Source organism: Manacus candei, unplaced genomic scaffold (genome assembly GCF_025592945.1).
Source record: "Manacus candei isolate 608988 ecotype Guabito, Panama unplaced genomic scaffold, ASM2559294v1 h1tg000071l, whole genome shotgun sequence".
NCBI classification, from domain to species: Eukaryota; Metazoa; Chordata; class Aves; order Passeriformes; family Pipridae; genus Manacus; species Manacus candei.
The window spans coordinates 464,986-536,504 of NW_026138119.1; the positions used below are offsets into that span (position 1 = coordinate 464,986).

Sequence of the window (71,519 nt, forward strand, 5' to 3'; positions counted from 1 at the left end):
ATGGCTCCGGGCAGCTCTGTGCCCACCTGCCACCCCAGGAAGCCACAGGCTGGCGTGGGATGGGCCCACTCTGGTTTATGTCCTCCCCACACCACCTCCTCCCCAGGCAGAACATTCAATCAGGTGCCAGTGACGGCTCCCACGGCAGCTCCGGGACGCTGCTGCAGCTTTTGGTGGAACAAGTGGTACTGCTTTCAAAAGGTTATAAAAACATGTGCCTGAAGAGAATGTCGGGAACTCGGGTATTAATCTCCCTTAATTCAAAGACCACTCAAAATAAGTGAGACAGAAATATTGGCTGGGGTGAGAAGATGCCAGAGGTCAGACTGTGCACCACCAGCCGGGGTCAAGTTCAGAAGAATAATTTAGCATAAAGAATAAGAATTTTCAGTGTAGTGGTGTGGTATTGGCCTCTCCCTGGCTGAGCAGCCAATTCCCCCGTGGGGGTGCCCACCTGCCCACAGTGAGGCCAGCGTGGCCACCGCAGCCCAGACCAGGTGGCCGTGGGCAGAGCTGATGGGACGGGCACTGCCCCAAGCCGAGCACTGCCCTCACTGCCACAGGCACCATCCCTGTGCCAAGGACCGGTTTTGCCAGGTTTTGCCCTGTCCTGCCCCATAAAACACTTAAATTGAGCTGGGTTGACTTCTATTTTTGACTTCACAGCATACCTTTGGAGTAAGACATTTTAGACAGATTTTCGAAGGGTTTTTATATCCAATTTCCAAGAACAAAAAACCCAAAACAAGAGCATGTTCCCTACAGGGGATCGTGCTGCCACCCCTGCAATTCACCATTCCAATCCAGGTAGCTATTTCAGTCAGAAAATTAAAACACAAAGCACAGAGAATAAACTGATTAAAACAAGTTTCATTTAACAAATTATATTAAGAATACAGACTGAGTTATCACAGAATGAAACTTCCCTTTGTAAAATACAGGAGGGTCATCTAAAATAAATATAAAACATAGTAACATTCATAAGATTAATGCACAGTAAAATCACTTTCAATAACCCAACCATCTTAGAAAACCACTTTGCAACTGCATAAAAGGTTCTTCTCTGCCATTTGCATGATGACATTTAAATCTGTTGCTGTTAGGAAACAATTTTGTAACAAATGACCAGAATATCCAAAGTGTTTGGTTTCCCTGTGGTGAATGAACTGAGCAGCACCTCACTGAGCTTGTTTGTGAGCAGGGGAGCAGCCTCCCCTGCTCCCTGCACCACAGCCAGGGGGATCTGGCTCGGGATGACTGACACCAGCACCGCTGGGCTGCCCCTGCCGGGATTCCCACTGCTGGGAGGGATTCCCGGCTGTTAGTCAAGGCTCCAAGGCTGAGGTAATTATCTGCATGTAGCAAGACGTGCCTGCCCTTCAGGAGGAGTGGGAACACCTCTCTGGGCTCCTGGGGCTGTCGTGGGAGAGGCCACAGGCACATCTGGGGAGACAGACCCTATGTCACCCTGGGGGCAGCAGGGAGGTGAGGGCCAACATGGGACCAGCCAGCTCTGCAGGCACCACATCCTGATTTCCCTCCCCCCAGGAGATCTCAGGGCCCCACAGAAGAGGAGATTCCAAAGTCAGCAGATGCATGCCCTTGCCACTAGCATCTGCCTGGCACGTGCCTGCCCATGCAGGGAATTCTCCAGGCTCAGCAGTGTGCACCTTCAGTCTGGAGAGCTCAGAACACTGAGGGGGCAGTGGTGGGTGTGAAACCAAACAAGCCCAAGGCTACAGACTACCAGCAACTTCTCACTGCACAGGAGGCTCGCAGGGATCCTCTGACAAACACTGCAGGCACACGCAGGGACAGCCACAGGAAAAGTCTGACAAAGTTCACTCCTACGGAACTACGGCTACGAGGTGCTCCCACAGGGGACACACCCACTACAACTGTTCACACTTGAATTTTATCACAAAGTTCACACTCTACGTCACTTTCTGTTCTAATTTCTTGCCTTTCTATGGTTAACACAGCAGACAGCACAGCCCAGCCTGGGTGGGCACAAGTCACCTTGGCATGTGACCAGCTTCTTGCTGTGGGGAATCCAGGAGGCAGCATGTCACTACGAATTCACATCAGAAGGTGTATTTTACAGTAAGCAAACCCCTTATTGCTGCTTTTCTGTCTCTGTTGCAGATATATGATAATTTGGCAAACTAACTTCTCCATCAGCCGCAAGACTGAACTACCTAGAGAGCAGTTTTGTTCTACAAATTCAGGCAAGGTAGCCAAGCACATCTGGTAAAGCTCTGCAAATCCACTTCTGTTGCTTTCCACTGACTCATCCCCTCCCCTTGTGCTCCAGAAGACTTCTCCACAGCCAGACAACATCCACATCAGGCTCCTTGAACATTTATTGCCTGGGCCAATACTTCCACAGTCGCATTTTGGACAGGAAGGAAGATGCAGAGAGATGCTCATAGTGGCCATGGTACCTGCCAGCATGGAGGACTCACTGCGAGGATGCAAGGACCAGCCTTGCAATGAGCTAGCTGCTGGGAGTACTAAAGTTATGGAATAGCCAATAAAACCTGCCCATGGAAATGCTGACCTGACACTCTGGATCTTGGGAACTCAGCGGTGCAATGAAAAAAAGCTTCCTCTGAGCAGTGGATTGAGAAGCTGACACAGTCAACCACCCTGCACTGTGTGTCTCGCTGTGCTTTCAAGCACTGGCTCTGAGCCCTCTCCCTTCTGGAATCGCCCAGTTTTCCAGCCTGTGGTTAGCAGGGCTGAGAGCTCAGCTGGCTCTCAGCAGCTGCAGCTTCTTGCTCCAAACACCTTGATTGCATTTGCCCAGAGGAAATGCACCTGCCCTGTCGTGCATTTGGAACAGGGTGTCCCTGCAGTGCCATGGTGCAGGATCGCACTGTGGAGAGCAAACTCACCTCTCAAGGTTCTTCACAGGTGCACCCCTAAGCAGCTTTGCTGGTCCAGTGTCAGAGAAGAAATAACTACAAATATATCCTGAAGATGTAGATGCCTGTCCCAGCCACATGTCCTGCCAGTGTTTCAAGCACCCAGTGTCTCCTGTAGGTCACTGCAAAGCAGGCTGAGCTCACTATCTCCAAGGCAGCTGAGCAAACCTAACAGTTGGTTAAAACATTAAAGCACCAATTTTATCTCTAAGCTAAATCTCACAGAAGGGACTCAAAGCTCTGCACCCATTTTCCCAGGCACACCCAGGGAGTGTGGCACCAAGTGCAGGGCTCGGTGCTCTCAGAACCCACTCCTCCCTGAGCCCCCTGGCCACTGTGCAGGCAGCTCTGCCCTCACACGGGAAGAGGCAGCTTGAGGAAGGGCTCCTGGCAGTGGTCTCTCCATCTCCCAGGGGCTCTGCAGACTGTGCTGGCTGCTCTGTGCCGCCCGCAGCCCTCACTCCTCCACTGGGAACAGGGAAGGTCAGCTCTCATCCCAAAGCTATGAGGAATGCACGGCTGCAGACAGGTCCTGCCTACCTGCCGTGACCACTGAGCCACAGGAGAAGCTATAAATGGATGTCACAGAAAACTACAGAACAAATTACAAGCAGAAAAACAGACAGACAAGAGATGGATGAGATGGGTACAGCACTACAGCGTGGAGTGGATTTGAACTTCAAGTGAACCTGAGCCGAATGACCAGGCTGCCATGGTATGTTCATTTGTCGATGTCGGCATCATCAATCTGGCCTTTGTGAAGCCTGGCAGCGAGGTCTGGCTTTTCTTTCCGGCAGGATAAATAACAACTAAAAATGTTGCTGCAACCTCCAAGTAAACGAGCACTTCCAGGGGGTCACACGAGGCTCCAGAGCTGGTGCAAATGGCACAGCCTTAACTCTTTAGCCCAAAACTAACACACCTGCAACCAAACTGGCCTCTGCTCTCCAACCACATGGCTGCTCTACAGAGGCAGCTCCAGAAAATTATTTACCTGATTGGAAGCAGCTGAAGCAAAGATCTGGACTCAGTTTGTCTTGAATGTTACAGTATTTTGTGCTCATTATCCCAGCAGTATGGTGCGGTGCCTTAAAACCAGAAATGAATCTTTGGACAAGAAATATTTTACATATGTACAAATAAAAAATAGAAGCTGACAGTACAAAACCTGCACAGACAGTCACCATTCTGTGCAACTAGCAAATGCCAGATCAATCCAAGGCAGTGCAAAGCGGGTCAGGGCACACATATGACCCAGGCTGAGAGACAACACTGTTACTGTTACCATGGCAATTGCATTTCAGTGGGGTCAGGAAATCACTATTTTACAATATAAAAAATTGTATGTTTTAACACTTACTCAAAAATTGCCATTTTGCTGCCATGATGTAGCTTTGTTTTACAGCAGAGACTTGAAAGAGCAGCATGGAGTCACATGGGCACTTGTAAATAACTTATTACAGCAACAGACTTCTCCAAGACATGCATTTGGCTCAGGAGTGAGCCCAGGTCAGCGATCACAGGGGGCTCAGGTCAGGGTTTAATGCATCCCACTCTCATCCTGTGCCATGTCAGAGTTCAGTGCTTCCCTGGGAGTGCCCAGGGAACAGGCACATCTCTTATTTTAGCAGCTAGCGGGGCACATTAGAGAACTGTCTCGAGTGACGGGCAGGTGATGGCATCCCAGTTGTCAGCAGGGTCCTGGCTCCACAGGCAGCTTGGCCGGGTCAGCAGGGTGCTGCCAGGCTCTGCCAGCGTGGTGCTGCCAGCATCCAGACGGAAATAAACACAGGAGTTTGTTGGTCTAGATCCGGATGGACACATGGACACCCTGTGCAAAGCGGAGGTGCTTCACCTTGGCGCTCTGCCCGCCCTGCCCTGCCCTGCCAGTGCCCAGGGAGAGTCCAAGACAGGCATGAGCCAGCGGCCCCAGCTCCCCCAGCTACAGCAAATCCAGTGACTATAGTGGGTGTATGGGGGGGGCTGATCCTGGCTGTGGCAGAACTGCTGTGCCCAGACCTTGGCAGAAGGATGGGGCATCTGCTGCAGCTCAGTGCTGCCACTGGACCGCGCACCGCAGGGACCTCCTGCTGCAAGGCATAGAGAGCTGACCAGCTCCACAGCAGCTTGGGCAGCGTTACCCAGCCGTGCCTTTCACTGTTCCTTTTAGGGCTGAGAGTTCTCGATGGTCTGCGAGCTCCCAGCTGTGTTTGCAGGGGTTTGCTACAGCTCTGGATTCTGTGACTGTCCTGCAGCAGGGTTACAAAGTGGGGATGACCAAGGCTCCCAGTCCTGTACTCACATGGAGAGGGGTCTGCAGCAGTGTGTGGGGTGCAGCTGCCGAGGGGGGTCCCAACGCGTGGAGCGGCGTGTGCAGGGGATGGTGCAGCGCAGGGCGGCGGTGGTGGCCGGGTGCACGGAGGTGTGCCAGGGCAGTCCCAGCACTGTGTCCTGTGTCCTGTGTCCCGCTCAGTAGTATGCACGCACACGCCTGCTCCGGCCGATGGCCCCTCAGGACGGCGGGACCGGCGGGCAGCGGGTGGGGCTGGGTGGCAGCCGGGCCGCCGCGCTCTGCTCCGTCCGGAAGCTGTAGTCGTACTGCAGGGCAAAGCAGAGAGAGGGAACCTTGGGGCACCGACCCATGCAGCCCAGGCCAGGGCATGTGACCATGCAGCCACACTGCTCATGCCTGGGGTGGGACGATACAAGGAGCAGAAGAATGCGGTAAAAACTGGGCCTGGCAGCAGCTGGCCCAGGTAGGGCCATACTCGGTGAGCCTGCTGGCATCACCTGACCCCACAGCAGTGACCGCCCCAGGTAGGATTTACCCCCTCCCTCAAAACCCAGCATTAACACAAACATGACCATACTCATCCTGCACATAAAGCAGCTACTCAGAAAGATTCCCCCTGGCAGGTTTTATACACAAGCCGGTACTATCAGAATTAACATTTTTGGTTTGACGAGGTGGATGAAAATTTCTATATACACATCTCTGCACCCCCACAATGTCACTGCAGCTGAGGGACACCCCTGCAACTGAGGGACAGCCCCGCACAGCCATGGAGCCCAGGAGCTGCAGCGCCTGCCGTGCACTGTAGCAGTGCCATCTCGTGGCACGCTGTGGCTGCACCCTGCAGGCCCTGGGCCACCCTGGCCCCTGCCAGGGCACCCCAGGAGAGGCTGAGGTGGCAGTGGCCCACCCACGGTGGGTGGGCAGTCGAAGCAGTGCCATGCGAGGGGGCTGTCAGGGCAGGAGCTGCCCATGACCACAGCACACCCACTGCAATGGCCTCGCATGGGGACTGCCCCCCACACATCTCCCAGTGTCCCATTTGTGGCCCCTGGAACGTCACAAACACATCTCCCTGTGGCCTTGGACCACTCCTTGCCAGCTGGCCAAGGGCACAAGACACATTGCCAGCGAGGTGACCCTGGGAACCAGCAACTGTGCTGGCACCTGGCCTGGGGCTGTGCCACCTGTGCTGGAGCTGTGCCAGTTGTGCCAGGGCTATGCTGAGGCTGTGCCAGTTGTGCCGGGGTTGGGCTGTGGCTGTGCTGGGGCTGTGCCAGTTGTGTCAGGGCCGTGCTGGGATTGTTCTCACTGTGCAAGGCTGTGCCAGGTCTATACCATCTGAGTAGAAGGTGGGGTTGTGTCAGGCCTGTGTTGGGACTGTGCCAGTTGTGCTGGGGCTGTGCCAGGTCCATGTCAGTTGTGTTGGGGCTATGCCAGGGCTGTGCCAGGGCTGTGCTGGGGCTGTGCTGCCTCTGCTCCAATGCCGACATCTCCCCTCCGTCCCAGCTTGGGAGACCACCAGTGCAGCGCCGAGCTGCGGGGGTCCTGCTCCTCTCGAGCACACGGGACTGGCCCCGCCGAGCCTATCCCGGTCCCGCCGAGCCCATCCCGGCCCCGCCGAGCCCATCCCGGTCCCGCCGAGCCCATCCCGGTCCCGCCGAGCCCGTCCCGGCCCATCCCGGTCCCGCCGGGCCCATCCCGGCGGTCGGGGCGGAGCGGGGCCAGCAGGGGGCGCCGCGGCTTCGTGCCGGGCAGGGCCGGGCGGCGCCACCGGGCGGGAACGGGGCGGCCCCGGGCGGGGCTGTGAGGGGGCTGTGAGGGGGCTGTGCCGGGGCTGTGCCGGGGCTGTGAGGGGGCTGTGAGGGGGCTGTGAGGGGGCTGTGCCGGGGCTGTGAGGGGGCTGTGAGGGGGCTGTGCCGGGGCTGTGAGGGGGCTGTGAGGGGGCTGTGCCGGGGCTGTGCCGGGGCTGTGAGGGGGCTGTGCCGGGGCTGTGAGGGGGCTGTGAGGGGGCTGTGCCGGGGCTGTGAGGGGGCTGTGAGGGGGCTGTGCCGGGGCTGTGAGGGGGCTGTGAGGGGGCTGTGAGGGGGCTGTGAGGGGGCTGTGAGGGGGCTGTGCCGGGGGCTCGGGGGTTGTGCCAAGGCTGTGCCGGGGCTCGGGGGTTGTGCCGGGGCTGTGCCCGTCACCCTCCGGCAGCACCTCCCTGTCGCGACGCCGCCCCGCGCCGCTCGCAATAGGCGTCATTTTTCAACACCCAAACGCATAAAGATGTCAGCTCAAACTGTTTACTAATTAACACTTAAAAAGACACAAATTAGATATGCGTGGCTAAGAGCAATTATAATCAAGACGAATCTCTCCAGTCACTGGGGAACTGAGGAAACTCCTAATTGCTGGAACCAATGTTTTAAAAACTGAAATCATGCCAGTTAGCAAATATGTTCATTTAAAGAACATTTCATGTGACTGCACTCTGGAGAATTGACTACAAACATGCGAACAAGAAAAAATATTGCTGTGGAAAATTAAAATTTTAAGCTCTTCTAGATTTACAACTTCTTCATTAAATATATTTGTGAAGAGCAGCCCATGATAACTTGTAGCAATTCAGTGGTTAAACGAGCTGCTTTCCCTGTCAGTTTAAAAGGAATGATGAGTATTGGATGCTTGCTTTACTAATTAGACTCTCTCTAGACTTTTTACTCCACACCAAGCTCAAAGGAAGATGAGATGTGCCCCAGGAGTGGCCGGACCACTGCCCTCTCTGCCACAGCCACGGGCACCGCAGAGCCGCAGTGACAGTGCCAACACCTTTGCTGTCGCCTGCACCTGCCCAAGTGCCTGCTTGGCAATGCTCTCCTAGCCAGGACAGGCAGGAACAGTGAGGACAAAGCCCCACAGCCCCGCCAGGGAGAGCCGGCGGCAGCGCTGCCAGGGCTCTGCTCCTCTGCTGTCCATCCTACACCCACCAAAGCAGCCACGAGCAACAGCACACACCGCTCACACCTGTGCTTCACCACCTCTTCACACTCCAGGTCTCCACGCAATGCCCTGGGCATGGCTGTGCCATCCTGGAGCAATGAGAGCAGCCTGGGTGCAGTCCAGGATTTGCGCCCATTTCCATCATTTTCCTGACAGGGTGGAGTCCTGTCACTCAGCTGCCTGCAGCTTGGAGGATGGGTGCATACATCTGCAAATGTGGCAACAGAGAACAATAACTCTTGGAATTCTTTGGGAATATTTTTTGCAAGGCATCTTGCTCCAGGGAGAATGTTCTGGCTGCTTTGGAAATCCAGAAGATTTGCTGTAATGGTGCTATTGCTTGCAAGGGAAATAAAGCCATGCTGAAATTCACAATATTTATATGTGTAGCTCTCTATGTGCAGACAAGATGCTTCATCAAGGAATATGGGCTGCATAAACATACTTTTCATTACTCTGGAATGCACACAGCCTATGATGGAGCAGGAGCTGTGGCAGAGCCAGCAGGTATCAGCCTCTCTTCCCTGGCCCACACAAATGATTCCAATGCTGGTGTCCCTGCACTCCACAGGCCTGTGAGGGTACAGGCAGGGCTGCACAGCCCAGCCCAGCCCTCCAGGCAGCCTCCAAGCTGCCAGACCTCTTCCACACCAGGTAACACACAGAGATGCTGCAGAAGCAAATCCAGCACCACTTGGCCAAAAGACCATCTGCTCCCTGGCCAGCTCCCAGCAAGAGCGAGGAAGGAGGCAGGCACAGAGAGGGGCTGCCAGCCCTGAGCACGCCGGGCTCCCAGGGCTCCTCCTGACAGACGCAGGCAGTCCTGAGCAGAGGCACAGCACATGTGCCATGTGGCAGGACCGCAGCACCTGAGGCAACGGGTGCTTCTGTCAGCCACTGCCCCTGTCAGGCAGCATCTCCAGAGCCACCACTGCAGGCCCACTGCATGCCTGCAAAAGCCCTGGCAGCTGATCACCTTCTTCTTGTACTCAAGACAAAACTTCCAGGCAGAAGAGGATCGATTTAGGCAACTGGAGTCACAACTGGAATCAAAAAGTGGAGAAACTTTGAGCGGTCTGGCAGTTTTGTGATGTCATCTTGTTACTCTCTGCCTTGAACCCAGCTGGCTGGCACAGGAGAAGGTCTTTGTGACCAATGGTGCCTGAAGAAGTACGTGCTGCTGAGACAAATTTCTTCCTGGTCTGCGAGGCCACCTCTGCAGAGCAGGCAGCTCCTCAGCACCATGTGACAGAATGGTCCCTTGGGACCACCCTCGGTTTGGTGGCTGCCTCCTCCCGGAGCTTTTCAAACACTCACACCCACTGAAACGCAGCCCAGTTCCCCTGACAACAACTTAACAGCATCACCAAACTGAAAACTGATGGTGTTCACTGATAATGCTGAGTCAAGTCCATTTGCCTTCCTGACATGCAAGAGGCACCTTCCTGCCTGCAGTATGTGTTGTTAATTCATGAGAAAGGTTAACCAAGACAGACATCTGGAATTAAACAGAGGGCCCCAAACTTTGCCATTAGATGCACCACCTAAAGCGCCTTCACTCAGCATGGATCACAGAGGACATCCCTGATCCTGAGCTTACTGCTTGACTTTATCCCCCCTCAGTGATTTGGGAAAGACAAGAGAAGCCTTTTCTACAAGGGAAGGTATCTTACAACTAAGTAAACAAAGCTCTTGTGACTTGCTCAGTGCTGGATGGCACTACTTACCTCCTTTTCAATTTCTGCAAGGGTTTTGATTGTGATGCCCAAGAGATCAACTGGCTGCATCTGGCAACAAAGAAACAATGTCAAATTTAGGTGGGTGGTGGTGGTTGTTGTTTTGGGTTTGTTTTGTTTAAAGTCAGCAAACACTCTATCACCAGAGACTTAGAGACACCATCTGTAAACAGGGATGGCCCTGTTCCTCACTGCACCAGGAGAGCGAAGCAGCAGACGGCGGGTTGGGGCCAACAGCTCCAATGCCTTTCTCCCTCAGCGGGACAGCCGACACTCATCCCCGCCTCAGAGATAGATCTGCCACCATCTCCCGCTGCAGGACACAGTCTGTAACACCCCATGGACTTCTGTGGCAGCAGCAGCGAGGTGTGAGAGGCACTGGCTGTGGGAAGCCTCGACCAAACTGACCATATGGTGGCAATGGTGTCTAAAGGATCCGCTGGGAGGATTAGCACGACCTAATCTCTCTGCATTTGTCCTCGCAGCAGGGACTCCATCTTTCTGGGAATAACGGCCCATAAACAACCCTTTCAGAAAGCAAGGGTTGTGCAAAACCCCCTGTCAGCAGGAAGAAGAAAGCACAAAGCCAGAGTGCTACTGAAAAATCAGACACAGTTGATGGTTTAACAGCTTCTTGCAAACTGATTTTTAGAAAGATACTGGTTTAGCATCGGATGGATTCAGGAACTGGTAGTGGGATGCTGATCTTTGAGCTCTGGATCATAAACTTTAACAAGTACTGGTCCAGTGACACTCAGATGTCATTCTGAACCCCTCCCAGGGTTCCCGCTCTGCCATGCCCTGCAGTGCCTGGTGCCAAGCAGGCAGCACTCGGTGCCCTCTCCAGCTCGCCCCGCAGCCAGGCAGGAGCCTCCAACAGCTGCCAGCACTGGGGTGCACCCTGCCACTACCACTGCCCTGAACTTCTGGGGTGCCAGCGGAAAGTAGTAAAGCTGATGGCACTATGCCATCCCCATGGCAGGTCAAATCCAGAACTCCACATCTGCAGCTTTCTTTACAATCTATGCTAAGAAATTAGAAATGCTTCCAGCACCAGGGAGTCCCATTGCCATTCCTATTTCTGATGGCAATAAATTTTCCAATCCCAGGACAATTCAGTTTTAGAAGTGATCTGGCAAAAGCCCTTCCCACCCAATGGGCAACTATTGTGATGGGCAACCTCGGCCCATCTCAAGCACTGGTTATATATTTGGCCCCACAACAGAAAAGCTTCCAGAAGCAGGTAATATTGTTGATGTTTTGTGATCGCTTTCCACGAAACAATGAATTTCAGACACTGGGAGAACAATGAAGGCAACTCACCCCTTCAGGAGCACAGGCAAACTTCTCTGAAATCATAAAAGGCACTCCATCCATTGCTGAAAGGGACAAGACATCACGTCACATTTCCAGCTGATTTCTGACATGTAACTTCTCACATTCCCAGTGACAGATCAAGTATTCACAGCACTGACACATGACTGATTGCTCCTACATGTTACTGCCAGCCTTTCCTTCCCTCTAACCTGCCAGTGGTTTCTTTCCATTTAAGACATAGCTGGGTCAGTCCCTACCAAACCAGGAATCCAATGAATCCTCCCTGCTCTGTCCATATACAATTTCATGGTGTCAATTTTGCATTTTCCAATTTTGTTCAGCTGCCAAAGCAGGACAGTATTTGAAACTGGAAGGAGAACACACATCTATTTACCACCTCCTCACCAAACCAGCTGAGCACACTGGGTGGTGTCTGAGCAAGAGAACGAGGAACAGCTGGTTCAGGGGACTTGTACCCCAAAGCAGTCAGAACCACCACCTGTGTACTAGGCAGTAAGTGCTACCACCTGGACAGGATGACGACAAACACCTGGGGCCAAGTGCCCTCCCCGGCCTGGCTGCTGCCAGTGCAAACTCAACAGTGAGCAAAGGAGCTCAGACACTTGCAAACCACGTCTGGAGGACAGAAACCAATGGAATACAAGGACAGACATGAGGACATGACGGCACATGGCACAGTCTCGTGTCACTGCCTTCAGCTCTCTCTGCAGCACAACCTTAATGGTACTCAGAGCACTGTTTGCCTTTTTATTTCTTGTATATTTATCTTAGTGCAATGATGTTCAGTGTGTCTTGCTATCACCACCTTGGAGACATCATAGGGAGCCTGCCAAGAGATGTGGCAGCACAAGGGAGACACTTATTTTTAAAACATGTAACTCAGCAATTTGCACACAAGACTGAAAAGGGCATATTTCTAAGGCTGATACACCCCCTTTATTACACTTACACCTCTAACATTGAAGTCTTTAAATTTCAGCTCTGAAACAAATAAAAAGTTCAAATTAACACAAATTTAAGCTGTGAAATGCCCCACTGTGATCCTCAAATAGGGTTTCCTTTCAGAAAGGATCTGTGCCCACGAACCCAGCATTTCTCTGCTTGCCGTTTGTAACTCCTACCAGCACCACTTAGTTACCAGATTAGCGATTTAACAAGGACCATTTAAGAATACTTAGCTTTTTACATTTGCTTTGTCTATTTTTGATTTAAAACCCCTCTCCAATGGAGTATTTTGTTATCAAAGGTGCTGTGTGGCTTTTTACATTTGCTTTGTCTATTTTTGATTTAAAAACCCTCTCCAATGGAGTATTTTGTTATCAAAGTGCTGTGTGGCAGCCACAGCATGAAGAGAAACAAAAGGAAACAGATGAAAAGCAGCATCACCAAATCCAGGAAGTTTTAAACCTAGAAGACCATCTGCATTTGTTATCCGACAGAAACCCGCTTTGATCAGCCACACGCCAGCTTTTGTAAAGTAATCTAAAGGCTGAGCCACGCCGAGTGAGAGCATCCCTGCAGCCCCCAGAGCCTCCCCCAGCCCTCAGCCCCGCGCTCAGCCACGAGCTCAGGACTAGGGAGCGAAGCAGCAGATGAAAGCAGGGTGAGCCAAAGGCTCAGCAGCGCAATTAGCACTCTCCTAAACAAACGAGCTTCAACAGAGCTGTAATTAAGCAGGCCTGTAATTAAGTATATGCCCTTTATCATAACGATCATGCTTAAAAATGGCATGATGCATGGAAGTGTGTTATTAATGCTGCACTCCCCGAGCGCAGGAGTGTGCGCGGAGCCGGCGTGTCAGGCCCGTCACCAGCCTGCTGCTAAAATGCATTAAAGGCAGAAAGCAGAAAACAAGGCGTGCATTCAGCAGGCTCCTTTCACAGCCAGGCACCAGAGTCACGAGGGTCTAAATACCACCAATTCTGGAAACTTTACAGAAACAAGGCCCCAGAGGCTGCTGCCTCTACCTGCCCCAGTGCCGGGAGGGCAACAGCCCCACTTCGCCCCACAGCTCTGCTGGGCTCCTGGAGCCCTTTGGGCACCCAAGGGGCTGCAGGCAGGCAGTGGGGAGCCCCCGAGATGCTTGGGGAGCAGTGTTCCTCCTCACCTCTGATCCCAGGCTGAGCAAAGGCCCCGCACAAAGTGACCGCTCTGGGGGAAGGACTGCCTGCTGCCCCACACACAGCACGAGACACCCATCGCTGCTGCTGTCCAAGACGTTTTTTTCGCATTCATGAGGATTTCAATTGAGGCCCAATTCCCACAGCAGCTCATGGAGACTTGCAGGAGAGGGATGGTCATGATGATCTCCAGGGCCAGGCAGCTCCAGCAACAGCAGGAAAGAGCTCCCATCGCCACACTGGAGCCCCACTGGGTATCCAGCACTGGGGTGTCCAGCACTGGGGTGTCCAGCACTGGGGTCTGGGGCCACTGCTCCTGCCACACACCATGAGGCAGCACACAGTTGCTGTTTACAGCAGTTAATTTCATAACAAAATTTAATAAAACCAGAACTGTAGGAGGGCATTTCAATTTCATGTCCCTTGTCCTGATGTTGTGCTGTAAATAAACATCATCGTCAGCTTCTGATTCCTCCCTTTTTCCTTTTTTTTCCCCCTCCTCTTGCCTTTAAAGCATTCCTGGCAGGCTCTGATGAGCAAGCACTGTGTTGAGATCCTGCCCTGTGTCACCACCTCCATGGGGAGTGCCACACTAACAGACCAGGCCCTGGCCCTGAGCTGCAGTTCCTATTTTAGTCTGGCCAAAAGCTATTCCAGGCTCCTCCAAGTCAATCTGCACCACGTCTGAGGCCAGCAGATGGCAACACCAGGGGATAAAGGAACTGGTTCTGGTGAATGATAAAGCACAGCTCTTTCCAAAGGTACCTGTGCTGAGTCAAACAAAAACAGTGGGTGAGGTCCCAGTTGTACAGCATTACTCACACCAGTACAGGAGCAGCTCCCGCAATGACCTGCACAGGTTTCAACATCTTTAAAGGTTGTGACTTTAAAACATTTCTGAAGAAAAATTATAACTGTTTGCACCTTGCAGGTTAAAGCCTCCTTACACAGGCAGGCAAAGCTGCTCTTGCCCACAAAGCCTCACTGCCAGAAGGATGCCTGCCCACTGGGGTCCCCCACCCAGGGGCTGAACCCAGCAGTTCTCCCCGTGCCACTATACCCACAGCACCTGCAACAGGTGAGGGAGGTGCCTGAGCTCTTCTCCCTCAAAATGGAACAGCATAAAATGGGATTTCAGAAGGAAAACTCTTTCCAATGGCTGTTTGCTGCCTCCCAGGATCAGCTTCTCGCTGAGAGTCACAGCTGATAAGCTCAGGCACTGAAATTAGACTAAGAGTTGAAAGGTGCCAGCAGCCATAACCGCACTCCTAAAGCCCAGCCCTGAAGGACAGCGTTCCCGTGAATCCCCCACAGCAGCCAGGAGGTGGATGGATGCCTCAGTGAGGGCCCCTTCGGCGGTGCAGGACCAACTTCTACCTGGTGGCTACTTTAAGTAATTTACCAAGACTTGCTCTAAGGCTCTATCAGGGAGGACACCAAAGCACGGTCTATAAATCCAACTTGTTAGCTCGCTTAGGAATTCTCCCTTTAATCTGAAAAAGTACTGTCATCCTCCTCTAAGCACTCAAGAGATTCTGCCTTCTGTGCTGCAGACTCCAACTAAATCTCAGTTGTCAAATTAGTAATTCATCTTTCTTGAATAACTATATTTTTAGCAAAGCTACCAGATTTAAATAATCAGACCTGCCAATGCTACCCTAATTTGAACATGCTGACGAACTTTCACAGGCAGCATCAGCTAACATAATGAGTTTCTGGATGACAAAGAACTTCAGACTGTAGTTCTCTACCCAGCGTAATAAGCACTTGTTCTTTTCTACAATGTGCACATAAAAGAGAAATCTAAATAATAGTTGCTGTAATTATCTTGAAAAATATGTGGTGATTAATGGTGATTATGAAAATCTGTATAATTGTTCACTGAAACTCTAAAGATCAGATGCTCTCTTGAAGGAGCCATCAATGAAGAACTTGGGAGCACAAAAGCTTCCAAGCTCCTGCCCACTGGAAGCACGTGAAGATGGAATTGCCTGCGTGCCAGGTCAGCCCTCACCCTCCCGTGACCTCTGCCAGAGGTTCCAGGATGTCCATGACGTGATGCACGTGTCATTACGGTTCAAAGCACCAAGTTCAACCTGTTATTTATGCAAATAATTAATTACTCTAGTATGCAACTCGCAGTTTGTCATGACACATTAATGACTTGATAGACTTCTATGAACTAGTGAGCACAGGACAGCAGAGCGCTTTTATCGTCATTTAATTTAAAAACGATCCTGTGTGAAATTATCTAGTCGTGAGTGATGGAAGCATAAAGAACAGACTCAGCAAAGCTTCTTTTGGATCATTGCTTTATTAATGGTAACGTCAGGGAAATGAAAAATGCTAACATTGTCATATTTAGCTCCTGGGTACAGATGAATCGCTGCCTCAGAGCCTGGCGGGCTCCGTTTGCACACTGCAGTGAGTGCTAATTCCTCACACCACGATTGTGGGGATATGCAGCCACGAAAGAGTTTATATACCTCAACTCCCAAGGAAATAACAGCTGTTTCTGCATTAAATTCTCACCATAAGCTTTTATAGCTTTGTATTACTTTATTGCTGTTTTTGCATAGCCTTTTACACTTGAATTTTTGACTGCTGATATTAAAAATATTTAAATAAATAAATCCCTTGCAAAATATTTTTCTGCATGACTTTGAAAACAAAGCACTGTTAATCCAAACCAACAAAAAACCCAGCACTGAATGTGCTACTGCCACCTTTATAATTTAAATTATCTCAGATTTTAGAAAGACCTTTCTCTAATGCTGCAGAATTCAGATTTTCCCCAGACCTGAGAGCTAGCAGAGTGTTCATGTTTTACCAAGATGAATATCTCATAAACCAGCATACACCAACACTAGAAAACCGAGTTTCCCTGCTTAGAGAAGACTTGATTTTCAGCTAAATGGCACCAGAGGAACATGGAAGCAGGTTGAGAACCAGCAGCTGGCAGAGAGCATGGGCATGGCAGTGCTTGGAGGGAGGCACGGTCAGGCTGGAGGGACACGGGTCCCTGTCTGGGGTGGGCAATGAGGGAGCCCACCCAGAAGAGGCTGCTGCCCCCAGCACGCAGCCCAGTGGCGGGTGGGCACCAGGAGGGCACCCCAGCTCCAAGAAAGCACAGTCATGTGCCCACTGTCCCCAGCCTGGAGAGGACAAGGGACTGCTCTCTCCACTAGCAGCAGACCCCTGCATGGGGTGAGGCTGGGGCTCAGCTGTGGAGTCACCCACAGCAGATGGACCCAATGCCACCTGGGTAAGCTGAGCAGCCATGGGGAGCTGGTGGCACAGTGTGGCACTGACCAGGGCAGGCTGCAGCCAGGACACCTCCCCTGGTACCCCCTTCCAGCCCCTGCCAAGCACACAGCTCTGGCTTCCATCTGTGCCCCTCTGCTTCCCACCACGGCCCCGGCGTGAGCTCCGCACTCCTGAGGCTCTGCAGCCACGCACAGAGGGTGGCACAGGACACCTGACCAGCCACCTCAGCACAGGGGAAGCCATGCAGAAAACGTTTTACATCAGTCTGCAATGCATCCAGAGAAGGGCGTGAGCTTTTCAGACCAAACCAGCTCTCCATGATGCACAGCTAAGCCTTCTCCTCACATATTTCTGTATATGGCCATTTAAACAGCAGTCTGAACAGTAAATGTGTGTGTGCTCTGTGCTACCACGCACCGAGGCCCAGATGAAACCACACCAAATCACTGATGATGGTAAAACCTTGCAGGCAGAACAAAAGCAGCCTCTCCCACCAGCTCTGGCTAAGCTGGCTGCAATGGGGAACGCTGCAGCCACCCCAGCTGCATCCCCAGCTGCAGACACCATCCCCAGCATGCACACACTTCTTCCTGTCAACAAAGAAAAGTACAGGGGTGCAGGCAGGGGCGCAGGGCTCAGCTCTGCCGGCCAAGGGCACATGCCCAAGCTCATGAGACCCCACGAGCACCTCATGCAGCTCCTGTGGCAGCAGGAGCTCACAGCAGGGCTGTCATGGGGCAGCAAGGCAGCGGGGGCACAGCCAGCTGGGAAGGCCCCAGTCCTGTGCCTGGTGCCTGGGTCTGGCCAGGCAGCAGCACCAAAGCACCCGACGTGTGGTGCAGTGAGCAGGAGAGCAGGGCCCTCCTGGGCTGGAGAAGGAAACCTCCACCTTGGGAAAGGTTTACAGCTTTCCTGTTCATCTTGAAATGACTTTGATTAAAAAAACAGACCTGGACTAAATTTTCATTTTTGCTAATTTGATTGTCAGCCTTGATTTTCTCCGCTTCCTGCATAGCTCATGACACGGCACAATTAGTTCTTTACCGCTAAGATCAAGCCATGAAAACACTTGAGAAAATACTCCTGGTTTTGATTATTTTCTTTTTTTAAATAAAGTGAGGGTTAAGTACTGCATGGTGACAGCTAAGGAGCACCTCAGCACTGTGGCTCCATCAGCACCACAGAACATGGAGAGACTTCAAACAAGCTCTTCAAATTGCAAGTGTTTAGGAGCTCTTGATTTTATTATTTTTTAATAAAATGTCCCCTTTGAAGTCTCTGCACTACACTAAACTTCAAAGATCACACCTTAGCATGTGCTACTTCCAAGCAACAACCCTTAATTAATTAGAGCAGAGCAGATACAAACCAGGGCACTCGCGTGGGGCTGCAGCAGAGCTGGGCCAGCTCAGGCATGGGGAGGTGAAGGGAGGCAAAGGGAGGAGAAGGCAGGCTCTCCTCCAGCCTCAGCGCACGGCCGCGCGCTGAAGAGAAATGCAGACGCTTTTCCACTCCTTTCAGCTCTGGCTGTAATGACAGACTCCTTGGAAGTCATTAAACATGTAATGTCTGTCTGCCGCGGCGGCGCAGGCTGGAGCAGCACTTGCAAAAAGCATCTCGGGCAGCCCCACAATGGCTGCAGTGTTCCCTGGCCAGCAGCTGGAAATTTCTGCTGCTTGATGAGAGAAACATCCCATTGGGTAACGTGGCTTCCCCCCAGCACGGCGATGTTTTGCTCTTTGGTCATTTCAGTGCTGCAGGGTAGGAGCAGGGGGTATTAAAGCCACACACTGCACTTCGTTACAATGGCTGGCCCTGGAAGCTTCGATTTTCCTTTGCTAAGCCACCTACAGTGTGAGGTGGGATTTGTTGCCACCATGAGGGTTCTGGGCTCCCCAGGCTCTCTGGACAGTGGCCAGGTCACCAGCCAGGGGAAGATGCTCCCACGTGCAATGATGCTGTGATCCTGCCCAGCAGCACCCCACGTCCTCCAGCTGTGCACCGAGAGACCAACATCTGTCCCACAGGGCTCCCAGGGGAGACAAGGGTGCATGGCATCCTCTCTTTACATGGTTTTGGTTTAAAGGGCTTGAGTTATTTTTAACACACAGGCAGCTTTGTGTTTCCAGTAAAAGCAGGGGAACAAAGCCCAATCAGCTGCCCTAGAGCACCGTGCTCTCCATTTCCCAGGCATGTGAAGGTTAGTGCAAAGGATTCATAAGGAGTGTGGCTAAAAAGGACATGGGACACCCATCTCCTACCCTGGAGCTCACTGATGCAGAGAGTATGCTCCCACTATCCCATGGAACATTCATCCAGCGAGGAGAGCCTTTACACGGACACAAAGCTGAGGCCTTTGGTGCTGGAGAGGAGAGCACAGGGCATGGGCACCACCTGCTGCGGGACCTGGACCTGACACCGAGGGACGTGCCCTTCTCCCAACCACCAGACACAGATCCACGGCTCTGCAGAGGCAAAAGCTCTTCTGCAGGAGGAGATCCACTGTGCCACTGCACAGCAACTCGGGATCCAGATCTCCTAACGGGATTTAATTTTTAAGCGTTCAAAGTCATTACCGGAGCCACATATTTCTATCAGGTAAATTTCATTTGCATATGCAAATGATATCTAAATACATTGCACCATTAATATGATCAGTAATTACATAATAATAGTCACCAATCTCCACATAGATCAAACTTACAGTTTTGTAGCTATTAAGGAAACTGTGCTTTGTAATTAAGATAATCCTCGTTTCCAGATGCTAATTAACTATATTATAATTAGCTTCTTTTGCTAATGCAAATTAAATATTTTCATCCTTATTGCTAAAAGAGTTGCTTATCACTTAAAAAAGGGACAACCTAGAAATAATCCCTCCTCCCCCTTAAAGGTGAAAAGGTAACTTCATTTTTATCAGTCTCATTTGTGAATGCAAATGAGCCCCGATTAATCAAGTCACAGATAAATGTGCCCATCTAGCATGGCCAGCGCCTGGCGTGGCCCTCCAGCCCTCAGAGGATGAGGATGGCTCGTCCCTGGCTCCTCTCCCACCGGTGCTGGCCCCCCAGAGCTCCCTGTGCCAGCACAGTGGGCACATGTCGCACTGCCCGGCCACAGCACAGGCACTGGAGCTGCCCCGCGGAGCTGCCCCGGCAGTGCTGGGGGGCACTGGGGGCACCGAGCCCTGGGATGGCAGTGCTGGGGGGCACTGGGGGCACCGAGCCCTGGGATGGCAGTGCTGGGGGCACCAAGCCCCGGGATGGCAGTGCTGGGGGGTACTGGGGGCACCGAGCCCCGGGATGGCAGTGCTGGGGGGCACTGGGGGCACCGAGCCCTGGGATGGCAGTGCTGGGGGGCACCGAGCCCTGGGATGGCAGTGCTGGGGGCACCGAGCCCCGGGAACGGTGATGGGCACAAGGGGCAGTGCTGCCAGCCTGCACGGCAGGGCCCGGCCTTGGCGCAGCGCATTCATCATCTGCTAAACCAATCCACCCGCTCCGCACCACCATTTGTCATTAATTATGCTAATCAGCACGCCATTACTCTCCATTGACACCACGGCACTTATTAGCTAGTTACAGCTTTTCAAAAGCACAGCTTATTGTGTATGTGAGTGCTGCGCCTGCATTAGCCTACAGGGAAGAAATGTCCAATTATGAAAAAAAGAAATTTGCTATTATCTCCTCCTAACAAACCAATTTAGTAATTATAAAAGTCTCTGAACTCAGAAGGATTTGTTAAGAAGAGCTGAGTGATGAAACCAGAGAATTTTCTTTGCAATAACTTTTTGAGTTGAAACTGAAGAGACAATAGAGAACAAGCAGTTTTTATTATCTTAATTATGACTCTTGCATCTTCACTTAAGATGATCAAATAGCAGAATTTATCTAAATGCGTGACTCTATTTGGCTCTTTCCTTACACCATCTGATTTGTTTATTTTAATGGATATGCAGCCCAATGTGTGCAATACAGCACGGACACTGGCAGGCCCAGCCTGCTCCCAGCCCACAGCTCTGACCATGCACAGCAGCCACCCCCACAGAGCCCCTGCACGCCCAGGGACACGCCAGGAGCAGGGACACAGCCCCAGGCTGACAGAGCTAAAGGGATGGACAGGGGGCCTGAGGAGCCCGTGGAAAACCAGCTTTGCTGGAGCATCCAATTCCTATGTTGACTTGCTCACTGTGAGAGGACACCACTAGTTTTAGAAGCTTAATATGTGTTAAGAGCTCATTAATATCATCAGAGTAAATGGGCCTATTAAAACATCTTTAAGCAATATCTGAACATACATCTCCCTAAACTATATTTAATGACTGTACTTAAGATACATTATATGCAAGTCTTAATGAGACATTAGATATCATTTTGAAGATTAAAATTAGAGAATCCATATAAAGTCTGTCCACTTAATGTAGCCTTAAGCTGCACTGATGAAAAGCATTACCACCAAATTATTACTTCATTAGAACAAATATTTTCTAATCATTTCTGATTTATGCCATTAGTTGTCTCCACATATATTATTCGTATCTATATGAATATTTGAGTATACACTAAACAATTTTCCAGTTCCACAGGAGATGGGAGAAATTCTGAGCTTTCTAATAGCTGAGTTAATTACTTGTCTTTTTTTCTATTGAGTTAAAAATACGCACTCTTCCTAAAAGTCCATTTGCTGTGTCCCCACTTTTCTAATTTAATTGGGGATTTTAATTCCATTAACCACAAGGTCATTTTTTAAACATTTGCTGTTCTGCTTTTCAGAGATCAGTAGGATGCCTTGGGCTCAGCCCCGACTGGTCCTCTGGCCCCTCCCTGGAGGTTGAGGGGTGGTGGCAGTGCAGCCCCCAGGATGGAGCCCAGCCCAGGCAGAACCTCTGCCCATGGCCCACGAGGGGCAGGACATGCCAGAGTTAACCAGGGCCCGACTCCTGGATAAACCTGCAGCCCCTGCCCACGGAGTGCCCATGGCCAGGACAGCAAGGCCATGGGACACCTCCTCCAACAACTGAGTCACTGCCAACACCAACTGCAATAAACTTATTAGCAAGAGGGCTTTATGTGGGGTTTATTTTATAGAAACAGCTTTTCATTAGATAAATGAAGCCCAACAACCTTTATAAATGTTTTCAATTATGAAATGATGCCATTGAGATATCTGGATGATGATAATCAGGGAAAACACCAGTGACATCTCCTGCTCAGAGCCGGGTGTGCTGCCTGGATGGCTGCTCCTCCCAGCACCATCTCGCCCAGCCACACCAGGCATTTAAAAACTCCTGCTTTAGTAGATGGAATCTGTAGCAACAAGACTATTTTCATTTGTTCTGCCCAAGTCTTCTATCCAAAAGAGTGAACAACTCATTGTAACAATCTTGCATTTTTAACTGTGCAAATTAAGCATTCTTCATAAATAACAGCCTGGTTTGCTGCACTGCAACTCCTTTTTATTAGCAGCACAGAAATGCACAATGAGCAACGTGTTCTATTATTCTTTGTCAAATCACAGAATGCTACATTAGAATAACTGTGCTGGTCAATGTAATATAGTAGATTAAATTCAACTTCTGTGCAAAACCCACTGTAAAACAGCATGATAAGAAGGCTATAAAAAATTTAATTTTACTCCAAACTCCATCAGAAAAAAAAATGGTGTGAAAAGTAATTTTGCATAATCAGTATACGCCATCTGGAACAATTAACCGATTTCTATAGAACTATGAGGATCAGTCATATCTGCTTATTAAAGATCAGAAATTATACAAGTAATAAATCCTTGAAAAAACTAAGCGTACTCCCGCCTGTCAATGCTATTTTAACTTCAAATACTGAAGAACGCCTGATAAGGCTGAAAAGAAGAGATTAATATATGCAAATTACATCCAGCATTTAAAATCCCCAACAACTGTCTCTGGTTTTCTGTCCCTTATTGCTGCCTTTATGTTTTATTCATACACCAACTCACCTGTCACTTCATAAGCTATAATATTATGAGGGTATTATTAAACAGCATAAAGCCGTGCTTTAATTGGAAAGCTTCATTGCATTTTCCAATTATTTGGAGTAAATTAAAAGCAGATGCACATAGTTTAATAAGGAGTCTAATATCAGTTCCGGGAAATCAAAATTCATTGTCATTACTATGCTGTGATAGTTTTGCAAACTGTACTCAATTTCGGAGGTTTTGAAAAGAAAATCTGTCTCTGCAATCTGTTAATTGTCATTCGGTTAATAACTGTTTAAATATCCAAACCTCTGAGCGTCTTCCTATTTAAAAAAAATTAAACTCTGGCACTCGGCAAAGCAAAACAAACACAGCCCAGCCCGCCCAAGGTTGTGCTCCACCAGAACGGAGTCCTGCCCCTCATCCTGGGATCAGCTCAGCTGGATAGAGCATGGTGCTAATAACACCAAGTTGTGGGGTTGATCCCCACATGGCCTTAGGAGTTGGACTTGTTGATCCTTGTGGTCCATTCCAACTAAGAATATTCTGTGATTCTGTGATCCTCCTCCAGCAGCCACCAGCCTTGGCCCACTGCTCGGGGTACGTGGAGCGAGGGCACCCGTCTGGGGGGCTCCGTGGCAGTGGTGGAGACACCTTGCCATCACCCTCTCTCCATCACACCCCACTCCAGCTGCTACACACTTTGGGATGTGTCCTGCATCCGCCACAGCCCCGCCACTGGGCGGGTTACAGCTGGATGATCCTGTCAGCAGAGACTGAGCAGCCTCCTTGGAAGGTGATGTGTGCGCTGAGGAACAGGGGTGATGCCTGCATGCCACTCCCCATGCCAGCAGGGCAGTGCCCAGCCAGGGCCTTCACCTCCCATGCAGGCACACGACACCAAGGTGAGGAAGACAGTGAATAGCACTTTGGGCAACAGCACGTTCATCAAAAAAACACGTCTCAAAAAAGACTCCAGTGGAGAATTCACGGCTCCGTCATCCCCATTTGGGGCTGCTGGCCCACCACAGCCCAGATAACGTGGGGGGTGTGCTGCCACGGGACACCAAGGGTCTGTACACCATGGATGGGCTAATTTAATAACAAATGTATTTTCTGAATCTCATTAAATATAGTATTAAGTAACACACTTCCCTTTCTGAAATACGCAGCTGCAGCATTTTACACGAGAATCCCTGAACTGCTGGATATTAATAGGACCTTTCATATTTGGAAGATTATCCAGGTCTCTTAGTCCAAAGACTGAAAATTGCAATAAGGTAAAGAACAGGCTGACTTTAATCTCAGCCTCAGTAAAGAGGTTTCAATGCAGAATAAAGCCTGTGTCATAACTTGTCTGGTTTTTGGACCATCCTGATTAAAATTCAGTGTCACAAAATATAAATTTAGTTCCGCTTCTACTCTTAAGAAGTGCCAAGAATGTAATGAAGGGATGGGGACCAACAGTAAGATGTAGCACAAGACTTCCCCTTCTGAGAGTGGGGGTCCCAAAACCCTCAAACATCGGAGGGGATCACAGAACCACCAGGAACTGTGCCAGACAACAAAGATAAAAGCAATCCTTGTGCACTGATCCAAAAAATAGCATTTTTCTTTTTTTCAAAATTACCTGTTTTAATAAAGCAGACACACTGTGCCAAGTGAGCCATTTAATTATCTGCAAAAATGATGAAGGAAAACAATAGTTTGCAAAAATAAATGACTAACATCTGATTAAAATGTCTGTCCTACACACAGAAAAAAGATACAGTGTCTTTTAAAAGAAAACAGACATCCAAGGAAGTGGCAGGTGTGGCCGATAACCTGGCATTTTGCAACAAGAAGGAAGTTGACATATGGGCACTGAAATGTAATGAAATCTAGAAAGCCCTTTGAAAGAAACTTTTGTCATTACAAAAAAAAAAGGAAAAAAAAAGGATAGATCCCATCAGACATTCCCAAGTCAGCCCCTGCAAACAGGAGAAGGGATCAGGAAGCAAACTGCTGCTTTAGGAGCAAAGCAAACCCCTCCCACGCCGCTGCCCGGACAGGTGACACCTGCCCCTCACTGAGAGCCACCACCTCCAGCATGGAAAAGCAACTTGCTTTCCTTTTTGGGAATCCACTGGCTTTGATGTTTTTCTGATCATTAACATAAGTTTTCTACTCTCTGCTGCCTCCAGAGAGCTGGATTAGAAATCAGAGTAGAGTGAACGCCCAAGCTCCCTGCAGTGCCTGCAGGAGCAGCCCATCCTCCTGCACATGGACCCCAGCTCGCTCGCCCCCGTGCCATGGCCAGACCCTGGCTCACCTCACCCCTGTGCCCTGGTCAGGTTGCACCAGGTTGAGCCCCTCTGCCCCCTCCCCAACAGGGCCCTGCCCCAGGGCCTCCTGTTGGGAATGTTCACCTGTGCGACCCAGCAGGTGGAACCTGGACCGGAGCATCCCCTTGCAAGTGTTTCCCCCTCCAACCCCTCAGACCACAGTTTGCTCTGGCCTTTATAGAAAGTGTCTTAAAGAGGGAAACAAATAATAAATATCATAAATAAATATTTATATATAAAATATAATAAACACCCATTTAAGTAAATATTTACCTCCTTAAGGTAACAAATACTGGGGTGCGATTCCAAAATAAACAAGGGAGAGCTGGGGAGGAAGTGGCACCTGTAAGAGCTGCCCATGGAAACCTCCTCCTCCGTGGTGTGCTGGCACACACCTCCAGCCAACACCAGGCTATGCTGGCAGCTGGCCGTGCTTCCCCTCCCTGGTGCTCAGCCCAGCTTCTCACAGAAAAAAATACACAAGTAATTGTGCTAGTAATGTGGTTAAAGACAATCACATAATAATACCTTTAAGGTAAGAAATATATGCAAAGACATCGCTGCATCAAATGACTGCTCCAAAACCCAATGTTCCTCAGCAAATGAACGGCTGGTGCTGCAGCCTTGATCCCAGCATGGACATTGCTTTATCAGTGGATAAAGTGTGTGATGCTTTGGGATGTGACAGCTAAGCTCCAACCCAGAGGACAACTCTGCCTGTAATCAGATTTTGTAATCCAGAAGGTTTCCGTTTCAGTGGCACTTACAGAGTAGAAAACTTATGGAGGCAAGATCCCGAGAGGCACCAGCACACTGTGCTGGAACCCAATGCTTAGTTACTTCAGAGCATTGCAGTGTTAGAGCCCATTCAATTAGTGGGGCCTGCAGGAATATTAGCATTCCTAAATCTCCAAGTTCCTGAAAGGGTTAAAGCTTATTATTAGCATATAATTTACAGGTCCCTTCTCCCAGGAAAGAAATAATGCACAGTAAATGCCACATTCATTTTAATAATACATGTGGCAGTCTGTGCCCAACATCTGCACAAAGGTAAAGCAGACAGATTTTTTTGACATGTCCCACTCTGCCATCGAAACACAGGTTTTTTGTTTCGTAAGTGACGGAAGGTTTAATCAAGAAAGCAGGCAATTCATCAATCGAAACAAGGCTGCTCACACCGCCCTGACAGCACACACATGGTTTTATACAGAAGAAACCTGGCCACCTGTCAGCAGCACCTTTTACATGAGGATATACAAATACACTGAGTGATCAATCCTCCAGCTCTTCCCATTCATTTCTTCGTTTTCTTATTATATTTTTCTTTATGCTAGATGTTGCCCTCATTCTCTGCAGGGATAGATGGGAGACAAGGCAAGCTATGGCTGTTTATACACTATCATAAAAATTTATATACCCTTAGAGTGACTTATTTCCCTTCTATTTGAGTACCATTATTATAAATAATTTTTCACTTCATTCAGGAATTTTCCCTGTATGTTATTATCTGTGCCTGCCTGCAAGAGCTGCCTCTCCCTCACTGTCCTTGTGCCTCTGATAAGCCAAAGCAATATGCAGGCAGAAGATGCTCAAGTCTGAAATGAAGGCAGTATGTAGTCACAACAACATCTTAATTAAGCTGAAGGCCATGAGAAAAGACTGTGCTGTGAAATACTGAGCCGTGTCTGCTGACAGGTCTGTCTGGAGTGAGGCATTCTTCTTCCAGCAGCTGCACATTAAACCTGTCAGCTCCTCAGCACCCCGCTCACAGCAGCACCCACAGACCTTCTGCACATTAACTTAGAACTAATTCTGCCTTTTGGTCTGGGACGTGTGGCACGAGGTGGGACCAGCAAAGGTGCTGGGCACAAGGATGACACCAGCAGTGCCAGTGCTGCACTGCCATGGCACTTGGCAGGCTCCTGCTGTGGGGTCTGGGCAGTGCTTCCCTATCTGCACCCTGTCAGGGACTGACTTACTAGTTTACTGCACCAAGAGAAGCCTCCTTAACTTTCTGGTCACCCAATGTCTTGTTGCCAAGACTGGCAATGACAAAAGGTTAGTTAAAAACTGTAATTGTTGCTTTCAGGACCATTTTTTCCTTGACTCCAGTTTTGTGTAAACAACAACTGCATTACACAGTCCAAGGGGTAATGGGCTGTTCCAGGAAGGAAATGGTCATTCTGCCAAAATGTGTTTGAGATAGAGAGTAGGACTGACAGCCAAAATTCATGTCACCTTCCACAAACATGCTGAACCCCAGCTTAAAATGTTTTCATTGACTACTGAGAAAATCTTAGGTGTCTACAGAGAGTGCAGCGAGACCATACTGCAGCTCTTCATTCCAGCCCTCCCTTCCCGAGCAGCCCCTCCTGTGCCCACCACAGACGAAGGCAATACCAAAACTGGAAGAGAAGAGACTGTTCTCAATGCCTTTTGTTTCCCTCACCAGCCCCAGAAGCTGCTCCACTATGCTGGGAGCCAAGAGAGGGAGCCCACAGGCCTGTCTGCCACACAGGCACAGAGGAATCCTGTGCCCGCCGGAGACCCCGTGTCCCTCACCCACCACACCGGCCACTCGCCACTGCCGCACCCACCCACCCCGGCGGGGATCCCACCGCGGCAAAGCCAGCCCGGCAAAGCCTGGCCTGGCAAAGCTGGCCTGGCAAAGCTGGCCTGCAGCACAGCTCCGGCGGGCGCTCCTAAATCTCCCGTTGCCATGGCACTGCAGCGAGCACTGCAGATAGACCGGACTGGCTGCACACAACACCAACGGAACAGGAAAGTTGGGAATGGTTTCCACAGCACCGTCTGGGGGCTAATCCACCTCAGCAAGGTTTAAGCACACAAAGGGAATTGTCACAGCACCTCATTGCAGCTGCTGACAAGGCAGCCATGGCCAGGAGCTGTGCACGAAGATCCTGCCAATGCACGGGATGTTTCATATGACAAGACTCTTTCTTTGGAAAGGGTTCACAGCTGCAATAGCCATTACAGCATATGCACAACTCATATAACAGCATTTCAGGACGAGAATGCGCAATAAGGAAAAATAAGAGTTATATACTTTGAAATGTGCTCATGCAAACATGGAGAACTAATGCCCTGCCCAGTTCCATAGGCCTGTTTTGTGCTTTGGCTGTAATGATCTGGAAAAGTGTTCAGGCTCTTTGCAAAGGGCTCCTCAGGCTGTGCAGTGAGCAGAGGCAGCCCTGCACACCCTGGAGCAGGGTCTCTCGCAGTTACACCCACACAGAGTTGCTGTTGGGCATTTGGTGCTTTCCCGGGACAGAAAACACAGCTTCCCATCTCCATGCAGGATTGTCTCGTGTGAACACAGGAACACAACTTCCCTTACATTTCCAAATCTATTAGGGCAGGAGAGTAACAAGAAAAACAAGGACTGACAAGAATTATGCAATTTTTATATTCTATCTCTTTAGGAACCCGAAGCTGCAGTTTCAGGCAGAGATTACCTTTTAAATAACCCTTTGATTATGGTACATGAATTAATGCCGTGTTCCCATGTTACAAGTGTCACTCACTATTAATAGCAAAAACCTGTGAATGGCACATTTTTGTCATCTTCTCTTCCCTGATTATGCACAAGCAGTACCTACTGCACAGCCCACTGAATCCACTGCTGTTTTTTCTGGGTTTCCAAACTGTCCTAAAATCTCCTTCAGCCAGAAGAAGGGACTGGACTTTCAGTACGTTTTGATGGAGTCAGGTTTAAAGGCAATATTTTTTTCCCCTTTCAAAAACAACATAACAAAGAGAAAATCGTGGCTAAGTGTGACTCTACCATGCATACCTCTCTGCACCCCAGCTGCTCTCAACTATTAAATGGCACTGATCAAAAGCTGATGCTGTTCCATGGGTACCACACACCTGGTTGCTTGCACGTGCAGGTCTGCTGTATTGGTTACACTTCTGATTCCACAAGAGCAAAGAAGCCGTGGCAGCTCACCTGAGATTGCATACAGGTTGGAGTGCTGGTGCTCCAGGTCCAGGCGGGTGCTGTGACTCTTGCCCCGAAAGCTGGCCGGGAGTGTCAGCGAGATATGCCTGAGGGAGAGAGAGGGGAATTGGGGATGATGTTACTACAGAGCAGAAAATGCTGCTGCTGTCAGCTCGCTCCAGCCTGATGACTCCAGTCAGGTTAAGCAGCAAATATTGATATTAACATTGCTTCCAAAACTGTCTACAAATTCTACATGCAACGTCAGCCTCCTCCACCCCATTGAGCATTGGGCTCAGCCAAAAACTGAGGGATGCAACAGTGACCACCTACCCATGGTGGAGCATCCAGCCCTGGCAGGGCATCCACTCTGAGCAGGGCACTTGCCCCTGGCCAGGCACAGCAGCTCCACTCAAGCCAGCACCCAGGAACAGCCCATGTGGCTTTTCACTTTTAATTAAAATCTGTATTTTTCTAATGCAGATCCCAGGTCTGTGTGAATTTTAATAAAATGTTATCATTAATCTTCAGGATTGTGTTGCCACACATAATGAAGAGGCTCCCTCTTCATAGAGGGGTTCAGTGCAGCATGAGGCAGTGGCAGCAGCTCCCACCTCACCCGGACACAGGCAGACCCTCAGCATCACCCTCCTGCCAGAGGGAAAACCAGGTGACCTTTGTGTCCTCCTGGAGTCCCTGTGTGTGAGACAGGGCCCTGTGTATTCTCCAGCAGAGCATCAAACCCATGTCCTCAGCCAGCAGGTTTTATCTACCACATGAATCATCTGGAAGTTATCTGTCTTTAAAAACAGGACACATTTTGGGAAGAACTATGTATTTTTAGCCCTCGATGCAGCTGATGGTGAACAGTACAGATAAAATAAGAAAAAGCAAACAGTCTGAGTCTGCTTGTGCTTCCCAAAGCTATTTCTAACCAAAAAAAGATGGTGTGAAAGTATATTTGAATTTGGCTATGAGTTTGCTGTTTAAAACACAATCCACATGAGAGTCTCTGGAGAAGCAGGTTTGTCATGAACACACTTTAAAATAGGAGACCACTGCCTGTAGGCATGACACACTTTTCATTTGGTTTTTAATAGCAGTATCCAAAAATACTTTCCAAGGCACCAAAACAGCCAATAGAAAGACTTTGAATTTCTCTGGTCTGTAGGGGAACTGCTTTCTTCACCACAAACAGAACAGCAGGAATTGTTCTGGAAGCAAACAAAGCAGATCTACTTAAAAGAGCCATTTCTAAGGAGAGTATTTTTTAGAAGTTTGTACCAGCTTGTGCTGCAGGAGAGGCCGACCCCCTGCCCTCCAGACAGCCCTCCTGCACAGCCCACTGCCACGCTAGGGAGGTGACACACATCCCCTCAGCCAGGGCATTGCAGGGACTGTCCCACAGCCGGCTCAAGGCAGCACTGCCTGAGCACCACAACACAGCCCTTGGCTCCAGAACGCAGGCAGCAGCCTTCCAGCACAGCTCTGAGCTCTCTGCTTGCAGAAAAATCTCTGCAGCACAGCCCCAGTGGGTCCCACCGTGCCAGGCAGCTCACACACACACACACAGAGCAGATGGAGGGGGTGCACGTGCCACACATGCAATGCAAACGAGTCGCTCCCCGCCAGGACCTGACCACACACACGCCTGTGGCAGCAGCAGGAGTGCCCAGCCCTCGCTGCCCAGCTCCACAGGGAACCCCCTTTCTCTCCATTTCACAGGGACTGATGTTAAGACACACTGAGGAATCCCGTGGTGGCAGGGGCACACCAAGGTGACGGGGAGCACACATGCAGACCTGCCCTCAGCGGGCAGCACTCCCACCACTGCTCCTGGGGCTGGGGCCAGTGCCAGCCCAGCCTGGACACCAGGGGCTTGACTGTGGCTGTAACGAGGGCTCCTTGGGAAACAATGGCCTGCATCCCTGCCCTGGGGGCCACTTGCCATTCCTGAGGTAGGACAACTGGGCATTCCATTGCTCCCACTGAGTTGCACGTGGACAGCCAGAGAGAGATCTCCAAGAAGAACATTAGCTGCAAGCCTACAAGACAGGGCAGTGACTGCTGGATGGAAATCAGGTCTCCCCTTCCCCCTGTCCTTTTACAAAAGCATGACTTTGTAGGGAGAAATGGGAAACAAAGCCTAATTTATTTTAAATTAATGCAAACTTTGGCCAGGATCAATATAACTTATACCTACAAAGTTGATTGCATAATACATTTTCCTTATGTGTTGTAAGAGCCAAATAATTTTGCACTGTAGAAGACAAAAAAAAGAGGCTGCCATTGAAAAGCAAGAAAATCCCAATTACAAAGTCCCCAAGTTCCTAAACACATATCGTGGAAGTATGTGCAGCTCTGCGGCATATGGCAAATCAATTACTAGTTCAAATTTTAAAACAAAAACATGGTAAATGTGTTGCACAAATAATCAAGAACAACGGTTTGGTTTAGATTACAGCGGCCACTAGAGTTTTGAATACAATTAATCATCATTCCAGGCAATGGGAAGCCATACTGACACTTATTCCTAATTTGAATATTTAATTAGGGTGAAGTTCTTCATCAAATTACCACAGAACTGGGAGGAAAGCCTAAAAGATTTAAACAATTACTACTTTAACCCTTCCACAACTTCTCACCTGTGAGCACAACAATCTTTTTGCTGTTTTGCAAAGCTGGAACACGCTCAGGCAATGTGACAAGACAGCATGTAAAAGGCACTACAAATATCCTGGGAAAGGGGCATGGACACCCGGCATCCCAAAGGGCTTCTCTGCCAAGGCCAGGCTGGCACAGGCTTCTGAGTGCCTGTGTTCCTTGGCCTTTACCAGAGCAAAGCTTTCGGGCCACATCTCTATTTTAGCAGCAAGTGTGGTTCCTCCCAGGGCTTTTGTGGTTTGGGGTTTCTTGTTGTTCAAGTTTGTTATTGGTTTGGTTATTTTCAAGTGAAGAGCCTGTCCAAAACCATCCAACAGGCTCCTGTGCTGAGGGACACCGAAGCTGCCACCCACAGCTGACCTGGCACAGCCGCCCATTCCTGCCTGGGAGATGTCCCAGCTCTGGTCCTGCACCGGGAGCTCATGGGATGGGGCTGGACCCTGGTGCTGCTCCAGACCTGCTGCACCTCCTAGCATCCCATGGGCATCCTCCCTCTGCACAGCCCTGCCTCCAATCGCTCAAACACCCCTTCATGTGCTGTATTAATCCATACGAGAAAATCTCTTTTAATGAGGAGTGATATATAGTTATGAACTCTCTAGAGTCATAATTAGAGCAAACTAATTGAAGTTGTGTTTTGACACACTTTCCAAATTCACGGGTACTGCATGACATATTCACAACACTACTGCTGCACACCGTGGTGACAGCAAAATCATTAGGCTAATAACACTTATTTGCATTCTGATCATGCCAGCGGCGGCCGTTAAATGCTGCCTCAACCAGTGCTCGTTTACTCAGAAAGTTTCCACTGGAAGATATTAACAGTAATTATTAGTACTTTAGCGAATCTCTGATGTTAAGGAATGGCAACTTGCATTAACTACCCCCATGCCAATTATCTTGCTTTTGAACTGTCACCAGAAGCAGCTTTCCTCCTCCCCGAAAGGAAGCGATGAGGTGATTTGGTGCTGCAGAAGGACTGGACGGTCCTGGTGAGGCCAAGCACAGGGTTCCAGGCTGTCACTCCACAGCTGAAGTCAAACCCACTGCTTCAGTACTGCTTCAATGCCAAAGATATTTTTCTCCAGCATACAATAACTTCCAGACAACTTGGGATGATCCCACTGCAACAGCTCAGGACAGGGCAGGTTTAATCATTCTCTTCATTTCAGTTGCTCTTTTAGTCAGTAAGTCCACAGAAGAAGTCAGCATGTGATGAGGAGATCTTTCACGTGCAGGTGAAGGGGATTGGAGGTCTGTGCACATTATGGCCGCTTTTTGAATGTTTTTGGAGAGTAACTCACATAAAACAGGCCCAGGAATGCCTGACAGTTCCAAACTGGTTAAGAACTGTCTGCAGGAAGGTGATGAACTGCTTTTGAAGTGAGGGGGCAAGTACTCATAAAAAGGAACAGAGGATCGCAATGGGAAATGCCAGATATCAAAGGATGCTTCATAATTCATATAAAAATAGCAACAATGCACAGCAAAAGCTGAATGGTAAGATGGGCTTCAGACCCAGCAGTGACAGTTGGGTGGTACAAGTGTGGCACCCAGAGTAGCAACTGAACCATCAGGCAGCAAAGTTTGTTTCTTTCACAATGACCTTCAGAATAGAAAAACCTTCAGTCTCATGGGAATACCTTCCAAAAAAAAAAAAAAGGACCCTGTTTTCCATAATCAATGATCATGGAAGGATCACGCCTCATGAAAAACTGAGGACAGAACAATTAAATTCCAAGCTGTAGATGGCTAAAAACACACCTAAAATGAGTTAGGCTGCAGCTCTCAAGAAACGTAATCCAACTCAAAAGCTTTGCCTATGGAGACTGGAAAAGGCCCATTTCTAAGAAAGGAACTGCTGGGATTCCACAGACTGGCATCAGAAGACTTGGCAACCACCTGCTGTACCGGGAGGCATTTCCCAGACTGCAGCTCACAGCCCAGCAGGTATCTGTAATTCCGGCAGTGGCCAGATCCCAGCTACAGTATTTATTCACAGCCCTTAACTTTGTGCTGGGGTGCTGTGCTGCCAGAACACCTACCTCATACCCCAAAGAACTGCAATGAAAACCAAAACTGCGAGGCAAAAATCACCTCGGGTAATGGACTTCATTCCAGACAATCTATTCTAATCGTGTAAACCAAATACTTAAATACTTTCTAAAACCTTCCTGACCCTTTCCCTAAAACAAGCAACATATGGGCTTTGCAAGCATTTCATCTCATTCCAAGCTACTAAAATATCCTGTTTCCTAAAAGTCAATGAGAACTGGGGGTGCCAGATTCAGATTTTATAAAAGCCCAAATGCAGGAAAGAATGAAAAAGGGAGTAAGCAATTCTTTCCATGTTCAGATCTCCCTGTTTAACTTTCCCAGCTGTAGGAAGGGAGGAAGGCAGCACGTGTTCTGTGCACTGTGCCCCCTGTGTTCCCCTCCCCAGACACCCACGCCACGACGACAGGGGTGATGTTGCACTCCCCATCAAACAAGAGCAGCCCTGGTTGAACACACAAACCCCAGTGATGTTCAGGAGTGCACATGATCTCCTGCAGACCGGCAACCCAAAACGGTTGGGCCTAATGCAGAATGAAGCTCCTGCAGCTTCCTCTACACGGGGATTAATTCAGATCAGAGGACTCGAGTAACTAGGACAGAGCAGCTGCCAAACAACAGAAAAAACCCAACGAGTTTAATATACACCGCTTGGAAGTCTGAGCTGCAGCCCATTAAATCCTTATAGGCAGAGGCTGCATCAAAGAACTGAGACCTTGCACTGCAAGCACGAAGTGCTTATGAAGTGGTTGTCTCAGCTGAGCAGCGCCGTGTCTCGGGAGGCTGCGGCGGGAAGCGCGCGGCTTCCACATCCTTCACGAGCTGCTCTCCAGAGTCAGGAGTTTTCAGATAATGAAGCAGTAGGGAAAAATTGCCAAACAGCAGAAATACTCCAACAAGATAAATTACACACGGTGCAAGCTTCCTCGGTTAGGATTTTAAATTCTGTCAAATTAATCAGCACAACAAAGCCCAGGCTCACGTGCACAATGCAAAGCCCCTCGCAGAGAACAGCCCCTCCCAGGGGCAGGGGGTGACGGGGGCTGCTGCCCACACCTCTCAGCTCCTGGGTGCTACAGGCAGAGCCTGGCCCATGGGAACATTGATGCTTCCCCTGCAAAACCTGTTAAACAAATATTCCACATAAAGACTCATTTGGGAAGAGCACATTGTCAGCACTTTGCCAGTAATAAATAATGACAGTCCAAACACTTTACTAAAAGCAATAAACTCAAGAAGTGTTTTGGAAAATGGTGAAAGTGACTGATTTAAAGAAGGAAATATCTGAACACAACCACATGCACTTCAGGGTGAAAGTGCAGATTACAAATCAGCAGTGGCAGAGATCACAGTAAATAGCAGACAACACACAACTTCTAGGAAAAAATGCTCAATACCCTCACAGGGCTTATTTAAAAACCCAGAGTACAGCTTCTCCAAGCGGATACCTTCGGTTTGGACTTAACAACCCTATGCTATGCCCTCAAAAAACATGCCTCCAGGAATAATGCAGTATAGCAAGAATAGGGTTCTATAAAGAAAAATGACTCTTCACTTAGAGCACTCCCCAGATTTTTCAACGCATTCTCAAAATCAGCTAAATAAATCAGGATCCTTCTAACTACAGTTCATGGCTTTCCTTCTCAGCTGCTGCAAGGGACTCTTGTGCCTGGAAACCAACTATACTGTTTAAACATTTTTTCCTAATCATCATTTTCTACCACTAAAACATACTGGACTGTGACCAAGTTTTGCACGTCTTCATCCAGCTGAGCTGGACGCAAGCCACACGGTCAGTGCCGTTTCATAACCACTCCTTTATGGGAACCAGACTCTGGAGAAACGTGTGCCAACCCTGCTTAGCCACCCAAAGCATCATATTCAGATCTGCACAGCCTGTACGCATCAGGGACATTTCATCCTTACATTTCCCTCTTACCATCCCCACAGAGAGCATCCATAGAAACACTTCCACCAGGATTCCACTTACTGTTTCAGTCTCACAGGGTTTTTAATCCATTGCTGCTAAGATGTGACCTCAGTCCTTATGCCATCCTTGGCTTCTGGTAAGTATGTAATTTAAAAACTAGGAATGTTGTGCTGTGTTTCGTGATGCAAGTGATTTGAGCATTCAAGTCAGATAATATATTCAACATGTAATAATATAATTACTATATTGTATTTTTTACTTGATCTTATAGGTCCTTTCCAATGCAAAAGATTCTATGACTAGTTGCAAGTCAAAAGGTGGTTGTACTTTAGAGCTCTCCTGATGAAACAGATTAGAAAACACAACTCCATCAATGCAGTGCTTTGCAGAAAGGATCCCACTCACGGTGTTTCTCAGAGCAGTTTCCAGTCACACCAGAAACATCCATCCCAAAGTACTCTTTATCTGGCAGCATTTGGTTCAGATGAGGGATTTAAGGCAGATCCCCATGGCTCTGTGGAAGCATCCTGGCCCTCAGGCCACTGACAGTGGTTGCCCCCAGGCCATGGCAGCTTTTCAAGTCTTGGCTTCTTTCTTCACCAGAGCAGAAAAGCACTGAAACCCTGGAACCTTTTCCCTTATGGACTCTTCATAAAAATCTATTTTAAATGCCTTAAAGAAAAAATTAATATAGTTATTTCTAAATAATAGGGTAGTTACTTAAAAAATAAGGAAGGCAGAAGACTTCCCACTTCCCTTCCATTACTCCATTGCACAGTCAGGCTGGCACATCCCAGCCCCAGCTCCAGTCTCCTCACTGGCTCCTTGGTGCTGCTTTTATGACCTGCCACAACTGCACATCATCAGCCTGCAGCAGAAAGCCACACACTGATCCCTTCCCAAGCTTACACCACCAACTTCAAACACCCTTAATAAATCAATTTGAAAAATCAGACTTCTCTGCCTAGCAAGGAAATTTTTACATTCCTCAACATGAAGCTCTACTGGGAGCAGAGAACAGCAGCAAATCTTTTCCTTTTTCTAAGGAGGGGCAGTTTAACTAATGAAAAGGTAGCTGGGAGCTCAGGAGGAAAATTCACACATCTTGCTCTTATTCCAGGGATTTAAGCAGGGCAATGGCTATCTACTAATCAAAGCCAAAGCGGCACTTCCCTGGTGCAGTGCTCTGCCAGAGCAGTGTTTGAAGACCTGAGCAGTGGGTGGCACAGACAGATCTGCTCCACGCAGGGAGGGAAGGAGGGACCCAGAGCTGCCAGGGCTGAGCTGCAGCACAAACGAGCTGTTTCTGTGGGTTTTCAGCCCCAAGGGTCAGGCACAAGCCAAAGCACAGTGGCTGCACGCTGGGCCCGGGCACAGGAGGAGGCAGGAGCAGGGAGAGGCTGCCTGGACTGGGGTAGAGCCCAGAGGAACCACCATCTCCCCTGGACAGGCCAGCATGGGTCCCTGTGGCCACACAGGAGTTGCTGTGGGACCAGCACCCGCCTGCAGCTCCCTCCAGCCCGGGCAGTTCAGAACACCTGCTGCACAGGCATCCCGGGAAGGAGCTCTGCCCTTCCGAACCGGCACACCAACGGCTGTGCTAGCACACCAGAGGAATGCAAGGAGACTGCAGCCAGATCTTCCCTCTCCTCTCCCTGGTAAGCCATTAACCTTTCAGATGACAGCCTCACAAACCAAATGACTGAATGACTCTCAGGGTCAGTGCAAATCTACATTTTCAAAACCTGACATCTACAAATAAAAGTTGTGACTGAATCCCAAGTCTCTCCAAGGGGGAGATTAAACACCTGTGACGCATCATCTGCAATCAGAGTGCTCCATTTCCCAAAGTATCCATCACAGATTGGTAACATCCATGCAAAAAGTTAAGTGCAATTATGTCTGTCACTGTAAAACACACTCTGGTAGCACTGGCTGACATCTTGCTTGCAGCTGACAAACTGTGAGCGGGCTGTTTGAGTGACAGTGGCAGAGGCTCCTGAAGGAATGTGCTCCCAAGCCACAGAAGCCACCCAGTGCTCAGAGCACCACAGCTGGGATGAAGCCACTGCACAGGCAGCTGCAAGGCAAAACTGCTTGAGGTTGCTCCCAAAATGTTGGACCTGGACTTGAAGAGGAGAACATCACCCACGAATCCTGCTCCAGCCTACTCCAACAGAGCCTGAGGTATGGCAGGGCTGAGGCCAGAGACACTGCTCAAACACTTGTGACACGTGCTGTTCTTCAAGTCCCCACCCATGCACTGGCAACCTTCAATGCACAGGCTGGGTGAAGCAACAGTGTGCCAAGGGCCAGGTGAGTCAGCTGTTACCAGCACCTCTTCTGGGGGAGGATTACCCTCCTGCTCCCCAAAGCGATGCTCCCACACAGCACAAGCCTCGTGCACAGAGCAGAGGTACCAAGGGAAGTTACTCCAACTCCCTTGTGTGACTCGAGCCTACAAAAGCCACCCTTCAGCAGCAGGACAGGAAACTGCAAGTGCATTTCTCCAGGCTGCCATTAGTGCCAAGAAGCTGCCGCAGGATTTGGAGAGAAAAGAAGGAAAGCAGCTTGATGCCTGCACAATGGCATGGCTGTGCTCCACAGCACAGCATGCCACCTTCACCAGGATGTGCCAGGGCTGCCCTCAGAGGCCATTAAGCCAGGTGCCCGCAGTAGAAAACACCAAGGAGAAGAAGTGGCTGAAAAATACCACATGCAGTCCTGCACGACTCTCAAACAAAGCCTCTCCTTGTGCAGCCCTGACTGTGAGCCATAACCCCGTGACAGGAGCAGCAGAAGCAGCACTGCTGACGTGCAGCAAGCTGTGCAGGTCACACCTGTGACACATGACCATACTCTGATGTGCCACCATCCACTGCCATCAGCACCTTACACCACAGATCAGAGGGGCTGGTGCAGAAATAAACACCTCCCACAGTAAAAAGTTCTTCCATGTTGGAAGGTTATGTTGTGCAGAACACTGGTGTGTTTTACTGGTTTAGCTTATATGCAGCATTACCAATTGTTCTGAAGCACCCAGGCATACCATCTTAATTTAGAATAATTCTATAATGCCAGACAGCAACTGAGGAAAGCAGCTGAGATGTTACCATCCCAACATCAGACTCTCCACAGCACTCCATGTGGCACTGCTCACCAGTTCTCCCTCAGCACTGAGGCAGCTTCAGAACAACTCACTGCTGTTCCTGTCAGGATATATCCACATGGAATAAAACAGCAAACTGGCTGCCAGTGTCAGCTCCTCTCTCTACGGTGAGGTAAAAATAAGAGGTTACTTCTGACTACAATCTTTCTCAAACACTGTGTTGAGCAACTCACCACATTGCTGATAAAGTATTAAAAGAGGCTTTCAAGTAGTCTGTGTTCCCTGTAATAATGAAATATTTGCAGGATGCACCTTTATATACATTTATATTTCTTAAAAAATATATTGGATAATAAATAATCAGAGTAAAAAAACCAGACATGAAAGATGCTTTGAATGATCAGGCTGGTGGTGTAAAAGTTACCTGTAAATCACACACAGGGTGTGAGAGTGGAGCTGGCTACAGACAGGTGGGTTTTACTAGGAAGCATTAATGTAACATTCAATTATTCCACTGCACACTGGCTGGTTTAACTCAGCCAAATTAGAATACATTTTATATTGACTATTTTGACATTTGCTTTATTTGGCAAGTAAAACAAAACTGATCCAATTTCCTTGGAGCCATTGTAAACCATAAACTGTACAACAAGAGGTTATAAAATATATAAGCCTTGTAAACACTTCAGACTGTCACTGATGCTCTGAGCTCTAATTTTGGCCCTGTTTCCAACAGCTCTGACACTGTTCTGTAGCCTTCCCTGCTCAGCCATAGTGACCCTTCTGCACTCAGTGATTAAGCACTGCCATTGACATTCTCTCGCTATGTTAATTTTTTTTTTTATTGTGGAAATCTGCCCAGACAGGAATTTCTCGGGGACAGAAAAAGAAGATCTATGCTTTAAAATCAAGACATCTTTCTGATCTCACATGGCCTGGGCTGGCCTCTAGCTTGTGTCCAGCAGAACTTCAGAAAAATGTCTCAAGTGTACACACCTGCCTTAAAAAGACATCTGATACCTTTTTGGGGAGCATTTTACAGCAGTTTAAAAGCATAACTCTGAAATGATCTGTAAATCAAGACTCCAAAGGACATGAGCAATTTCCACCCATGTGATACAGTGACCTTTGTACACAATAACCTTTGATTCCCCCGGAATTTCTCTCCTCTGTCTCTTCCGAAATTCTAGCTCTCAACAGTTCCTGTAATACTCTAAAGGTACCTGTAGTGCACCAAATGCCCAGTGCAAAAATACATATTCGTCTAACGAGGTAAAAGCCCAAAGGGACCGTGGAGAACACACTGTCCCCAGCAATGGCCTGGCCCCACTCAGTCCATGAGCCTCTGCAGCAGGACCCTGATTCACTGGGTGCTGTGCTTTCACAGCGAATGAATGCCAGGAGTGCAAAGTGCTCAGTTTAACCTCTGTCTGGGATGGTTTGAGGCTCAACACCACTCGGTTTTGCCTGGAGAAATCCAGCAAGTAAGCTGTCAATACAAGACTATTGACAAATATACACACCAGCACATTAGTTCATGCACACACACAGACACTGTCCATAACACAGGGAGAACAGCCCGGACAGAACCGTGCCAGCCCCTGCCCAGCAGTGCTGCTCCCAGCAGTCACCACGAGATGAGCGGGGCTCGTGCCAGCTGCACGACTGGAGATCAGCAGTCGGGTCCAAGAAAACAAAAATCCAAGAGTCAGTACTTCAAACCACGAGTGGACTGATCTGGAGATGTGCAAAACTTGTTTCCCTAATAAAGTCTGTGTGAATGCTTCTCCCTCCCTCTGCTCAAGGAGAGCAATCGGCCTGGCTGGAGCTCTGGCCCACTCTCACAGGCCAGCCCACAGGTACATGTTGGAAACCACAACATCCTGCATAGTTTGAAGCAAAGGAAAGGTGCAGTTTGCTGTTTCCCTTCCTCTGCACACTTTTTTTTTATTCTAGCTTCTTCATCCACGTGTCTTTACACAATGAGAGACAAAGGAACTTCCAGCAGGCAAATACTTCAGCAACAGCACATTCCCTCATCGTGCCACAATCATTCCATAAGAATGCAGTACCCTGGTCTTGGTTTCTCAGGCAAGGTTAGTAACCACACACCACGCAGCATCAAGCAGAAATGGCTGGAATGCAGAAAACCTACCTGGGCAGGTTGGGAGCAGGGGTCGAAGCCGGTGCTGGGGCAGGAGGAGCCGCAGGCTGAGCGGGGTCGTGGTTGCGTGGCACTCTGCCCATCCGGTACCAAATGCCCATGCTGTTCAACTCCCTGGGGAATCAGCACAGAAGGCATCAGTGCTACAAACAAATGCTGCACATATGCATGAGCATCAAGCACTGACATGTTTCACAAACACCTTAGTCAGTGAGAGCCAGTCTAACTGAAAAAAAGAGAATGAATTAATTCCTACATTAAACCCAGCAACACTTGTACTTACTTGGACTTTTCTAATGACAAGTTTCAGCTCTTACAAACTACTACTCAGTAACTACAGGAACACAGGGTGTGTTGCCTTGGTACAACTGAATTTACAACAACAGCTTTGGAGTGAGGGTTACTTACCCTATGAATGTGTACTGAGGAGGGGCCTGTTTAGATCTTCCCAGGATTCGGATATCACAGATGGCTGCCTCTGTAGAATCTCGAGGGATGAATTTAATGCACAGTCTCTTCTTTCTGAAAGCTATTTCTTCTGGAAAAACAATGCAGAACACAGGGTGTGTTTTATGCAAGATTAGGGTATAATGTTATTTATTGTCTCTCCACATATTAGGCAGATAATCATGGCAAGAACTGGTGCCAATGAACAGACATGTCAGCAAATCAGTCAGTGCAGTGCCATTCAGTGAGGAATGTTTCATCAAGCACCACAATAACCAGATCTCCTCCTGCCCTCCGCAGAGATCAGCCCCCATGTGTGCCCAGTGCTGCCACACAGTGCCGAATGGAGGTGACTCTGCCAGTGCCACATACCTCCCGCACTCCCCTGCTCCTTCCCAGGTAACGTGTGCCTCACTGGCCTGGACAGATGTATCTATACATTTCTCTCACAAGCATCGACTCTAGGAATGTACCTGGAAGCACAACTGGTCAGTTCATTCTGCCAATTGCTTCCAACCAGTCACCTCCACCAAGAGGAGGGGCAGGCAGAGCCCACCATGCAGAGAGGTCGAGGGTGAGAGCTGTCTGCCCAAACCTCACACATCCCAAGTGTTAGTGACATCTCCTGATGCAGTCAGCAGGCATGGAAATGATACTCCCACAGTGTTTGCCCTGGTTCTTCATGGGACAAACCAGATTCACAAAGCAAAACTGCCAAGACCTCCAACGAGGCAGCTGTGCTGCTCTGACCTGTGCTCTGGGGGTGAACCTGCTGCACAGCCCTTTCTGTTACGTGTCACAGAGCAATTCCACTTGCTTCCATGTTATCCATCACGTAAAACTCAAGCCCATCAAAGTTAAGGCTTATCTGTATAATGAATTCACATATCTGCAGGTTGTCTGTCTGCATGCAGACACAATGCACAGCCAGCTCTGGGGCAGTCTGTGACCACAGGTGGCACTGGCACACAGAGACAGATTCACAGTGCTTGGAAACCACTGCTCCATCTCACCCTAAGGAGGCTCAGGGTGACCAAAATGAGGTTCCTGTTTGGATGCAGGCACTTGGAAGGCAGGACACAAGTCTACTGATAAACTGAAAATCTAAAGAGCAGATGCTGAATGAAAATCTGAAAACAACCAGCAACTACAAACAAGTGCCTGCAAAATAAAAACCCTTCAGCTTAATATGAATGAATATCTTCCAACTTAAAATAATGCTCTCACTTCAACAGATGGCAAGCAGCCCCATCTCTGTAGGCTCCTCCTGTTTCGTAATCCACACCTTGGGAGAACAGCAATCCATCCCAGCCTCTGGAATGTGCTGCTGCACCAGCATCACCAACCGTACAGACAGTGTGAGGTGTGCCAATACAGCATCTGTGCATGCAGCTTGCAGTTACAGCGCTGCTTTTAGAGATGGTAAATACCTGCATCCCTGAAGTTTAGTTCTTACCCTGATTTGAAAAACTAGGGCATCTGTTTGAAGTGCCTAAAACTGATTTTAGGAGCCTAGGGCTTAAGGCTCCCGCACCTGAAAATTTTCTCAGGACCTAGTAAGGAGTTCTGTATTAAATATATTTACTGCAAGTCAGTTGCCACTTTGAGAGGAACACAGAGACACCTGTAACTTCAAATCTAACTCTAAACAAAATCAGTGCCTCTTATTTGACTTTCTCTGCAAGTACAAAGCTGAGTATTTGCTTTTGTCTGTGGTCTCTTTCACACTTGGCTGGAGTCTGCAGTCTCCAGCAAGTGTGGTTTAGGAGCTGGATTCAGTAGTTACACATGCTTAGCCAGAGTTAATTTTAAGTAAACCTATTATAAGCAGTCAATCGAAGTGTGTTCATTCATGCCAACAGAGGCAGAGATATGCACTGCTTCCTTAGTACAGGCAGTGCCTCTGCTTTACAGACTGTGGGGTGACAACCCAATGCATTTCAAATTAGTAACGAAGCCCCCTTGCACCCTTCCACCAGGACTTTCACAGAAACTGCAGCAGCAGGCAGTAAGGCCCAGCACCCCCAATGGCGAGTAGGATAAGCCAATAACTCCACCTCACACCACATGTGCCCAGGAATCCTCAAGGGGCAGGGAGTGATCCAGGGGAATGGGCTGCAGAGCCTTTTGCTTCCAGGTGACAGGTTCCAATCAGAATCAGACTGCAGCAACTAAAAAACCATCTTCACATGCTGCAGCTCCAGATTCCCTGCAAAGCAGGCTCATGTAACCCCTTTCTGCTCATTCCTAGGCTGGATTTCATCACTGACACACACTAGGACAGCCCTGCTGTGATCAGCAGCTGCACACTGAGCACCAGCACTGGTGTCCTGCCATCCCCTCACACTCTGCTCCCACAGGGCTCGTCCCCTGCCAGCCCCACGCCCTCGGTGCCCGCTGCAGAGCACAGGGGCTGCCACCAGACACGGCTCCAGCAGCCGCTGCCTCGAGTCCCAGGGGAGCTGAACGCACTGTTTGGGAACTGCTCACTTAACTGTTGCAGTGAAGCGATTCTGCCTAGCAGAAATGAGAATGGTATTCCCCCTGGACACTGCACTTGTGCCTTCTCTCAGCAAGCACAAACATATCTCACCCCCCTCAGCACCACCTGGCAGGACGTGGGCCCTCGTTCGTTCATGGTGGGAGATGCAGAGTGGGTGTGCATGAACACAGCACCACAAGCACACCCCCTTCCTTTCAGTGCATTTGTGAACACCCCTCTGCTCCTGCAAGGCCCAGTCCACCCTTCAAAATGAATAAATAAACTTTCTTTTCCTGCCTCAAAGCCGTGGGGCTCCAGCAGGTGAGTGGAGACAGCCTGGCAGTCCCATTAAACAGTTTGAGGAGCCCAAGAAAACCAAACTGCTTCACTGCAGCCCAGAGCTGCCCCTACACATGCATATGTCAATCCAGAGAGCAGCAGTGCCAAAAGCAACCCTCTGCTTGGGACACAGCCCTCCACGGCCTGGGACACAATCCTCCTCTGCCTGACCACACAGGCACTGGCAGAACAGGAGGCAAGAACAGATATCAACTCACGTGTATCGATGGTCTCCTGGATGGGAATGAAGCCCACAGGTAAAGTGTCCTTGATATCAATGAGCTTCATATCAACCAAGACATTGCCTAAATGACTCTTTGGAGAGAGAAAAGAAACACGTGATTATTACAAGGTCACCAGAATCAAACCCAGCTTTTCCCCCCTGCTGAACCACAAGATGCCTTGTCCAAGTACAGCTTTAAAAATGGTAAGAAGGTACCAAGCCAACCCTTGCAATGGTCCCTTCTGAAGGAACCAGACAACGATTGACTAGGAGATACCAGTCAACTTTCAGCATTCAAGATTTTAACACTTCATCCACTGCCATACTTCCAGATATTTGGAAGCACAACCAAATTCTCTGCCTTGGAAAACTGCAGTTCAAAGTACCACCTCCACCAACTCATCCACTGAGCAGGTCACCTCAGTTCTTAGACACTCTACACCTACAACAGCAACAGCAGAAAGCATCACAGGATGATGGCTCATGCAGACACAGCCAAAGTTATTACATGCATTAGCTAATTAATACTGAACAGATATGGTTCTAGCTCCAAACAGCACACTCCAGAAGCACGGGCCATTTGGAATGAAGAACTTCATTTGGAGTCCATGTGAATTCTGAACTCATGCCTCATCCTATTAATCAAGGCTTGAAGAGCTCAGAGCACAATTCAAAGTGACAGCCTCCACAATGGTTTAGAGACCAGATTTTTTTTGCAGTTCTCATTAAAGCCAGCACTGCTGCCAACAATCTGGATTCACGTATGGAAGAAGAACACACTTTAGTTACTGCACAGCCCTTACAAACAGAAATGCAATACAGAACAACTAAAATTTCATCCCAAGCCATCAAACCATATCAGTGAGTTTTACTGTTACTGGCTGCTAAGTACCTCCTTTAGTTTTTATCTGGCAGAGTTTTTCAGGCAAACCTCTACTCTCTGATTATTCCACTGAACTATTTAAAAACATATTTAAATTTGCAGGCTCTGAAATAAGGGGAGATCGGGTCTGTGTTAATTTTTTGGACGTCCTGCATTTTATGGTCAACTCCTCAGCAGGAGGGCCAGCACATCTGCAGCCCTGTCCCACCAGGACATGTGGCACACGTCCTTTGCTCATGTAAAGAGGCCGAGGCAGGGCAGCCCCACACGCCTCTGACCCTCCCCGGCCAGGGCAGCTCAGAGCAAGCAATGCTGGATGTTGCCAAGCCTGAATGTGTCAGTTAACGTGGTCCTGGCACAGCAAATGGCAGATGAAGTGGTTGCTGCTGATTCATCTTTCATGTTTTATTTATCCAAGCTGTCTGGCTGTGTTACATCAGTGGCAACTTTCAGCTGAACCACCAATCACTCTTCCACTGGCAGCAGACAGGTAGGAGAGGTGCCTGCGAGGAGTTCATTAGCTACTGGAAATGTGAGAGTAAGCACTGATGCTCTGCCACGTGCACAGGAGAAAAGGGGACAAAGCCCCCTGCTCGTGAGACCCACCATCCAGGACCTCATCACCACGACTCTCAGATACAGCAACAGCCTTATAATCCTCAGATATTGTTAACTGTTGAGAATGATGACTCTTCTAAAGAGACACTGCAGACTGGCTCTGCCATAACCCAGGTAACTGAGGTGCATTAAGTCTGCTAACTACAACATGTTCTTCAGTTCCCAGTTCTTCAGAGTCCCCAGTGTTTTGGTAAACACAAAAAAAACCCTGAATGTAAAACTTTCAACCCATCAGTGCCCACAGGAGAAGGAGCCTCTCCCCTCCCCTCCTTCTGGATGAGGGAATCGAGGCCCTTTAACCCTCAGAGGTTTTCAACAGGGACTATATCATATTCCCTGTGGCCAGAGAGGGCTGAGTGGCAGGGAAGCTCTTGCTTTAATTCATGCCTTATCAATACGAGGAAGGTACTCTCAAATCACACCAAGCCCAGGGCTCCTGCCAAAAGCCCAAAAGGCACCAGCTGAGGACATTTACACTGTCTCTGCAGTCAGCAGCTGCTACTGTCCTGTAATTATTTCTGACAACATCACATTTCAGGTAGCCACAGATACACCTAATATTCATATCAGCAGAAACCTTTCTGTTTAATAACCTCCCTGCCTATTCTGGGGCTGTTATTCCTGTGACTGCATGTACTCCAGAATGAAAAGCACAATTATTGTCCATCTACTCCAGGAAGCGATACCTAGAGGCAGGCAGGGAAGCAGATGGAATAAAGGTCAAATGCTGGGAACGGGTAGCCCCAGGCTCTCCTGTCAGGACCCATGAGCAGCCTCTGAAGCTGCCGTCACTTTTCCCACTGCGGTGAAAGCACAAGTACAAAATGGTACCTCCAGCTCCTGACAACTGAGTCTCTGTGAATATCCAAACCACGACCAAAGGCAAGATTACCCACTAGATGGAGTGCATTCATTGCAGAAGTCAATAGTTCCCCCAGAAAAGAGAAAGTTTTCACACAAGCCTCAACCAAAACCACAGCAGAATGCATCAGGCCCTCCCTGCACAGCCTCCTCTCCTCCACAGAAGTGTGGGCAGACAACTGCCACTAATCACAAAATAACTTACGCTTAATAGTCACATCAGATTAAAACAACATAGCAGCATATGCACAACGTGGGCATATGCACATTTTCAAGAATCGGCAGCAAAAATAACAAAGAAAGCAAGTTAATCCTGCAAGAAAATATCCAGGATGCCCCAGGAGTCAGAAACTAACATTTCCTTCACCAACACTATCTCCAGGTTTTGTTTCTCAAGGTAATTTGGGTTAGAAATCCATCATGACCATGAATGTGGTGCCCACTGCTGCAGCAGGAAACATGAGTGTGAGGGGCTGCTGAAATGCAAACGTTCCCTTTTCTGCTGCTTTTATTGCGGATTTTGTCAGCAATTTCTTTCCATGAGGAACACAGACAAAATGCAAATATCCTGCCATTGCAGTTTGCCTCCTGACTCACCCAAACTCAGCGAAACGCCTGCTTGAATTATAATTGGCTCCATAAAATGAATCATCTTATGGGTAAGAGCATACCAGGCACAGATGCAAATCATGCAGATACTCAGCAAACAGACTTACATTTTCTTTTGAAAATGATCTGGTGAAGCACAGGTACCGTGTGACCTTGGATTTAAATAAGCCATCTTTCCAGAGGTCAGCATCCAAGCCATCTGCTGTTTGTGCAACCTGCAAAGAAGAGACAGAGGGAGAGAGGAGACGTGAGCTAAGATAAAGTTAATATATGTACAGTACTTCTTCCTCAGACCTCTCCTAATTAACAGCAGCTCGAACTCTCACAGCATCTCATTAGTTTCTTCACAAGGTGCAGCACAAAGAACTTCCAAGAGGAGGTATAAAAGGAAGTTCTAAAAATGCTGTCTCTCGGGAGCCCCTTGATTAAAGATGCTCTGACAAAGGCTACTCTAATGAGGAAACAGCAACTTGGGTTACAGTCTCCAAACAATAGTTTGGAAAAGTCAGCACATTGAGACTCTCATTACCACCCTACACGCAAGGGCACACCAGGCACGCTGCGAGGGTCTGTGGAGACAGGGCACAGAAACTGCCCCATCTCAAGACAATTTTCACAGAAAGCCATCAAGGAATTCTGGCTTCAGGCCAAAAAGCTGCTTCCAGCAGATGAGGAAAGCCCCAGTCACTGGTGGATTTTAGCAGCAGTGAGGATGCACCCTGCAAACACCCATCTCAAATGCAACCTCACGTGCAGTCAAATGGAGAGCACACACCCCATGGAAGGAAAGGAAACAGGCACCGCACCCTCCACAGACCAGACAGCGGCACGAGCAGGAGGAGACCTCTGAGCTGATTCAAGGAGTGGGCAGGAGGCAGCACTGTGTGCTGGGAAAGGGATCTGCTCTCAGTAGCAGGGCACTCTCCCCACACAGCACAACCTGGTTAGAGCTCCAGTCCCAAAAGGTTTTTTGTCAAGTAAGAGAGGAGACAAGGCAGCAAACACAAGAAGGGCAGCAGAAACAAGATTACCCCACCAGACTAACACCTGACCGATGTCTCCCAAGAGGAGACTCCAGCACGGTCTGAAGCTCTGCAGAAGCACAGCTTAACTTTTTCCTAATGTCTCTCAGATGGGGCAGACTGCTCCACTGCAGCTCTTCCAAGTCTAATCTTACCGAGTGAGCCCTTGGTGCCAGAGCAGCCCGATAACAAAGAGCTGACACTGGTTGCCACTGTTTGCACCCCTGTTTAGTTGAGTGGAGACTGCACAGGGCATAGGAAGCAAGAGCTGTGTGCTGACAAGGTCTCTGATTATTGCGAGTGCGGGACAGAGACGTGTGCTCACGGTCTGATCCAAGCAGGGAAGTGCACTGGCTGCTCCCCACATTTTGGCAGCTGCTTGTTTGCAAGCCCCAGCTCAGCTCAAGCCCTTGTACAACACACAGCTTTTGTATTCAGGCCTCTGCAAAGAAACATGCCTGATTTTTAAACAGTCACATTTTAGAATAGGATTTTGCTGGGATTTTTTTCCTTACTTGAATTCCTTGAATTCAGCTCTTTCCTGAAGTGCTAGTTTAGGAATATGTAAAATCCACATGCATCTCCCTCCCCTACGGGTAGAGTCAGTCCTGGTGAAAATATATTCAGAAAATAATCTGCTTGGGAAAACTGCTGGCATATAGGGATGGTCAGCTTGAACTCCAGCCCTTATGAGAAACAGTTTGAGGGACTAGATCTAGATTTCATCACTTTGTTCATTGGTATGGTTCAAGTTCTTTGTGCTAGCCAGTTTTGTTAAGATGCTCAAAAATCAACAAGCAGCAACAGATTCATGTGCAACTGCAAAACTGGTGCTACACAACTTGCTGTCAAATGAACTTTTTATCTAACTTCCGTAAGCTTGAGGAACTTCACATGACTTACAACAATACCACATTTTTGAGGTGGACATATATCACTTCAATTGATAACATCTTCTCTACCATTCACTGCTCAGGGCACAGCTAGATCACAGCTGTCCAAGGCATCTGAAGGGCCCCTGCACTGGCACTGTTAACCCTCTGGAGAGGCCTGGCACTGTCACAGTCCAAATTAACGATAAATAAACCTAAAAACCTCCAACCCACACCACACCTGTTTTTAGGAACAGCCCTGACATTCTAACCCATCAAATATCTAATTCTAGTTGTTGAAATGCAACAGTCACAGGCGACATCCCCAGCAATGAACCCTGAGTGCTCTGCTCTGCCTCATCCTGCTGAAGACTTTTTCCAAGCCTGGAGAATGCAAACATGCACGAACTTGTCAGAAAACTCATGGGGAGAGAAAACAGAGCAATATAAACAGGAAACTTCTTGCATCAGCTGCTGGGCTCCCACAAGCGAGGAGGATGCCCTGCACCCCTGGAAGCAGTGCCATGGCTGGGCAGCGTGCCCTTGGGACAGGATCCATGCCTGAGCAGTGTGCCCTTGGTTCAGGAGCCATGCCTGAGCAGTGTGCCCTTGGTTCAGGAGCCATGCCTGAGCAGTGTGCCCTTGGTTCAGGAGCCATGCCTGAGCAGTGTGCCCTTGGGACAGGAGCCATGCCTGAGCTGTGTGCCCTTGGGACAGGAGCCATGCCTGAGCAGTGTGCCCTTGGGACAGGAGCCATGCCTGAGCAGTGTGCCCTTGGGACAGGAGCCGAGGGCAGAGACTGGGCAGCAGGACGGGCACTCGGCAGCCCCAGCTCGCCCAGTCCTGCCTTGGCTCAGAGGCAAGGAACGTGTGAGACGGACCACACGGCACCCAGCACCGGGCACACGGCACCCAGCACCGGGCACACGGCACCCAGCACCGGGCACACGAAACAGTCCTTCTCCTCAGGGAGCTGAGGGAAGTCACTCCTTACCCACGTGCTACAAACAGATGGACCTGACAGAGTGACACACAGTAAGGAAGCTGCTCCCAGCCCACCCCCTCCAAGTGCAGGGTGATCTACCTGCTGCACAGAGTCAGAATAGGTTACTGCTACCCCAGTCAGGCCTTTGGAAAGCAGGCCCTCTAAACCTCCTACCCCACAGGGTGATATGCTGCTCCAGTGGAGTCAGGGCTGTTCCTGCTCCCACACAGCCCCGGGTGAGCAGCTCACTCGGGAGCTGCCCCACAGCAAACCCCACCATGGAGCTGGTGTTCAGCCTGAAGCAAAGAACACAGGAACCACACCTCTCTCCTACCCCAGGCTCCTGCCTCCCACCTCTCCTCCCCACCCAGACAGTCTTGCCAGTCTGGTCAGGTTTTCAGGAATCTAAGTTCAGGCACACTCTGTACATTTTGGCAAAATCAAGTCTTTGGTCCTTCAGCTGTAAAAAGGCCTGGCCAGTCATTCAAAGAGCCAGTAACACATTTGATTTTTAAACAGACACAAAGGCAATGGAGACTACAGAGTAATTAAAAAACTACTGGGGGAAAAAGACCTCTGGCCCATTTGCCAAGACACTCCCAGGTCCGGTACTCTGGGCACTGCTGGCTCCAGCCCTGGGGCTCCATGCAACCTGGAAAACAGACCCAGACATCCCCAGGCATTTAACTTACTGGAGGTTTAACCTCTGCAGGTTTCTTCTAAAGAGGAGCAAAGGGAAGAGGAAGGAAAATAATTTGGCCATGGTTGTTTATTGGAGAAAGGATACAAATGAAAGAGGAACTGGGTAAAGCCTATAAATAAAACAGATATCTCTCTGTACCCAGAGAGAGCTGGGTACTTCACTGTCCCAAAACTTGGAACCATCAGTGAAACTACACGATGTCAAATTAATCACTCCTAAGAGGAAATACTTTCCCACGCCATTCTGAATCCACCTGTGGAACTGAATGCTGCAGGATGCTGTAGTGACAGGCAAAGCCACTGGATTCCTAAGGAAACTACAACAACATCCCAAGACACACTGTTATTGATGTTTCCCAAGAGATGAGAGCGATTCTCCTTTCCAGGGTGCAGTGTGCACCTCTAACTATGAGGGCTTTAGGGAGCACACTCCCGGGGTGGAGCTGCCACAGCTGCCTTCCTCAAGGCTTTCCACCCTAGAGCAGCAATCAGCTGTCGGTGTCTCATCAGGGAAATTGCGTATCTGGAGAAACACAAAGCCCAAGTTCGCCAAGGTCTGCACGTTGCTCACATCTCAGAACACAATTTCTCTGCTACACTGAGCACAGTACTTGTGCACACTCAGCTTCACACCTTCAGCTGGGCCAGACTGGGTTCCAGAGAGGTCACGGGGAAGTGGCAACCCCGCATACCACACACTGCTCCAGTGCCCTGGCTCACAAACGAGCCACCTTCACAGACATCCAGGCAAGAAAAGCACAGCCCTGCATGTCACTGTCCTGTCACACCAGGGTGGCACCGAGCGTGGCCCTGTGACAGCAGGTGCTGCACAGGGACAGGACACCGAGGGTGGCTGGCAGCACCCAGGCAGCTGTGCTCATGGAAAGACTGCAGGCAGCAGGCACTGCCCCCAGGCCTGCTCCAGGGGCACAGAGTGCTCCTTGGGAACAGAGAGGGAGGCAGCAGGACCGGAGCAAAGGCAGCTCCTCGCTGTGCCCCGAGGAGAGAGCGACCCACATTCACCAGCATTATTACACCACCACCATAATTGGATTAAGCCACAGGAACATTCTTTTATCTTGTTTAGTTTAGCACTGCAGCTCCCCATTAAGCCACAGACAGGCTATCTGGGGTGAGCGCTCTCTCTGCCCAGCCACTTAGGCAAAATGCAATTCTGTTATCACAACTCTCACACTGTCCCATGCTCCTTTATCAGGGCAAGCAGCTAATTACACAGCCTGGCTCACACAGGTAATGAGCAGTCAGAAAAATACAGAAAATGCAAAAAACCTCCCAGGTCTTTAAGGCACCTTTTCACAATTCCCCCCCTTCTTCCCACAGCCCATGTCCAGTCACACCAGCCTGATCCATTTTCTTCCTTCACACTGAACAAGGTATGCAATGATCCAGCACTGAAGAGCTGTGAGCAAAGCCTCAAGACAGCTGGTTTCCACTCCCACCATGCAAGCTGTGCAGCTCTAGATACCCAAGGTGTGATGTAGCACAGTTGGAGCAGAACACATAGAAAGGCAAACAGGCTAAATCTTTCTCTATAGACCTGTGCAAGGTCAGCATTTTCTGGTATTTCACAGTTTGGGACACTAATCTATGGGGAGAAATACCCTGCTGCTGGTTACACAGCAACTAATCCAAAGAACAGGCAGCTGTTAAACAGTGACCTCCCTTTATCCACACACATTCATCTCTTCTGTATCCAGCCGCCTTTTCCTGCTGCCAGTCTCCTGCCAAGCCTTAGTTTAGAGGTTTGCATTCTGCCCATCAAAATCATCCTTGCAATTTCATCTGGATGCAAAACTCTTTGCTTCCCATTCTGGAGCTTCTCATCATCATTGTGCAGTGTTGATATTTGGGATTAAACAGCTGATGAGGGATCCATTTATGCAGAGATATAATTTGTGCAATACTTAGGACTCCTTCAGGATGAATATTACTGGGATTATTAAATTTGCATGCCACAGTGGCCAGCTGTTTCTGAAAATCCCTCCTCCAGGTAATTAAGCTCCTCTGGAGTGGTAGAGGAGTGCACAATTGCACCCACAACCCTCCACTGAGGGAAAGTACTAAGTGCTGTGGGCTGAAAGGTGGGCAGCTGGCTACCAAATGACTTCTCACAGCACCATCTGAAGTCAAGCTCTCTCTGGAAGAGATGCTGTTTCCCAGCAAAGCAAAGCCTTGTCAGTGCAGAAACAAGCATTAGCAGCTCAAACAGCTCTACTTACTACATCATATCCAGTCGGTGCTCGGCTCCGGGATGCGACCACACCAACACCTGTGATGGGATCCATCGGCAGCTCGGGCAAGGCATCAGAGAGGTCTCGCACCTCAGGCATTATGGACTGATTCTGGAAGAAAGGAGCAGAATTAAAGGGCTGCTGGGCAGCACACCCTGGCAGAAGCCAGAGCACCAACAGCCCACATGCATGCCACAGTGCCTCTGCTGACACACCAGACGGCCAAGGTGAACACAGGATTAGGCCAGACACACCTTCTGCACTTTCATTTGCTTTTGATAAGAGGGTACATTTGTGCAATGCCAAATAGTTTGGGAATTTGGGCTGGCAGCCTCTGAGACTCATTTTGTTGCTTCCATGGGCTGGTCTCCATCTAGCAATGATGGGAAAACCCAATACCTTCCCTTCCAAGCAGAGAACAAATTTCAACCCCAAGGCGGGCTGGTTGAAGCAGTTCTGTCATTTTAAGCAGAAAGAATTCTGCTCCTAATGGCTTCAGAGGGAGGCTTTTCATCCACTACGGGTGTTAAGACATGCTGTGGGTTCCCCCACAAGTCTTCAGTCCCATCACACCCCCCAGAGCCAGACCATTTTCACAGAGCAGCACAGATGTCTCTGGCGCTGGATGCAGAACCGCAGTGGCCGCAGGGAGCTTCGACACCAGGAAACACAGAGGAAGCACAGGGTGGGCTGGTGCAAAGCAGACAGAGGCCTTGAGGAGGCCTGAGCATCTTCCAAAAGGGACACATCACCAAGAACGTCAGGGGAGGGAGATACGCAAAGGGGACAAAAGCAGATAAGACCAACCAATTTCGGAGAGATGCTGTTGCAGGAAGCAGGAGGAGAGGACAAGAGAGGTGCTGAAACAAGTCGCTGAGGAGGAGGATGGGAAAAGGTGCCACTGCCTCAGCATGTGGTCTCCTGCAGAGGCAGCCAGTTAGGACAAGTCTTCTCTGGCTTTCAGACAGGAATGCCCCAGGAAACCGCCCCCCACGCACCCTGAGATAAAAGGGCAGTGCTTTGAGTAAACAAGCATCACCGCTGCGCAGCCAGACAAGCCGTGAACCAGCACTGCCTAATTCAATTCCCTCATCAGAGCAATCAAACCCCAGCGTTTCTGGGCCATGTAGAAGGCTGGTTACTTACTGCTTCTAGAAAAGGCAGAGGTGAGTGCTGGTGCCAGTGGGACCTGGGTTTACACTTCACAGTGCCCAGTCTGAGCAAACATCGTGCTGCAGGCAATAAGAAAGAGCAAGTCTGGGCCCTATGTAAATAATAACAATGTCACATGAACAGCCAGTCTACTTGAGAAGTCCAAAACAACAGACACTAGTGACCAGTAATGATGCAAACACTATTGCTGAACCAAACAGAGAGGAGAGCTCTGCTTTGGTACCTGGACACCCATCCAGCATACACAGAGCAAAGCAAACCTTCTTTGTCCCCGACACAGCCCAAGGCTCCAAAGCATGACAGGAAGCGCAGCCTGAGCTGCAGGGGTTCACCCTCCTCTCCCAGCAGGCTCCCTGTCCTCAGGGCGGGCAAGGAGCACAGGACCCCACTGCAGGAACGCTGGAGGCACTGGCACAGCCCCAACAGACCCCACACTGCTGCCTGCGCTGCCCCACCGGCTCATCCGGATGCCTTGCAAATAATCCAGAGGCCATTGCCTAAAACGTGCAGCACGGAAAAAACACATATGAATTTAACAGAGATTACAATCTGTTCTTCATGCACGTTTTCTGAAACTTTTCCAAGCCACTCTCAATAGCACGATGACTTGTTACTACACATCGGGAGGAGCTGGGAGATAATGAATGCTGATGCAAGCTTCTCTTAGGCCATTTTGAAGCAAAATTCAGGTAAGTGACGATATTCCCCAGCATGCTAAGAACACCGCACAGCAGGTTCCAACATGACTGCAGCTACATTGCAGGGAAGCAGATCTGCTCCCCCAGCCTCCACCAAACCCACCCTGATGAAGTGCTGGCTTGCTCCACAAAGGCAGGGGAGCAGGCGTAGCCAGATGGCACAGACATGTCACCTCAGGGAGGGAAGCAGAGGGTCTGTGTACCACCCTCTCAGGCCCTGGGAGAGCTCATGCAGGCAGAGCCCCGGCATTGCCTCCTCGTTCCCAGCAGTGATGGCATGAATGAGGCTAATGTGTGCCGGGGACCTGCTGCTGAATGCTGCCCAGGCCCCATCTCACCATCGTGGGGCCTGCTGCAGGGAGTCCCAGCTGCCCTGGCAGGAACACAAGCAGCAGTCGGGTCAGCCCGCACAAGGCTGAGGACAAGGCCCTGGGCATCCATGGCACCAGTGCGGAAAGGCTGGTGGGGGGCCCTACCAACAGCACGGTGCTGCAGAGCAGCCCCCTCTGCCTGCCAGCACCTCATCCTCGGTGAAGAAGGGCACCTTTGTGGGAGCCATTTTCGGCTCCACTCAGCACAGAAGGGGGAGGGGAAACGGCATCAATCCTCACTTTGTGACAGCTCACACAAAGCCCTCTGTGGTGGCAGCGCTGGGCACTTTCGCCTCGCCAGGGCGGAAGCCTCAGGGTGACGTGCCGTGGCACCGGCAAAGGGCCCCCAGCAGCACCCGCTGCAGCGAGGGCCGGCCGAGCTGCCCGCACCCAGCGAGCCCAGCACCTTCCTCTGCCTGGTGCTCAGACCACAGCCCCTGCCTACAGCCAGCAGGGACAGCAGACAGAGCACCTGCCCAGCAAACCTGCTGGGGCCACCACAGCACGGGCAGGCTCTGCCACACCAGGCCAGCCTCCCACCACGCAGGTGGCACTGAGGATGCATCTGGAACAGATATGGAGCAGCACCAATCAGTTTGCACACTGGGATAAATGTTTTTGTGAACTCTGTGCAGGTCAGAGGGGAGTCTCTGGCTCAGCAATCACACAGATGATTAGTTGCAGTGCACTTCTCCCCCAGGGCGCCAAAGTTTGGTTTCTTTTCTATCATGCCTTTGAACTTAAAAAAAACAACAAAAAGAAACAAACAGTGAAAGATGAGATTAAATTAAGGAGCAGGATTCTATAAATTGTTATTTTAATGAAGTTCTCTTTAAACAAGGTGAGTTTGACCTGTACGCCCACCTACCATCACCATGGCTGACCACCCAGCCCACCAGACAGCCCATCCCCACCCGCACTAAGCTGTGTGTGCTGGGCTCTGCTCGAGGGCCTGCGCGCACTGCTCGCTGCAAGGTTATTCTGGGAACAGCCCAAAACAGTAAGAACATTTTTCCCATTATTTGGGAGCATGCTCCCTGGAGGTCGTTCTGAGCTGTGGGGCCACATCCAGTCTTCAGCATGCCCTGGCAGCCGGATGCAAGCTCTGGGGCAGGAAGAAGTTTCAAAACACTGTGGGGCCGCTTGGACAAAGCTAGCAGGGAAAGGATGTGCCTCCACCAGAGAAAGTGTCCATGCACACTACCAGCACCAGCCCCAAGCAGCATGCAGCAGAGCTGCTTAGGATGGCTGCAGGATGAGATGCACTCTTGGCAAGCAGCCTCGCCTGCTGGCTCCATCCCAAATGCTTCCCGCCCCCTTGAACCGGCCGTACCACGGGGCAGGAGGCATGGGGTCCCAGGGTGTAGGAGAGGCCTTCAAGGACTCTGCCAGGCTGTGCTACAGCCTTCTTCCCACAGCCCACATCCACAGTCACACACACCTCCCCTTCTCCCGCCACCCCCAAGTTTGTCTGTTTACATCCTCTTCACTTGCTCTCTCCCATTTTCTTGCTAGTTCATCTGCCTTTATTAGTTTATCCCAGGCATACTTTTCTGCTGGCTCCACTGAGGTGACTGACCACACACACTGCTGGGCTTTGGCTGGGACACATACACAAGAACATGCCTTCAGAAATGAATGCATTATTGTGAGTTTCTAGAGCATATTTTGCTCTCATTATTCCTTTTCAACAAGTTAAAGAGCTGGTGGGTACATGATCATATCAGGCCTTTGGATGTATTTGCTACAGAAACATCACGCTGCCAGCACAGCAGGTCAAGCTCTGAAGTTAAATAGTCAGGACTTGGAGGGAGAATGGTCTTATTGTTTCTTCCTCCAACTACAAGCCCTGCACTTTGACACTGACTTGCTCTTCCCACAGGCCGAAAAGTATGAGCTAAGGCAAAACTGGGAAAAAAATTATCAACTAGCTTGCTGAGGCCCTGCAGTCTGTGGGAAGTGGTCCCATCAAACCAAAGCAGACACTCTGCTTAAACCCTTGCCCGTCTGCTCGGCCTGTCACTCCATCCCTCTGCAAAGCGGGGATACTGCTGGCACAAGGCTCTGCTCCGGAGTCACACCGCCCCGCTCCCCTGGGCCTCCACCACGTCCGGGAACAGGACAAAGCCTCAGCCAACTTTCTATTTCTGTTCATGGAATAGGACACAGTTTCAGAAAAACAGGAGCACACAGTGCAACTGAGGGGTCAGGGCCCTGAAGGCCACCATCACAAACGGGCAGAACTTCAGTGTCACGTTTTGCCCCCATCGAAGGCATGTCTGGAATCACCCCCATGCCCAGGCTCCCATAAGAGACACCTGCCCAGCATCAGCCACAAAACCTACACATTGAGACTGAATAGGATGGAAACAGGAACTGAAGTCACAGTATGAGCAAAACTGAGACCCTGTATTGCTTCACAGCACTTCTAACTATGGACGCACATCTGTGAAGAGTGTTTCCATACACAGATGACCTTGCATCAGGGCAGCAAAACATAAGTGACATTCAGTTCAGTTATTTCTATCTTGGCACAGATATGAACCTGGGGACTACAGGCACCCTTGAGCCTGGGATTCGCTTTGTCAGGGCAGCACACAGTACGAGAGTGAGACGTGTGCTTTATTTCACACCTCCAGAAGCTCAGGCTTAGCCTTCAGCTAGTAGGTAAGGCCATCTCAGCTAACAATGACAGGGATGACACAGTCAACCTACCACACAACACACAGACTCCCTAAAGTACAGGTGAGCATGTTCTCACACAGTTAAAATAAAACACAAGATGGAGAAACCCAAGCTTTAGCCCGAGCAGCTGCACACCTCCTGACGCCCGGCCTGTCGGGTTTCAGCGTTACTGTGACCAAGCCAAGAATGCCCCGTTCCTCTGGGAACGCACAGAAAACACCAAAGCTTGGTGGACTTTTGAAAACCTCTCCAGAAACTACTGACTGAGCTCGCAATCCTTGATGATGCAGGAAGTGAGAACGTAAGACAAAGGCAGCTCTGTGTCGCTGCTCCAGCCAGCGCTGTACAGCGTGTGCCTGTATCGCACCTCCAGCCACGCACCGAGCACAGGTGAGAAAAGGGCAGTCGGGCGGACCCACGCTGCAAACACTTGTAGCAGAAGACCACGCAAAACACAGGGGACTTTGTTATCTTCTCTAACTGTCACCAGTAAGAATTTACATTAAATTCTAGAGCAGGTCAAGGTCACCGGCTCTGCCCCACGGCTGGTCGCCGACGCCGTTCCTGCAGCCGACCCAGCTCCGGCGGAGCCGCGGGGTCTCACGGAGGCCACCGGGGCGCTCCGGCCCGGGCGCGGGGTCCCCGCGAGGCCTGGCCCCGGCAGCCTCGGCCCGGGGCGCTCCCACCGCCCCTGCACCGCTCCGGGGGGCTCGGCCCGCCCGCCCCGCGGCCGAGTGAGCGCCCGGCCGCTCGTCCCGCCGCTCGTCCCGCCGCGCCGACCCGCGGGAGCCGCGACCGCCCGCCGGGCCCGGCCCCGGAGCGAGGCCGCGCCGCGGGGCCGCGGCGGGCGCGGGGACACTTAACTGTTGCCCGTGCGGCGGGCGGCGGGTCGCGGCTCCCCCGGCGCAGGCAGAAGCAGCTCCTCATCGCCCGGCGGGGCCGGCGCGGCGCGGCCCGGCGGGAGGAGCGGCGGCGGCGGGGGAGCGGCCTGCGGGCCCGGGCGGAGCGGCGCGGGGCGGGGAGCGGAGCCGAGCGGGCGGCGGCCAGGCCGCGGGGCGGCCCCGGCTCTCGGCGCGCCTCGGACTCCCCCCCTCCACCGCCGCCGCTCCGCGCCCACCGCGGCCGGACCGCGGCGCGCAGGGCCCAGAGCCCGCCCCGCCCGGCCCCCGCCCCGCGCCCCCGCCCCGCGCCCCCGCCCCGCGCCCCCGCCCGAGCCCCGCGCTCCGGCCCGGCCCACGGGACACACTCACCGCGCTGCCGCCGCCGCTCCGCCCGGCCCGGCCCCGCCCGCACCCCCGGCAGCGGGGCTCGGCCCCGCACGGCCCTGCGGCGAAACCTCCCGAAAACTTCCCTCCCCGGGAACGGGGCGATCCCCGGCACGCTCCCAACAGCCCCCCTGGCCCCGAGCCGGGGGCTGACGGGAGGTGCCAGGTGGAAATGGCTGAATAGTTGTGATGTGGTCAATGTAACCTCTGTCTTCTGTCTGAAACGGGCGGCATCCAGGAGATGGGCAGCAGCTGCTGTGTGCTGAGGAGGAGCAAATGGTGTCAAACAAGCTGGTTGTCTTCTTGAGAAGGCAGTCCCTGGCAGGGGTAAACGGTTTCAGGAGCTACCTTGAATTCATGAAGATATTTGATGCTCTGTCTCACCATGGCCTGACAAACCAACCAAGCAGATACGGTCCAGAGAGGTCAGGGTATGCCAGGCTGCATGGTTAACCCTGGCTGGTTATCCAGCCAGCCTTCAGGTCCACTCCCAGCACAGAAGACATCCCGAGCAGAGGGGCAGCTAGAATCTGGTTCTGCTCAACATGGTCACATGCCAGTGCTCAAACTGACAATGCACTCATTGAATTAGCAGATTATGTGAATCACAGCATAACCTGGGACAGGAGCATGGCCTGTAACCATCATCACATGAACAAATCCTGCAGCTGTCCTGCGTTGGGTTTTGAGTGCCTTACCTGAAGCGAGGTCAACAACATCCACCTGGAGAGCAGTGAGATCAGTGTAGAGGCTGATATCAGCAGTCTTTGGTGCAGATGCAAGACAGGGAGGAGTTGGAGCTGCTAATCTAAAGCAAAAGAGAAAATCCTGGGGTGAAGAATGAAATAAAGGAGGGAAGGAAACATGTTAATTTGTATGTGAATTAAAGATAAGGGCAAAAACCTGTTCTTTGTGGGAGGCTGAGAAGTGATGGGTATGAAATGCAGCAAGAGATTCTGCAAAGATACAGTGAAAAACTCCCCACAGCTTGGGGAGTTTTTATTACTGGTCAAGTCAAAAGCCCTCCCAAAAACTCTTACCAGACATTACTCAGTCACTCCCTCAGAGCAGATGGTCTCCCCCATCTTTTGTAGAGCTAGTTTCCTCTATTTTCCATGATGCCATGGTTTTCTTTGTGCTGGGAACCTGGCCTTTGTGACCTAGAAGAGGAGAAAGATCTCACTCAGACACCCAAATTTCCTCTCACTGACAAAACCAGGTACCATCTGTCAGATGCATAGTGCATTTATCAGAGGGTCCATCTCTATGGTCACAGGGTGTTTCCTTGTCTGATATTCTGCCTTGAACTACACCACCAATTCCCTGGGTTTTTTTTTCCCTTCTCCCATTGTCTTTTTGCTTGGAGTTGGCCATCCTTTGAGGAGCTCTGTTCAGCCTGGTTTTTTCTTACCTGGATAATAGTTTGCATCTTCCATCCTGTTTGGGCTGTTTCTGTACACTGCTTTAGCCAGGCTGAACCGAGCAGGACTGGTGGAGCCAAAGCCCTTCTCCTTCCTTTTGTCAGTGTCTCCAGGCTGGTTTTGCATCTCTCTGGCTCTCACTGAGACAGGCAGGAGCTCAGCTGACCAGGCATTTCCCACCAGCCCAGTGTCACTGGGCTGTAGATGCTGAGCTGAGGACCAGGGGAGCTCTTGGCTCTGATCCTCAGGGCTGTTCCAGCTCCTTGCTCTTCATCCTGGTGTGGTCAGACTTACTACCAAACAAAACACTCTGAGCTTTGGTTAGCCAGTGTTTGAGAGGTTTGTCTGGAAAGCAAACATACACATTAGTGGTTTTGTGTTCTTGTCCATAAAGCAAACAACAGAACCTGGTGTCCCACTTCCTCCTGTGTACAACCCTGGGCTGGGACCAAACCTTCCTCCTGTCATGACTGGTGTTTGTCTCCAGTAAAGCATTTTAGACTGGTGCTTGTTGAACCACAGTAATAACTGGGTGTTCTGAACAGTGACTCCATTCCCTCCCTGTTGGACCAGGGCTTTACAGCTCCTACTGCATACAGTCTTGATAGCTGGTAGTGGCTTCTGCATCCAAAGATTAAAAATATATGTTTTTTTTTTTTTGAGTAATAAGGAATACAATGCATTTTTTTGATTTGGAGAGTAATTTAGAGTGAAGGAAAGATGATGCCTGGTGGAAATGAGAAATATGTGTTCCATACATAATATATGCCCCAAATGTCCTATTACAAATACAAGAAGATTTCCTGAACTGGAGAAGTTGTTACACATTACAGTGTGCTAATGCTCCCCCATGGAGGTGCTGATACTGAGAGAGTCTTTAGTGTAATAATATTAAAAATCCAAGAGTTTCAATAAGATCCTCCATGCTACCACAGCTGTAGGAAATGAATTGATTCCAAAGGAAGACTCTAACTGCTGCTTAGCATCCGCAAAATATTCCAAGATTCACTGCAAACATATATCCCAATGTGTCTGTGGCGTGATCTGCAATAACATCTTTTCCAAAGAGACAGTCCCTTCCCAGCTGCTGCCCTCGGAGTGACCGCTGGTGCCGCAGCCCTGCAGCAGCACAGCGTGGGGTGAGCACCAGCACAGCTCGGGGTGAGCACCAGCACAGCTCAGGGTGAGCACCAGCACAGCTCAGGGTGAGCACCAGCACCTCTGCCTGTGGGGACCTTCAAACCTCGGCAGGTTTGGAGGCTGGGAGAGGCCCTGTTCTGCTCTTCCATCGGGCATGAGCATGGACTCCGAATCAGCAAGTGCTGGGTATTGGGCACATGAATAACTACACTAGAGTTGGTTAATCTACCTGTGTAAAGTTACTCAAAAGCATAAATATTTGCAAGTATAATGTTTTCCTCTCAATATTTTACATCCCTCTTTTTCAAGATGCATATATTTACTCCTCTTTACTCAGAGCGTGCCTTTTCTCACGAGTTCTGCTGTCCTGTACATGCTATCCAGTTTGTACCAGTATTGTCTTTTCAGGACACTGAATGAGAGGAATTTTGGTCAGTCTTGGCTCTGATGCCGGAGCTGTGGCTGAACAAACACGGTTCACTCATCACTGGTGGATGGGTGCCAGAACTCACATCCTCCACAGCACTGTTCCCAGTAACTGTGTGTGCAGCCGGGTTTGTCAGCCATCTGGGACGTGCTCTGTTCGTGCCACCCCGCTCTGTGCCACCGCCGCAGCGTGGCCTGGCTGGAAGGCAGGTGATTGCCAGTGCTGCTCCTCAGGGCTTGATGCTGGGGACAGCACTGCTTCACATCTCACAGTGGGCTGCTGGCAGCAGTTGGGGTGATGAAGGTGCCCAAGGAGCCAATCCCACAGCCATTCTGGAGGAAGCCCAGATCTCTGCTGCGGCCAGAGCTCATCCCCTCAGTGCTGGCCGTGGTGAGGTCCTTTCCCCCTGCACTGCAGCTCATACTCCTCATGGGGAGAGCTGGCAGGGAAGGGGCTGTGGCTGCCCATGCAGGAGAGCAGAGCCCTTGCCCTGGCATCTCCAGCCCCAAAGCACCTCAAGGGAGCAGCCAAACCTGCTCCTCAGTCAGAAGCTGGACTAAAATAGGAGATGGTGGTTGAACCCCACCCTCTTTACATTTCAAGCATTTTGTAACAACAAAATCTGTCCCTTCCCAGACACCATCTCAGAAAAGCGGCAGTGCACAGGTTTCTACACTTCCAGCTGGGAACAGACAAAATACAGAGTCCTGGGGCTACCACAGGGGCACTGGACCAGTGCTGCTGCACATGCTGCACCCAAGGGCAGCAGGAACTCCCAGCGAGCCCTGGTCAGACTTTGCCATCAAAAACACAGGGGGAAAAAGCTGTAAAGGATCCTGCATCCTCATCCTGCCTGTAAACTGGATGCATGGGGATTGTTTTTTAATAAAGAGATCCCAAAGCATTTCAGAGAGCAACATGATCCCAAGAAGAGACACGGGGATATTTTGGGAGCTCACTGTAGTCAGAACCCCTAGACCGCCCACCAAGTTTCACTGCATTTTTTCATTTCATTTTACTTTGAGTTGAATCTTTTGTTCTCATTCAACAAGGCTGTGTAACATTTCCTGCAGGGAAATTAGCTCACTACTTTCCTACTGCAGTCCTGCTTAGTTTTGGCTGACTGTTGGATGCTCCACAGTGGGTGTCATAGCTGGTGGGCCAGGCTGCAGCCCAGCCTGGGCATGCCACAGGCAGACTGTGCTGCACTTTGAGGTCCTGCCACAGCAGCACTGACAGTTCCTCTTGTCCGTTTTGGTTTGGCCATGATACAGAGGAAGTGTGTGACTTTGGCCGAGGTTAAAAGGTTAAATTTTTGAATTTAGCTGGAGTGAAACAGCACACGGCACCTCTGCACCTTGGCTTTGGGGCAGAACACACTCAAGTGGCAGCCCAGAGGCTGGAGCCTGCAGCTGGCAGCACAGCTTACACATCTGCTGCCCACCTTTCAGCACTGTCCCCCCACTGCCATCTCAACCTCCCTGCAACTGCAGCCCTGGCAGTTTAGTGAGGCCGTGTGACCCCAAGATGGAGTGGAGAGGGATTTTTAGAAGTGCCAGTGCCTCTGTGAGTACTGACACCTTCAGCTGGTGCAGGACAGCACAAAGTAGCCACACACTCTGCTCAATATTTCTAATACTATGGACCATAATATTTGGCTATAACCCTATAACCAACTCTCCTTGACAGAACCAGTGCTGCTCAGCACACACCAACTGCTGTCTGTAAAAAACATTTTATAAATTGTTCATGAATTTCCTGACAGTGGCAAACCCCATGTCAAGGCTCCCAAACCGCCTCCAAGCCCTCACACAGGCAGGTGCCAACATCCCTCTCTGGGCACCGAGGGCACCCCTGGCACTGGCTGCACCCCAGGGGACCAGGAGGAGTGGGTGGGTGCTGGGAGAGCCTGGGACAGGGTGGTTCAGAGCTTGGTGGGCAGAGGTGAGCCGAGTCCTGGGCTGCCAGCTCTAACTCCTCTCTCTAAGGAGGGGGTGACACCCATCAGACACTCCAAAAGTCCCCTGCTGTGGGGGCAGGGGAGGCACTTACCCCCACACACAAGTCAGTGTCCCACTGATGCCTTCAACTGCCTTTCCCAGGCCTCACATGGGAACCAGCTCTGCCTGGCAGCCGACTTCCTCCATCCCTGATACACACATTTAGGAAAATATTGTTTGCTAGTGTATTCACTACCCAGAGAGTCATCCTCACAGGGCACCAGTGAGCAATGCCTGGAAAGTTTCAAAACAGCCTTTTCAGAAATTGCTCCAAACATTGTTTCAGGGACCCACTCTGGAACATATGAAGTGATTTGGAAAAGGCAGTTTCTTGGTCTATTTCCCCTTTACTTTCCTATCCCATAGTTGTTACTAAACACTAGATAACTTAAAACATTTGTATTTCAGTCCCATTTCAGTCATGACTTACAGGATACCAATATACATTGACACTGCCAGAGATAACTGATTTATGTAGCACCCAGTGGTGGATTTGGCCAGGGCAGGCATCTGGCCTTCCCCTCCCAAAAAGGTTCAGGGCATCTCTCACCTGGAGGGATGGTCCAGAAGGAGGGACTGTCACCAGCCACCTCCATGACAAGGGAAGCAGGGCCATGACCTGCCAGGGTCACAGGGAGCTGGTGGCCCAGGGTACACAGGGCACTGGCACTGTTTAGTGGCACAGGGATGAAATCTGGCCTTGTGAGCCCTGTTTCAAGGCCCCACAGCCAGGACCAACCCTGTTTGTTTTGCAGAGACACTCCAGGACTGAGGCACAACTGCTATTGCACCAAATGGAGGGCAGAGAGAACGCCATGCGGGTAATTACCAAGGAGAGCCACACAGCCAGACCCTCAGATTATGAGTAATGGCCACAGTGCGATGGAAACCTTTGCTTGAATAATTTTGAATGATGAACACATTTGAGGAAATAATGTTTTCTTTGCAGACCTCCTTTGATGAAATGCTATGGTTTGCTTTGCTTTCTCCCTCAGGGCACTGCTGTTCCCCCAGCTCCAGCCACCCACTGCCGCTGGCAGAGCAGAGGGAGCTGAACAGAGCACACTACTTACTGCTTGTCCATGGATACACACAGGGAAAACCCATGGATGTGGCTATCAGGGTTGTGAAGCTGCTGTTCCATGAACATGCTGGAAGCTGATGTCGTTCTGATACTTGGTGTTTGCACGAAGGAATGCCAGGGAGTCAGTTCATAGGTGACCATTTGTCCGTGGCGCTGGGAAGCTGGTCACAGTTCAGCAGCCCTTTCTCCATTTGGCCATGCAGGACTCCAAAAACACAGCTCTGGTCTTCCAGGTCCTGAAAGCAGGGCTACAGCCAGCATCCCTTCTTCTTAAACTGGAAGAAGTAGTTCACACACTGGTTAAATGGCTGCAGCCAGGGATCTCATGCCCCCAAGCTGTCCCCGTGGTCAGCAGCACTGGGGGACACAGGGGGCCCCATCCGCTCCTGCAAGAGCACATCAGCTTCCTCCGTGGCAGTTCCCAGGCCAGCTGGCAGCATTAGATGTTGCTGCTTGGCTCCTTGGCTACTGCAGCTTGTGCATATTAGCACCCCAGTGAGTTTCCCATCCGTCTGACAGGACCCAGTGTAGATAACGATGCCAAAGTCGGTCGTAACTGGACAATTACAGTATCACTGGGAGACCAGAAAAATTTCAATCCAAATATCCTTAATGAAGGACCAGTAGGAACAACAAGAGGCTCCCCAGTCTCACCTGTCTGTCCCCAAATGCAAGGCCACTGCCCCAATGGCATCATGACACCCTCAGGAGAGAGCAGGATCCAGCCAGACAAATCCCACAGCTGGGGCTCATGGCCAGAAATGGGGGTACGAGCTCAGAAATGGGGTCTCCATGGGAAAACCTAAACCCACCATGGCAGACTGTCAATGCAGAAGCCCCAGCTGACAGCAGGTCTGAGTCTCAGGTTGGTGAGGTGCAGGTTGAGCCTCCTGTGCAGGCAGGGATGGGGCTGCACACTCAGCACCTGCCTGGTGTCCTCCCAGCTTTACCCACACTTGAAACATCCTGTCTGTAGGATCCCTTTAGGAAAACACAGTGAACAATCTTTACAAGGAGAGAGATAAAAGAGACACGAAGTACATCAGATAGTTCCCTCAGAAAGCTCTCAGTGTTGCTGGGAAGTGCAGGCGGATGGGTACGGTCTGCCGGGAGAACTACAAATCCCCAGCACCACTAATGAGCAGCCAGTCTGTGAATACATAATTTGACGTGGTGTTTTATTTTCTTTCCAGCTTTGAATTTATCCTACCTAGATTTTAAGGGGTTTGTTCCACAATGACAGGCCTGCGGATGATCCCGAGAGTCCAGATCCTGCTGTCCTGCTGCAGAATCCTTCGCTCCTGGCTGACCACAGGGAGTTGGGCAAAGCTTTGCCTTCAGGGGGGTATGTGTGCCTCAGCAACGGATAATGAGCTGACATTAGCCAGAAAAGGGCTCCTCTAGCTCCTTTCTACCCCGAGGATGCTTGTGCCAAGCGCAGCTTTCATATGGAAAGTGGCGCATTGTTTAAATGTAAATGTTTCAAGAACAGCGATTTGTGAGAGAGGAAAAATAAAATCTCACCTGAGTTGAGCAGCACGGTCTGCTCACAGAGGTTCTTTTTTGCATCACAGATCTTCTTGTAGGACACTCTGCTCCCTCCATCTCTTGGGTAGCTGTGGGATTTATTACACAGTTAATTTATCTATAAATATATACTCATAAATTTATACTTGTCTGGTAATCTCATTTCTGTGCTGTTTCATCTCTCCTGGCAATCCCATTTTCCCAGGAGGGGAGGAATCAGTGCCTCAGCCATGCCAGGAGCTTAAATGGGCTCCTGGGCCCATGGAGGGAAGTGGTGTGTGTGTGTGTTTGTGTGTATGGTCCCAGATGGAGCTGGTCAGGACCATTAGGACAATTAGTGCCCTCGGCTCTAGCTGGAGGTTCCTAGAAACCCTGCATCTCTCACAAGTGTGATGATCTGTGCCTGTTCTCAGCAGGTCAGAGGCCGTTGGGTGTTGCTGTGACAGTTCCTTGAAGGAGAAATGCCTCGTCTGGTCCTGCCCCGTGTATTGCTCTCTTCATCTCACAAGTGACAGTAAACACCATCCATATTATGATGACACTGGCAGAAGAGCTGCCGCAGGGTTGCCTCCTGCTTTATGCTTTCCAGGCAGAGGCCAGCAGCAAGAGATCAAAAACTGATTTTCTGTTGCTTCAGAGATGTGTGGGCTCAATGAGCCAACAAACCCCGCGGCACCGGGCCCCGCTTAGCGCCCGAGGGCAAATCACCGACAGGATGCCGCGGGTGAACCTGCTGCACTCCTGGCCCAGGGACCTGGAGTCACCAAACCTGGAAGACACAAGTCTCCAAAATGTTAAATTTGCTGAAATATTCATGTTGCAAATACAGATGGTGTAAAATCTTCAGCGAGGCTACAGTCTGCACTTTCACTCATGTCAGCTCCAGCATCGCCAGTGGGTGAGCCAGAACCGCTTTGTTCAACTCACAGGAAATGGCAAGGAGGGGACACAGGGTGTTCCATGGGTTTAGGTGACACCAGTTCCTTGCATACATTACTGATTCCAAGAAAAACCCCTCCCTGCTCTGGCACAGCATTAACTGCTCTTGCTACTGCACTGCTGGAAGCCAGTCAAGCCTGCAGCATCATTTCCACAACAGAAGGTGCAACAAGCAAACCGGCATTAATCCTGAATAACGGATCCAAGGGTGTCAGGGACAGGCCTCTCCTGCTCCTGGGGAATGTACCACCCTGGAAAAAGCAGGGAGACCCTGGCCATGGCAGCATTTGGTTCATTTCCCCTAACATCTCAGTGAGCTGAAAGAGTCACCAGTTCTCAGAAGACAGTTTTGATGGAAACAGCGGTGAGCAGCAAACTGGAGATACTCCTACCAAATAGGTTCCCAAGTTTAATGAGATGCTTGAGGATGCATCCGTCCACCAAGAGGGATTTCCTTACACATGGGCTGCCCTGTTCACCCCTGCAAAGACCCCTGTGGTGTTTGTGGGGGTGAACAGGGCAGCCCATGTGTAGGGGACATGGATGCATGGGGGGCATGGCAGCTCCAGCTGCCTGTGCCTCACTGCCCTTGTGCAGTTGTCTGCCAGTTGTGTGTGCCGATTGCTATGAATGCCACCATCTGGTGTGCCACGTGGACATCATAATCTTTTCTTAATTACATTAGCAGTGCAATCAGTTACTGCATTACAAGGCCGGCGATGAGCTTTTAAATCTTGGTGGAAATCATAAATAATTGCACTAAGTACCAGGCGCCAGATGTGAGTGCCAACTTCAGTTGCTCTAGATAAATAGTAACCTTACAACAGTGTTAGATAACGGTCCAGTCACTGCTTTTCATGGCTTAACAGTGGCTGCACTCCCATTATTTTCCAGGCAGGATCTATCCCCAGTGGTAGATTTAAAAAAAAATAGAAAAAACACAAACCATAAACAGGATTTTTAAAAATGTTAAAAATAAGAGCAATGTGGAAGAAAAATATGTTCTGGTTTAACATGGTGGAGTGGGTGGGTGTCAGGCAGCCCCCCTCACCATAAGTCTCTCATGATGCTGATAGGGGTCAGCCAAAATCCAGCAGAACTGGGGGACACCTGGAGGTACAGACATGGCAGCAGCTGCAGTGGGAATGGCCCTGGTGGATCATCCTGGGGGGAGATGGGTTCCATGGTGCAGGGCTGCTTGGCCTCACCCCTGGCCCAGCTGTGCTGAAAAGCTGCCTCCTTTTGGGAAAACTTGGGATTTTTTTGTAAAAAGAGGAGTCCTGAATCACTGACAGCCTCTTTTGCTGGTTTCTTTGGAGTCAGGTAATTCACTGAAATTCACTGAAATGATCCTGCCCACAACAAACGTCTGGCCCAAAGGAAGACCCTGCATCATGCAAGCAGAAGAGCCTCACACGAGGTCCCGTGTCCCAAATGGGCACCATCCCACTGTCCTGCTCCTAGGAAAGCACGTGGATGCCAGGTGGCAGCGGGCACCAAGGGTGGCTTTGCCATGGCCATCCGTGCCCGCCGCCAGGAGCGAGCGGCAGCTCGGCTGGCAGCAGCGGGGACGAGGCAGCTCCTGTCCTGAGTGCCAGCACAGCTCTGTGGATCCACTGCCATTTGGGAGCCATCCCATGCCTTGTGCACCCCCAGGAGTTGCTGGCTCCTTGCACATGCCCAGCTCTGTGCCAGCCCCACTTGCGCCCAGTGCAGCCCCTGCATCTCCAAGTGTTTATAGCATTGCCTGGAGATGGCAGCAGTGCCAGGGCCAGGCTGTGACAGTGCTGTCAGGGTGACAGCCTGGCCCCAGGGCTGCTGCCCCTGTGAAGCTGGTACAGGTGGGATGCTCACCCCTTCACTGCATCCTGGGGGTTGTGGGCGGGTCCCGTCCGATGTCACATCGGGATCCATCCGGAAGGTGAACAGGAGCCAGTACCCTTGCAGTGTTTAAATAAGCAAAGTTTTTGTGCAAAGCAGAGGTTAATGTACTTTATTGTTCAATGTCATGTTTATAGTGGATTCTTGGAGGGAAAAAATGTGATTAATTGCCCAGAAACCCATGGATCTACAATTATTTGGTTGTTGTGAACAAATAAAGGGCTACAGTATTCATCATATTCAAATGAGGCAGTAAAATAAATGATGGCATGCCGTTTATGAACAAAACCTCGTCGTGTTCCCTCACAATCTGAAAATGTACTCGAAAAATTGTAAATGAGATACAGCCATTGTCGAGGGCTCACTGGTGATTTGTCTTTGTGTAATGTTTTGCAGTGCTGACCCATCACTTGCCTGTTTTAATTTATGTCACAATATGCACCTTCATTATGCACTTTATGAAAACGAAGTGCCAATTTGTAATAAAGACTTGTTTTCAATGAAATCTCCTCTTTTTGGTAGGTGTTCTGCTTTTCATTAGCACCCATTTCACCAGACCTAGTTAAAGAGCACAGGTACAGACTAAATATGTCCGATCATTCATCATAATTTTGCTTTCCACTTTGTCACAGCTTGGGTATTTAAGGAAGATAGATGATACAAGATGTTGTCTCCTTTTCAGACTCTTTATGCTCTGGTAAGTGTGTCCGATGCAGAATTATTTTGCCACTTTATTATTTTCTAGTGAGTGTTTGTCACAGCCCGCTCTGCCTCTGGTGCGGTGCCGGTGTTTGCTGTCACTCACCGCTGGCCACGCAGGGCTCAGGCAGCTGCTCCTCACTGCCGGTGGCTCCGGGCAGAGCTCAGCCCTCTCTGTGCTGCTGCTGGTGCTGCCTGGCTATGGTGGAAGCCGAAACCTCGGTGCCTGTTCCACGGGGACCTGTTTCTCCTCACCTTGGGCAGCCACGTGCAGGTGACAGTAGCACCCTCGGGCAGCTCTACCTGACTGGGGTGTTTCACGGTGCCAGGGCTGCTGTGGAATGGGCTGGACATGGGGCAGCAAAGGGATGGGATGTCCACCTCAATGTCCATCCCACGTCCTGCCCAGATGCCCTTTTCTGTCCAGCAAGACTCCATCCCTTCGTGCTTCCCTCTGACCCTGAGCCACAGATGATGGGTCTGATGGTGGTTCCTTCTTTCTCCAAGGGCAGTCGAGTGCCAGGTTCTGGGGTTTGTGGTTTGGGATTGCTAGGGCCTGGGAGACATCTCAGCTCCGGTACGGGAGCAGAGGAGTGCCCCTCGCCCAGGCCCCGGCACCACAGCTCTCGGAGCAGCCCCGGGCACGGGCCTGTGCCCTCGTGCCAACCCCCACAGCCACCCAGCCACAGTGCTAATGAGGGAACAAATGTCTCACCGGTTCTGGCAATGAGCAGTGTGCTGGAGCCAAAGCCCTGCTCTCCCTGCCCACCCCACTCCCTGGCTCTGGCCCCGTGAGTGCCACAGCCCAGGGAAGGCGCACAGCCAGGCGTGGTGGACTCCAAATGCTTTCCTGTCCTCTCCGACTGGAAAAAGCTGTTGGGCTCAGCTGCCAAGCAGAGTGCTGTGCGTCGCTGGAACCCAGGAGGATGGTGGCTGTGGATGCTGCTCGACACAGGGCTGGCTCTCCCCCCGGCTGGCACGGGCAGCAGCGGCACAGATGTTCGAGTGCAGATAGGCCTGGGGCACAGAGGTGCCAGGAGGCTGGTGCGTGCCAGGGCTCGTTGTGCTGCTGTGGAGGCAGCCCGGGAC

The 71,519-nt window shown here is 50.3% G+C and overlaps 1 protein-coding gene across 5 annotated transcripts; it reads right to left on the reverse strand.

The window, feature by feature from the left end:
- Positions 1-850: 850 nt before the first annotated feature.
- On the reverse strand, positions 851-59,187 carry MVB12B (multivesicular body subunit 12B). Of its 5 annotated transcripts, none has more exons than XM_051807590.1 (11): positions 58,912-59,187; positions 54,267-54,352; positions 53,109-53,231; positions 47,395-47,502; positions 44,312-44,408; positions 41,234-41,363; positions 40,817-40,939; positions 28,910-29,007; positions 11,262-11,317; positions 9,930-9,989; positions 851-5,525 (listed from the first exon to the last, which is right to left on the reverse strand). In XM_051807590.1, exons 3-11 carry the CDS (start codon positions 53,217-53,219, stop codon positions 5,439-5,441), a joined length of 870 nt encoding a protein of 289 aa, XP_051663550.1. In that variant the 5' UTR covers positions 53,220-53,231; positions 54,267-54,352; positions 58,912-59,187; the 3' UTR covers positions 851-5,438. The 5 variants fall into 5 exon arrangements, with proteins under 5 accessions (XP_051663550.1, XP_051663553.1, XP_051663548.1 ...); XM_051807593.1 differs by having other exon boundaries at positions 54,267-54,384; positions 58,911-59,074; XM_051807588.1 differs by lacking the exon at positions 54,267-54,352 and having other exon boundaries at positions 58,912-59,044.
- Positions 59,188-71,519: the final 12,332 nt, after the last annotated feature.

What these genes read in the sequence shown, in the direction of transcription:
- MVB12B (XM_051807588.1), bottom strand. Translation starts at nt 58,974, where the DNA reads ATGAGGAGCTGCTTCTGCCTGCGCCGGGGGAGCCGCGACCCGCCGCCC. An exon ending in CGCCCGCCGCACGGGCAACA is followed by an intron (nt 53,232 to 58,911) that starts GTTAAGTGTCCC and finishes CCTTTCTTCCAG; the next exon opens with AATCAGTCCATAATGCCTGA. An exon ending in TTGCCTGTGCTCCTGAAGGG is followed by an intron (nt 9,990 to 11,261) that starts GTGAGTTGCCTT and finishes CTTTGTTGCCAG; the next exon opens with ATGCAGCCAGTTGATCTCTT.